The following is a 72,089-nucleotide window of genomic DNA, read 5'->3' as shown; positions in this document are numbered from 1 at the left end:
CAAATCCTTCGCATGTGCTGAATTTCGAGCCGTTGCAGCTTACTCCGAACTTATCTTATGAGGAGAGACCCGTGCAGATCCTAGACAGACAGGAGAAGAAACTTCGGAACAAGCTCGTTAAGCGAGTCAAAGTCAAATGGCTCAACCATTCAGAGGAGGAAGCTACGTGGGAGTCTGAGCCGGAGATGAGAAGTCGATACCCTGAGTTATTCGGTGAGTTCTAATTTCGAGGACGAAATTTATTTAAGGGGGGAAGGATTGTAGAACCCGTAAGTCAGTAGACGTAGAAGCCATGCATAATTCTAGATTTTTAAATTTAATTGACTTCATTGCATGATTATTTTAAATGCATTTATTTGAAGTTAATTATTTTATTATTTCAGTTCAGTAGTTTGATCTTTAGCATTTCAGTTATTTCAGTGAGGCCGGACCGGAGTTGGAGTTTTGAGATAGAATTTAAGATTCGAGAAATATTTCCAGAAGTTAATTTAGCTAGCAACCAAGTTCATTTAAGTTAGAAAGGGAGATTTGAGGATTTAATTTAATTATTTGAGGTGATTAAGAAATGAACTCATTTAAATTATTTAATTAAGGGGTTAGCTCACTAAAATTATTTAAAGGATTAGTAAGGCTTTCAAGGATTATTAGTTGACTAGATAATCAACATTTCCCTTTATTTTATTATGCATTTTTCGGCCACCCTTAGTTGCTAGAAGATTCATTTTCCAACTCATCAACTTTGACCAATTCTTTGCATGTAATTAGTAGGATAATTCTAGGATTTTTGGGAGCACAATTTAATTAAATAAATGGACATATCCTAGACTAGAAATTAAGCAAAAATCGGCCACTACCTCCTAGAAGCATCCACCAACTCATTTGATATCAAACCATAATTCAAAATTCAAAAATGAGAAGACTTGGTCTTGATTCTTTCCTTATATCTTGCACCCACTTCCCTCACCCTCCTAACCATTTTTCCCCCCTCTCCTTTTCGAAAATTCAGAGTGAAATCAGACCCCTTTTCAGTAGAAAAAAACGTGAATAATAGCTAGGGAGAAAGGGAAGAAAAATCGAGAGCAAGAAAGGTAAACAAGAGAAGCGCTCCACCTCCTCCGTGCCGCGTCGTCGTCGTTTCGTTCGTTTTCTTTCGAAACGAAACCAGGCATGTCTAGATCTCTTTCAAACCTCAATCAAGTCATATTATTAATTATTTTTCAGTACATGATCAGATTTTATCATCTCGAAAACCGAAATTTTCAGCAAAACAAGAAAGAAAATTCTGCACAGATTGTTATCGACTTCCATGCTTCACGATTGGTATGTTTTGTTTCGATTTCAGGGATGGATCGTTCCAGGGGCTCGAGGCTTCATATAGACATGTACTAGGACATGTTAGGGCCATGATAGATCGTGAGTTTCAGTTCCATACATGTTGGAACGAGCACATGACAGCAACCTCCCCATTAGTGCAGAATGTTGTTCGAAAAAAAATTCAGTTTCTTGTCATGGAGGAAGGATCTGATCTTGGCTTCCCCAAAGGCCTATAGCCATGGTTGAATCACTTCCCTAGCATGTCTAAGACGTGACTAAGTTGCCCTTTTGGTGGCTTGGTCCATGGTTCATCGGTTTTTAATAAAAACATCACAACAGCCCCTATACCCCTTCGGCTACTTCGGTTGGACAGCTTTTGGTTTCGGTTTGTGTTTGCTTGGTGTGGATCTTGGTTGGCCTATGGACCTTAGCCACGGTTCATATCATGCTCCTAGATGTCTAGATCGTGCCATGGTCAATCAAATGGCCATTGGAACGACACGAGACATCGATCATAGCATAAACACTACACACGCATGCACGTTGCTCTCGGTTGGACCCTTCGGTTGAGTTATGGTGTGATGCGGATTGTGGCTGGCCTAGGTCCCTTAGCCATGGTTCAAATCATTCCTTGGGATGTTGGTAAGAGTCTCTGGTCGGTGGTTCACTCCCCTAATGGCCGATAGTCTCGAAACCAACGCAAGTCTTGTAGTTGCGCAGCTGCTGGAAATTTCAGCAAGTTGCTGTGTTGGTTCAGAGGCTCGTTCGAGTTCTTGGTTGGCTTTTAGCCCATGGCCTTGGACTGGACAGTGCCTCATTGAGTTAGGAAGGTCATGTTTTCGACCGTTTGTCATTCGGATCATTTTTGAGGTCGTACGAGAATTTACGGTGCGATGTGCCAAATTGACTCTCGAAAGAGCGTTTCGTGTTTTGGCCTCAATTCCACCTAGATTTCGACCCTATCATTTTAGGAACATTATTCTATGATTTTTCAGCGTATTTTAATCATGACTATACGTCGGTTCAGTGTCGGTTCAGGTTGGCTCGGAGTCATGATTAAATGCGAAGTCATTAGGCGTCATAGTCGCATCTTTTGAACGTAAATTGCATCGTTGGTCAAGTTTAAGCTATTGCATATTTTTCATGGCACAGTTAGGTTGCAGCGAGCCTGGGAACGATCCAATCCAATCCAGTTGGTAAAATTACAGGAATTTTCATTATGCCAGTTAATTATTTTACGTGCATTAAATAGAAAATGATTATTTTTGAGATTTATGCGATATGGCTTGTGGTTCATTCACTATGTGGGAGTGTTATTTTATACGGTCGCCAGTGACCGATCAGTTCAGTATGGTACCACCCGGTCGCCAGTGACCGGCCAGCTCAGTTCAGTTTCAGCCTCCCCGGTAGCCAGTTACCGATCAGTTCAGCTTAGTGCAGTGGCCACAGGCGTAAAACATAATCTCAACAGAAAATTTTACCAGATATTTCAGTACAGGCTCCAAGGAGCAAATATTTTTACAGTGATTTCCAGTTCAATTATGCACGTATTATAATTGCTCAGTACAGATTATTTTCAGTATGCCTCAGGGCAGGATATGTTAACTCATGCATATTTTAATTCAGATTTTTACTCGTTACCTGTGATATATGCATGCTGAGTCTTTAGGCTCACTAGACTTGATTGTTGTAGGTACTGATGAGGCCAGGGCCGAGGGCGGGGACCAGTGAGCCAGCTTGGGTCGGCAGTAGTGGCACCCGAGGACCTCAGTGCAGCAGTTGTTATTTTTTTCGCAAACTATTTTATCAGTCGTTGGATATTTTTAAATCGTTGTTGTTGGCAAAACTTTAATTTTCTTCCGCTGCAATATTTTGAAATATTGAACTTGATTCACCAGTGATTTTATGAATGAGGCCATTTAAGTTCTTTTAAAAAGAAAATTTTTAATTTTACGCAAATTTTCAAGAAAGGAGTTTTAGGCCCTTTACATTACATATCGTTGGGATTCTATACGGTGTGAGTTAAATCAGAGCGGATTTTGCGAATTAAAGCAGTTCAGAAATTTGATCAGAGTGTTCAGAACTTGATTTCGATGATTAAAGCAGAGCAGTGTATCTAATAAAATATCAGGTACGTGATACTGTATTGTATATGAATAATTGATTTGTTTGTGCCAGATTTGTCAGATGTGGAACGACATGTATTATCAGAAATGCACAATCTTTGATTCAACATTTATTCTGATGATAGAAAAATGTATGATGACTTGAAAAGACAGATTTTAGGAAAACAGATGAGACCAGTTGTGGCAGAATTTGTAATGAAATGTCTGAATTGCTGACAGATGAAGACAGAACATATGAAACCAGGAGATTGGTTATATAGATTATCGAGTCTTGAATGGAAATGGATCACATTTCCAGGGATATCGTGATGAAACTACGGCATTTCTCTCGAAATTTAGTATTTAATTGAGTTAAGAGTGACAGACGGATCAAGTCTGTGGATTCTAGTTCGTACAAGAAGACGTACATATACGATTAGATGACTGAGATTTCTGTTAAAGAGGTGATCAGAATATACAGGACGCCAAAGTTGACTATATCAGACCGTGATTTTCAGTTGATTTCGCACTTTTAGCAGAATATACAACAAACTATTTCACATATCATTCACAGGCCGATTGATAGTCGGAGCGGACTATCCAAACACTGGAGGATACTCGTGGAATTGTAGTGCTGGATGTTAGCACTAGTTGACAAGATTCATTGTCACTTGAGAATTATTGTACAAGAATAGCTATCAAATGAGTATTGAGATAGTTTCATTTGAGGCGGGGTGCAATAAGAATTGTAGATTTCCTTCGTATGGGGATAATATATCTGAGGTACCCGAGATTGGACCTGATAAGATCAGAGATATGACTGAAGAAGTGAAGCTGATTCAAAAAAAGAAAGGAATACAACTCAGAATAGACAGATTAAATATGCCAACGACAGAAGATGACCGTTGATATTTGAGGCAGAAAATTGAATATGGAATTAACTGGAAGTAAACAGATTTGATAACAGCTGTTGATGTTGATTTGTTATGAGTTGTTGATTGGTATATACGGATGTTGTATAGCCAGTATTTGAGATTGATTTTATCAAAGTTACATTGAGTTATATTATGATATTATATTTCTTGAATTATTATTCCAGATTGAAATCAGAAATCCGTGAAAGAGAGATACTTCAGAATGAAGACTACTCTGCTGTTGGAAGTACAATAAAGTCATTAGGCCCTCGAAGAGGCTACCTGGGAAACTGAGTCTGATATGAAGTAACGATGTTCAGAGTATTTCACTGATGTGAGTTTCTGATTGATTTTGTTATACATTTCTTTCTTTGTCTGATCTGATTGCCTGTGATTTCGGGGACGAAATCATATCTAAGGGGGGGAGAAATGTAATGCCCGAGATTTAATTACTGTAATCAGACGCTGATTAATTAACATAATTGAGATTTCAAGAGCAAAGAAAGTTGCGAGAGGAGAAGCCGAGCGCCAGGGGATGAGAATATGAGGGCTTGGACAGAAAGTCTGGCGCCCGAGCGGTAGTTTTTGACCGCCCGAGCGCCAGTGTTTAACAAGCCGAGTAACCGAACAGAGTGTTCGGCGCCCGAGCAGTACTTTATGACCGCCCGAGCGCCACCTGAAAGTTGTGAAAAGTAGACACGTTTCATAAACATGAAACTTAGGATATATATATATATATATATATATATATATATATATACATATATACTTCATTTCCAACATATGAAACGAAAAAAAGGAAGCACGAGAAAGAATTGAAGAATTCTTACGCCTTTAGATTTCGATCCGCCCGTCTGATTTTGAATCTGGACACAGTACCGTGTTCCTATCGACGCAGGCTACAACTTGATGTAAGTTTTGTTACGTTTAGACATGATTTTAATTTATGATATTGTCAGAATTGAATATGAATCATATGTGGTGTTTCTGATATAGTAGACATCATATAATTGAAGTCAGATTGAAGAACAGACTGTGTATGTAATTGTTATGATTTTCGGAGTTGATTTAATTGAGATTCGATATCAGGGTTGTATTGTTATTTATTATAAGTTGTACCGATATTGATTATGAATTCTGGTATTATATCTGTGATGTTGAGATTGACGGGTTTATCGAGACTGTATCGTTATACCGTCGAAACATCAATGGGTTGATATTGATCAGATTCAGTAGTGACTTCGATTATATCGTGATATCGTCGATATGGATTAGTTTGTGTCTTGATTCGATATTGATTAGATTATGTGTGATTTGAGTATTGATCAGAATAGATTTGGAATTGAGTTGTATATTGAGATTGTGCCTATGCGATATTGTATTTCAGATTGATATGGACAGATTTGACTTCGAGACTTCGACTTCGTAAGACCGCGAAGACAAATGTATAAATTAATGTTGAGTTGGGATTGCAAAACTCGAGTGAGGTTTGACTCGAGTTTCCCTAAATCACATACTTTACTTTATTGCATTGTTATTTGCAATTAAATACGATTGATATTTCTGGTCTATGGATGTATAGACAATGTATGTCTTGAGTCATAGGCGAATGTGCCTAGTTGTAGACATTTGATCTTGTGACAAAAGGGCCGGATAGTGAGGACTCGTCACTGGCCCATCGCACTTTGTTACAGAATGGGATATTGGTGAAAATTCCAAAGCCTGTGACGGTTAGTTCAAGACACCGGACGTTTGGCTATATCGGAGTGGATAGAACTGGAGTCTTTTCTATTACTGATGTTCGATATGGAAAGAGCCAAAGTCCGTGAATAAGAGCATACCACCACCCCGATCGGGAGTGTAGGTGGGTGTATGTTCTTATTCCGAACGGGATCCCTAGATTAGGACTGAGTCGAGTCTGAGTCATGAGAATCACGGAGAGTGATTCATTGCTTGATGTTGAATTATGTTCCTGATGATGGTACATGTTTAGAATATGATTTATTCTTGATAGTGATTCATGTTTAGGAGTATAATACATGTGATGAATATTTGATTCATGTTTCTAATTTTGATACATGTTAGACATATCTGTTATATGCTTTTATATTATTCTTATGATTGCATGTATACATGATTTATATTGAGAATGTAATTCTCACCGGAGTTATCCGGCTGTTGTCTTGTTTGTATGTGTGTATGACAACAGGTGGGACATGATAAGGGTCAAGAAGAGAACGAGGCAGGACTAGATAACGTGGAGATCCGGGCTCAGAAATGGACTAGGATTCAATACTTGACCTATAGTAATTGAAATCTAGTTTAATAGGAATGTATTAAGTACTAGACTTGTACTTTAACTTTAATATGTAAATTAGATTGATTTACATTACGTTTCCGCTCTGTATTTAAAAAAAAAAAATTATGTCCCACATTACCTAATTGTTTCATTTGATATTAGAAATGGTTAAGGAAATGGTTAGTGTCCCGTGTCCGGGTCCCCACAATTAACCTTCCATCTCTTAAAAAAGTATGGGGTCCGCGAGCCACATAATCATTATATTAACACTTTCTCATTATTAATACACACTCACATTCATTTAATATCAACATTCATTATTTGTGGGTCTCAATGTCCACTTATTCATCTTTTTTTATTTTATATAAATAAATATCTTTCTAATTTTGTTTAAAAATTTACAATAAATATTATTGAAAATAAATAGTATTATTATTTTAAAAATAATTTAATTTCAATATTGATTAAAATATTATTAAAAAATGAAAAAACAGTTGAACTCTTTGATATCATTCTCTAAACTTATAAATTATAATTATTTAATATAATTGTAGAAATTGATAAGTATTTATAGTGAATAAATTATAGTTTTTTCATGTAATTTTTTTTAAATTAAATGAAAATGAAAGAGCCGTTTGGCTTTTTAAATAAAATATTTTTTTTGGAAGAATTTATTTTTTAGAACAAAACAAAAAGAATATATATATATATATATATATATATTCAAAAGAGCCGTTTGGCTTTTTTGTCTTTTTTTAAAAAAATGTGAATTAATGAGATTAATACTGATGAATTTTCATGTTGACATGGCAGCCAAGATTAATAATTTATATATCCATATTGGTGCATGAATATTAATTGATGTTAATAATTACTCATTAATGCACCAATGTGGGTCCTCTTATATATTATATTATGGTGATTTATATTCATTTCACAAGTTTGCCTCCAATCAAGATTGATTGCCTTGCTCCACAGTAATATTCTACTGATTTGTTTAAATTTTTTTGGATTCATCTTGATTTCTTTGGGTTTATTTCAATTCAATACGTAGGATCGAGCGTTTTACGCTTTATCAAAGGCTATAGCTAGTAGTAATGATGTAACTCAAATCTTTTAAACTGCACATCAGCTCAAGCACCATGGTTCGATCGCTCTACCAAGCAGGGACAATTATTGCACCTAACAATCCCCCTCCTAATAATTGCACTCTTTGCAATAAATGAGAATCGAACCCGTGACCTTGACTCTGATACCAATTGTAGGACCGAGCGCTTGCCGCTTTACCAAAAGCTATAGCTAGTGGTTAAAAGTATTTACATGACAACTAATTAAAAAATCAAAATCCAAAATTGACCAAATTGGTTAAAAGTTTATCAATGAAATGAATTTAGTGAAATATTAGTGTAATTCTTGGGGTGTCATAGTTATCACTACTTGATATATCAATCAAAACGTTGTGCTTGATTTGTCGTATGATTTAAAATAATAGAGTGTATTGTTACCACAAACTATAGTATTTGGTAAAACGACATGTGTTCGATCTTACAATTGATATCAGAGTCAATGTCACGAGTTTGATTATCATTTATTGCAAATATTTAGAAAAAATTTGTTGAGGTGTAATAACTTTTTTCATAATGCTAAAGTCGTCGTATATTTTAAAATATTAAAATTGTATCGTTACAACTAGCTATAATTTTTAATAAAACGACGAGCGCTCGATGTTACAATAATTTAAGATAAATATTATTGTACATGTCCGATAAGTATGTAATCATAAAAAATTTATGGAATTGGGAAAGAAATCAGAAAAAGTGGTTCAATTCTCTTAGATTTATTCAAGACTCATAAATTAGTAATTTTCTGAAATTATAAAAAAAAATTAAATATCATTTTCTTAGAATATAAATATATTATTATTTACGTTCGCCGAAAATAAATTTAGTTGTATACTTGTATCTCATTTTTTTAACCTATATGTTAACTTATTGATTTAAAATAATAATAATAATAAATGAAGTGATGCTGTCGATCATTTGTACATAAGCGTAGAATATTCAAATCGCAAATTTTAAGATTTTAAATTGAATATTTATTTATGTTTTACATGTTTCTATAAATATATAAATAAATAAACACCGAATAGGATTTGAGCAATGTAATTTGTAAAAATCTTCTATGTGAAGATTCTTTATATTTATGTACAAAAACACCGAACATAAAAAAATCCAAAGATTCTTTATATAATAATATAAATATATATTTATAAATATATTTTTTTGATATTGATCAGAGTGGAAAATTTTCAAAAACATCAAACAAGTTGTCCCGAATAGGATTTGAGCGTAATTTGTAAAAATTTGGTTTTACTATATTTTTATTTTCTATCTTTTTTGATAGAGTGTTGACATTGGGTCATATCTGTAATTTCTATCATATCAGAATCACAACAAAATAAGGGATTTTGTCTTCGTAACAATACAACATGATCATGTTCTCGAAACGGGTCAGATGTTCCTCTGGATTAGTGTTCCCATCATATTTTTTGATCTTGACCGACTTGTAATGACCAGATAAGGGCTCGTTTATTATTTGGATGGCGAAAGAACATACACTCGTTGGGCCCACTGGGAAGACCCGATTTGTCCTTCCAGTCTTTTCACCTTCCTTTCCAGATCTTCCAAATCCTCGACCGTGATGAGATCCTCGGAACCCTCTTGGTAACTCTCTCCCTACTTAGTATTGCCTGAGGATCCTCGGACTTTTCTTCTTAGTTGTTGCATATTTTCACTACCGCAAGTGTATGGTGTCAAGTTTTAGTACTGGTTTGAGTACAGATATCGATCCCACGAGGAGTAATTATTTAAAACTGTATATTAAGTACCATAATTGACAAAGCTCAACTTTATTTAGAAAAATCAAAGAGTTGGTGTATAATCAATTCAGATAAAATAACGAATTATGTAAATCTTATGCACACCGTCGAGATTTAGTGAGTAAAGTAATCTAGAGATATGATTTCGTCGAGTCTCCCCTATGCTAAATTAAAATTGACTAAAATTTAATTAAATCGCACCATATTTATTAACCAAGAACTCACAATATTTTCTATTCCCTTTTTCAAGTGATAAATAGAACTGTATTACCTATTACCGATTTTAATATGTCTATTCAAAATCATGTAACACGTAATAAATGCACACAAGGTTCTCTTATGGATTCGCCAAAGTTATACGTCTTTTGCACATTATAAACATCTGACGATGCGATTTCCCCTGTCCTAATTTCGATCACCTCTCTCGAGTGTCAGATCTCAATTATTAGATCAGTCGAATTATGGCCAATAATCCAAAAGCATTAAAGACAAGAAATCACAAATAAACACGATGAATTAATTCAATACAAATTCAAAACGTTAATAACATAGGTTCGACCACGACTACGTCAATCTCTAGTAAATAAAATTAGTTCATACTCGAATCTAAATTAATACAAAACCTGTTTGTATTAATTAAAAACGTAAAAGTAAAGAACCGAATTAGAAACGTGTTGGCGAGAGATGAAAGTGCGTCTCCGTGTCCGGATTCAGCGTCTTCATACTCCGTTCTTCGCGCTCCGTCGTCCGTGTGCTCTGACCTTTTCGTTTTTTCTTTCTCTCCTGTGTCGGCTGCTCTAAATTTTTATAACCCTTTCAAAACCCACGTCGTAACCTACTTAATTCTGAGATTTCGCGCGCATATGCGCGCCCTTAACTCGCGCATATGCGCGGGTTCTTCTGTACGTGAGTTTTCTTCTTGCGTGCACATGCGCGCCATTGCTCCGCGCAGATGTGCGATGCCTTCTGTCGGTGTCGCGCATGTGCGCGCCCTGAGTGGCGCATGTGCGAGTAACTCACTGCCATAGTCGCGCATGTGCGCGAAAATAAATCGCGCATATGCGCGATGCACTACCCTCAGCTTTTGCTTTGCTCACACTTATTCTCCTAAGCGCCATTTTAATTCGTTTTCATGCCCATGTCGTAGCCGTGCCTAAATTCCTGCAATCACACCAAAGATAACAAAAACGCATAATTCTGCCCAAGAAAACTAACAATCTATCTGAATTATAAGGATAATTTAAGTGCACAAAATGCACTGATCAAATCCCCCCAAACTTAAACTATTGCTAGTCCCGAGAAAAATAAAATAAATAAAATTAACTCGACCAGACTCAACACATCCTAAAAAAAGTAACTAAACGAACAAGAATTGTGGCATAAAAAGATAACCACTAGCCTCAGTGATTATAGTCTCCATGATATTGAATCAAACACATGCCACTAAACTGTGTGTGTTTTGCTATTCTCGTTTACCCAATCCAAATGCCAAGATAAGTTCATAACTTTTTATCTCATAAAATTCTGGACTCCTCGACACACATGTAATTAGCAAAACCATTGAGACACACATTTACCTTCACAAATCAACATGACTTATAGGGTAACATTTGGCTAAACAAAATGACAATTTGAAGATAATAATTAACCAAACAAAGTCCAATATTATGAGATGCGCACATATACACAATCGAAATCTATGTCTATCGACGGCATTTTTCAAGTGTTCATAGGCTTAACTTTGGCAACTCTTCTCCACTAGTATATTGGGTACGTGTGACTCGGTCAATATGTCTTTTAAGCTTATAACGTTAGGCTATGGCTAATTGCTACAAATGAAGATAAGAAATCAAAAGTGAGAGAAACAAACCAATTTATTTTTCAACACGCTTCTCCTTCTTCCTCTTGTTTCACATCCACTTGCTTTGCCACAACATATTCACCATTTTGTCCTCTTTGTCACATCAATACGTCATACTTTATTTTTATTCTTTATTCAACCTTTTCTTTCTCCCTTTTCTCAACATCTCTTTTTTTTTTCTTTTCATAGAAATTTATTTCTTTCTTTTCATCTTTTTCCTCTTTTTTTCGATGATATTCTTATACGCGCACAAGGGAGAAGAACTTTTGTAGTGATACACAGGTTCGTTTTCTCTCAGTTTTCGGTAGGTACTAGTGTATATGCTCAAAAGTTGGTAGTCGACGTAGGAATTTAGAATTGATACGAATGGGGGCTTTTGTGAGCCTTGGCACACTCCATTCGATTTTCATTAAGCTCAAACATGGGACACTAGGGAATAATATGATGTTATGGGTAGGCTTGAATGGACTCAAACGTTCCAAAAATCGCCTAAATCATCCCTAAGTCACACAATACCCGTATCTCGCCTCGAAGAGTGCCAAACCAAGTTCTAGACTACTTTCAATTCACCAATCAACAAACACAGATAAATAATGTTTTCAGGTATTCAAACAGAACAAATCACACATCTCATTCTCATTTAGGCTCAAATGGCTAACAATTGACAAGGAATACAGGCCCAATATAAATCAAAGACTGCCTGAATCATTTTTGTATTAGTGAACATGTAACTCAACAACAAGTAATCAACATGCAGGTTTTGGAGTCCATTCATACATTTTAAATCACAAACCACATGAACACTCTCTTGACATCGGATGTATCAACAATCATAGCAATCGTGAATTCGTGTGTGAACGGTTAAGTAAAGATAGCATGCATTTAGATTTGTAATCATGGAACATGTGTTTCGGGTCAACTCTCATCATTTTTTGGTTATTACCTTAATTCCACAACTCTAAAAAAAAAATTTAACGACTAAAAGTGGACATAAAGACTAAATTAAAAATATTTTTTTTAAAATAAACATCAAAATTTAATCATCAAAAAAACACTAAAGCATCAAAATTTAATCATCAAAACAAATCAAATCAAATCAAATCACCCCCCCAAAACTTAAAATATGCATTGTCCTTAATGTATAAATAAGAAAGAACGGGACAATCATACCTCCCACGACGAGCGTCAGTGCTCGCCGTCATCATCATCGACATCTTCATCCATGTGCTGGGGTGTGGCCTGTGGAGGAGGTTCTGGATACTGTGGTGGCCATGCAGGTGGCTGGGGAAACATCGGATCCTCTGGACCTATAGGTGGGAACCGCTGAGCAAGCATGGTGGTGAAGTCCATCATGTATCCCATGAAATGGTTGGTGCGGTACTGAAGCGAATCCAGCACCTGGCGCTGCTCAACCAGTAACCGCCTCTGGTCCTCCATCTCTATCTCAAGTCCACTGAAATCGGTCTTCCCTGCGCAGTCTGGCTGCTGCAGGTGGTGGTGGTAGCTGTGGTTGTGGGAGCTCCTCTTCGTCCGGGAACTCATGGGGAACATAGGATGTGGTTCCAAAGAAAGCAACAATGGGGGCCTTCGGCTTGAGCACTGGTTCATCAGGGGTCCATGATACGCCGGCCTGGCGGCATAGCTCGGTAACAATGTGGGGACAAGGAAGAGCAACCGTGGCTAACCCTGCGCCGGCTCTCATAATCGAGCCATAAATGATTTTCCCCACGTCAACTGATTTGCCCATCAGGATGGCATAAACCAATGCGGCTTTGTCTTTGGTGACATCGTAGTAGTGAGAGGATGAGAGAATTCGGGCCAGTACAAAAGATGTCCAAGCGCTTGCGTTGGGGCCCATGTCGTTTTTTTTAAAGAAGTAGGCCCGTTCGAGCTCATTTTCCAGACAGCGCCAGCTTGACATATGGTCCGGATGACCTCTGTGTAATCAACACCCGCTTCGAGGAATTCACTGTATTCGTCCTGGTCGAAGCTGGGCATCTGATATAGCATGTTGATCGTTCGAGAGTCGAATGACACCAAATTACCTCAGACCAATACTTTAGACTCGTCATGCCAAATCCGGAGGTTGGCGTAGAATTCTCGCACAACCGAGATAACGGCGTCCGACGGGTGTTGAGCGAATTCAACCTATCCTCTACGTTCCAGTTCCTCTATGATCACACCACGTGGAATGGACAAATTGAACCCCCGTTCCGGTATGATGGGCCGTGTCATAGAACTATCATATATTTTTTGGGCCTCCTCATTCCAAAATCTGTGAGAATCGAAGCTTGAAGAGGAAGAGGCACCCTTCTTTGATTTTTTTTTTTTGGTGCCATCAACTCAATAATCAAATATCACAACCACACACTAAACTCAACCAACGGAAAAGCCAAAATCGAAGCTAATCGGACCCCAAACTTGAATACTATAATTTCACCACACCAATTAATCCAATAGGCAATGCAACGTACAACCCAGTCACAGACTACTTTAGAACAACGAGAAGTAACAAATCCACAATATCAGAAGTTCCTTCAACTAGATCGAGTACAAATTCCAAATATTCAGAAGTTTTGCACAAAATATGGGGAAAAACCTCACTTGCACGAGAAATTGACCAGAAGTCGGAGTGTTGGCGGAAAGTTTGCTGTTGAGAGGCGGCGACGATCGGCTTTCAGATAGGGGCGGCGGCGGCGTGGAGTTTCGGAGGAGGGCGGCGTTTTTTTTTGAGAAGGGCGGTGTTTTTTCTTAGATCTGATGAAGGATTCGCCCTTTTTTTTAAATAGGTCGCGCGCATATGCACGTCTTAATCCGGCGCATATGCGTGACTGCGTCTGTCCTGCATGTTGGAATGTCGCGCATATGCGCACCCATGAGTGGCGCATATGCGCGAAGGTCTCTGCCTTCCGAGTGTATCGCCTAGTCTTTGTGCGCATATGCGCGCCCGGAGTGGCGCATATGCGCCGATGTCTCTGTCTGTTTCGCTTATGTGCACGCCTTGAGTGGCGCATGTGCGCCGAGTCCTCTGCATGTGTCGCGCATGTGCGCGAAAATAAATCGCGCATATGCGCGATGCACACTGTCCATAAGCTTTACCATTTTTTTTAAATACCTGCAAAAATAAACAATTCAAATTAATACTTGAATAGAGACAATTAAAATTAATAAACTAAGGAATTGAAATAAAATAAAAACAAAACGAATGAAAAAATAAATAAATGTGGGTTGCCTCCCACACAGCGCTTGGTTTAACGTCATCAGCCTGACTTTCTCCTGTCTACTTTGGTTCTCCAAGTGGGATGTTGTCCATGTGTCGCACTTCATTTACAAAGTAATGCTTGACCCTTTGACCATTGACTTTAAATGTCTGACCATTGTTGCACTTTAACTCAATTGCACCATGTGGGTACACTGTTTCCACTGTGAATGGTCCAGACCATCGTGATTTTAACTTACCAGGAAACAACCTCAGTCGAGAATTGAATAATAACACATGTTTCCCAGGTTTGAAATCTCGTCGAAGAATCTGCTTGTCGTGCCATTTCTTGGTATTTTCTTTGTATATCTTAGCATTTTCGTATGCATCATTCCTGAATTCCTCCATCTCATTCAATTGCAACAGTCGTTGCTCACCAGCTACCCCCGTATCAAAATTTAGCTTTTTCACAGCCCAAAATTCTTTGTGCTCCAGTTCCAAAGGTAGATGGCAAGCTTTTCCAAAGACCTACCTATAAGACGACATCCCGATAGGTGTCTTGTATGCAGTCATGTATGCCCATAAATCATCATCTAGCTTGATCTCCCAATCCTTCCGGTTTGTCTTCACTGTTTTTCTAGTATCTGCTTGATCTCCCGGTTGGATATTTCCGCTTGCCCATTAGCTTGCGGGTGGTATGTCAGTGTCACCCTGTGCTTCACATCATACTTGTCCAATAGTGAGTTAAAAATTTTGTTACAGAAATGCGTACCTTCATCACTGATAATGGCTCTAGGCGTTCCAAATCTTGTGAAGATGTTCCTGTGGACAAACTTAACAACAACTCGAGCATCATTAGTACTGATGGCAATTGCTTCCACCCATTTGGACACATAATCAACAGCAAGTAAAATATACGATTGGCCGAAAGAGGATGGGAATGGACCCATGAAGTCAATACCTCAGACATTAAAAAGCTCCACCTCCAAAATGTTTGTTAGTGGTAACTCGTGGCGTCTAGAAATATTGCCAACTCTTTGACATTTGTCACATGACTTGACCAAAGTATAAATGTCTTTAAATAAATTAGGCCAATAAAAACCTGACTGTAATACCTTAGCTGTTGTTCTAGATGCTCCAAAGTGTCCACCGTAGGGTGAGGAATGACACTGCTCTAGAATCGTACCCGCTTCGTCCTCTGCTACACATCGTCTAATTATCTGATCAGCGCATCTCTTGAACAAGAAAGGATCGTCCCACAAATAAAACTTGGCAACATGAAGAAATTTCTTCTTTTGGTGATAAGTTAAATCTAGTGGTAATTCTCCTGCAGCAAGAAAATTAGCTATATCTGCAAACCAAGGATGTGTAACATTTACCTTGAAGAGTTGTTCGTCTGAGAACGACTCATTGATCACTCCACCTTCAGTTCTTTCGTCCAGCTCTAGGCGTGACAAGTGATCTGCCACCTGGTTCTCACAACCTTTTTGTCTTTGACTTCAAAGTCAAATTCTTGAAGTAGGAGTATCCAACGTATCAACCTGGGCTTTGCATCCTTTTTGAAAACAAGTAACGAAGAGCTGCATGATCAGTGAAAACCGTTACCTTTGTGCCAATGAGATATGTTCTGAACTTGTCGAATGCAAACACCACTGCTAGCATCTCTTTCTCAGTAGTCGTGTAATTCTATTGGGCTGCATTAAGTGTACGACTTGCATAGTAGATAGCTTTGAACATCTTGTCTCGTCTTTGTCCCAATTCTGCTCCTACAGCATAGTCACTAGCGTTGCACATGAGCTCAAAGGGCTCCTTCCAACCAGGCACTATCATAATGGGTGCAGAAATCAGTGCTGTCTTGATCCTATTAAACGCCTGCAAACAATCATCGTCAAAAATAAATGTAGAATCTTTCTCTAACAAATTACATAAAGGTCTAGTAATTTTAGAGAAATCTTTAATATAATGACGATAGAACCCGGCATGTCCCAAGAAACTTCGGATCCCTTTCACATTCTTCGGCGGTGGGAGATTTTCAATTGCCACAACTTTGGCTCTGTTCACTTCTATCCCTCTAGCCGAAATCTTATGCCCGAGCACAATACCTTCTTGCACCATGAAGTGACATTTCTCCCAATTCAACACTAAATTCTTCTCCCGACATCTCTGCAAAACAAGCGTCAAATTCTTCAAACAATGATCAAATGATGAACCAAAGACAGATATATCATCCATAAAAACTTCCATTATTTCCTCGACCATGTCAGAAAATATGGCCATCATACACATCTGAAAAGTAGCAGGTGCATTGCAAAGACCAAATGGCATTCTCCTGAAAGCAAATGTACCGTAGGGGCAAGTGAAGGTAGTCTTCTCTTGATCCTCCGGTGCTATGACAATCTGATTGTAACCTGAATAGCCATCTAGAAAGCAATAATAATGATAACCACCTACTCTATCAAGCAGTCTGGTCAATAAAGGGAAGAGGGAAGTGATCTTTCCTAGTCGCATCATTCAATTTCCTGTTGTCTATACACGCTCGCCAACCAGTCACTGGACGAGTTGAAATTAATTCGTTATTCTCATTTCTCACCACAGTTATACCCCCCTTCTTAGGCACTACTTGTACTGGTGAAACCCAAGAACTGTCAGATATAGCATAAATAACACCAGCATTTAACAATTTTAATACCTCAGATCTCACAACCTCCTTCATGCCCGGATTAAGCCTCCTTTGATGATCAACATAGGGAGAATAGGACTCCTGCATCAAGATTTTATGCATACTAACAGTATGGATAATCCCCTTTATATCAAAAGTTTTCCATCCCAAAGCAGATTTAAACTCTCGCAATACTCTCAACAAACCTGGATGATAAGTATTAGGGGGAGGATTACCTCGCTAACCTCCAAAGCCACGATTGTTATTGATGTACTGAGCTTCCTCCACAACTGGCTCTTCTTCGGCAGTCACCAGTGCTACTTCAGACGTAGGTTGGCCTGCTTTGTTCATTGCTGCAATCTGTGTGGTTAATGCCGAAACCTGTGCAGTAAGTGATGTGATCGGGTCTACGGCGTACACTCCAGCAGGTTTTTCTTGATCCAGATCTTTCACTTGGCCACTGATAACTGTTAATGGTCATCTGTTCAAGCAATTCATAGGCCTCATCAGGTGTTTTAGAAAAAATAATACCTCCGGCGGTCCACATTTCCTCTAGTTGGCTCATCTAAACCATTGTAAAATAACTCAATCTGCACCCAATCTGCATATCCATGATTCAGACACTTCCTGAGTAATTCTTTGTATCGCTCCCACGCCTCATATAATACCTCAAGTTCTCTCTGCCTGAAGTTGGTGATGTCTATTTTCAGCTGAGCAGACTTGGCTGGAGGAAAATATTTTGATAGAAACTTCGTGACCAAATCTGCCCATGTATTCATACTTCCCAGAGGTAGAGATTGGAGCCAACTCCTAGCTTGATCCCTAAGAGAAAACGGAAACAGATGCAATCGAATAATTTCATCAGAAACACCGTTAATTTTTATCGTGTCCGTGATCTCCAGAAAAGTTCTGAGGTGAAGATGGGGAACTGCAGTGGCTGCTCCTCCAAATTGGTTCTGTTGAACCATGTTAATGAGTGCGGGCTTTAGCTCGAAGTTGTTAGCAGCAATGGTTCCGCGAGCTATTCCATAGTAGTGAGCGTTGATGATTGGGCGGAAATGTTCCCGGATTGGCACCTCTCTTGGGAGCTCATTCTGATTATCTCTGTTTTCAGCCATTGCTTTAATTTCGTCTCTCCTTGATTTCCTTAATCTCCTGGCAGTTCTTTCAATTTTCGGATCAGAAATCAGTAAGTCGGAATTTTGATATTTTCGAATGCACTGCAAAACAGAGAAGATTATCAATTAAAAAAATAAATAAATAAAATAAAATCTAAATTAAAGTCAAGATTACTTAGTAACGATATTAATATGCAATTAAATAGTTTACTCTCCGGCAACGGCGCGAAAAACTTGTTGCATATTTTCACTACCGCAAGTGTACGGTGTCAAGTTTTAGTACTGGTTTGAGTACAGATATCGATCTCACGAGGAGTAATTATTTAAAACTGTATATTAAGTACCATAATTGACATAGCTCAACTTTATTTAGAAAAATCAAAGAGTTGGTGTATAATCAATTCAGATAAAATAACGAATTATGTAAATATTAAGCACACCACCGAGATTTAGTGAGTAAAGTAATCTAGCGATATGATTTCGTCGAGTCTCCCCTATGCTAAATTAAAATTGACTAACATTTAATTAAATCGCACCATATTTATTAACCAAGAACTCACAATATTTTCTATTCCCTTTTTTAAGTGATAAATAGAACTGTATTACCTATTACCGATTTTAATATGTCTATTTAAAATCATGTAACACGTAATAAATGCACACAAGGTTCTCTTATGGATTCGTCAAAGTTATACGTCTTTTGCACGTTATAAACATCTAACGATGCGATTTCCCCTATCCTAATTTCGATCACCTCTCTCGAGTGTTAGATCTCACTTATTAGATCAGTCGAATTATGGCCAGTAATCCAAAAGAATTAAAGAAAAGAAATCACAAATAAACACGATGAACTAATTCAATGAAAATTCAAAACGTCAATAACATAGGTTCGACCACGACTACGTCAATTTCTAGTAAATAAAATTAGTTCATACTCGAATCTAAATTAATACAAAACCTATTTGTATTCATTAAGAACGTAAAAGTAAACAACCGAATTAGAAACGTGTTGGCAAGAGATGAAAGTGCGTCTCCGTGTCCGGATTCAGCGTCTTTATACTTCGTTCTTCGCGTTCTGTCGTCCGTGTGCTCTGAATTTTTTGCTTTTTCTTTCTCTCCTGTGTCGGCTGCTCTAAATTTTTAGAACCCTTTCGAAACCCATGTCGTAACCTATTTAATTCTGAGATTCGCGTCGCGCGCATATGCGCGCCCTTAACTCGCGCATATGCGCGGGTTCTTCTGTACGTGAGTTTTCTTCTTGCGCGCACATGCGTGCCATTGCTCCGCGCATATGCGCGATGCCTTCTGTCTGTGTCGCGCATGTGCACGCCCTGAGTGGCGCATGTGTGCGTAACTCACTGCCATAGTCGCACATATGCGCGATGCACTGCCCTCAGCTTTTGCTTTGCTCACACTTCTTCTCCTAAGCGCCATTTTAGTTCGTTTCACGCCCATGTCGTAGCCGTGCCTAAATTCCTGCAATCACACCAAAGATAAAAAAATGCATAATTATGCCCAAGAAAACTAACAATCTATCTGAATTATAAGGATAATTTAAGTGCACAAAATGCACTTATCATTAGTGCACATGGTTGTTATTGGGAGGCAATTTCCCCGCTATGCTTTTTTGCACAACCGCTGCTATTCAGTGGGTGAACTGTTCTAAAGTTATAGGAAAAGTTTGCTGAGGGGGCTGGATTTTCTTGGGAAACCTCTGAATTCATGGTTTCCCTTCAGGAATCTTCTCTCCGAGCTTATTTTCGAGTGGAAACCATATATATATCTATAGATTTGTTTTCTCACAGACATCGCCAATGATGAGGCCCGGGTAAATTGAAAGAGCTGAGTGGACAATTTATCGGGTTGTGTTATGTTCCTTCCCCGTGATTGCTAATGACTGAGCAGAGTAATCCCGAGCTAGATGAACTGCGCACTTTGAAAAACGAAGAGCATTAGTGGGGCACTGGAAGGGTTTCCTACACAATAATTCCGACACTCAAGTTAGTTGATTATTTATACAAAGGCAAGGAAAGTACTTTATAGTGAGTGCTTGTGAAAAATATCGAGTGGATGTCCCAATTACAAAACAAACATGAGTATTTATAGTGAAAAATTTAATGATGACTTTGTTTTCAGTGCTCAGTCACTTTTCATAATCAGACAACTGCCCATACCCTGCCTCCTGACACTGCTACAACTGACAACTCATACCGTCTTTAGACTAGTCATATCACCACTACGTGTGCTGATTGACATGCTAATGATTTCAAGACATACCCATATCTGTGGGCCCATAATCAGTACATGTCCCGAGGTGCTCGGTCACTGGTTAGATTTGTCACATATGGGGATTCCGGTCCCTGGACTACCCATGGATAGGCCTGGTTCGGTACGGTATACCGATTTTTTTTAGTAATACCGTATATCGTACCGAAATTTTTCGGTACGGTATGGACGGTATTATATCGATACCGTACCGAAATTGAGGTATACCGAAAAATGAATATCGATACCGTACCGAAATTTCGGTATACCTCAATTTCGGTACGGTATCGATATAATACCGTCCATACCGTTTTTTTTAAAAAATTGTTAATCTCATCACAATCACAACAAAATAATTTTATTATAATAATTTTTTGGTATTTCGGTATATACCGAATTACCAAACATTTCAAAAACATATAACGATACCGATACCGAATACCGTACTGAAATTTTCGGTATCCCGTTAATATCGATATATACGTTATATTTCGATATGGTATGCATGGTATACCGAAATTTCGGTATTTTTTCCTAGCCATACCCATGGACATGGTCCTTGATCCATCATCTTGGCCTTGTTATGCTGCTCGGGCTATGCTGAGAGCCCATATTTGTATGAGTATGTAGTAGTCTGATTGGCTTCCCGGGTTGTTGCATACTCAGGGATGGTTTTAATGAGCTACTTTTTTCTTATTCGGGCTGGCTGTCAACCCATCTTCTCTTAGCCTCCCGTGTAAAGCTTTGTGTTTCTAGTTTTCTTACTTTTTCCGAGTCCAAAGATGACCCCAGAACCCTTTCTGAGGTTATCAATCAATTAAATTACATTCTCATCGGCATTCTGGACGTGCCTAAACTCAGCCTACTCTTTTACATGGTTCCCGATTGGGTGAAGTACATCGATCTAGCATATGACCTCCAGATGGGTCTAGCTCGGATCGAGACCAGGCAAATTAGAGGTTCAGATCGTCGGAATCCTTTTTGTGGCATGTCTAAATATTGTTGTCACGATCTTCATTTGTTTGTTCATCAAGTTGTTCGTTCCACTTAGGCTCAGTGAGAATGTATTGCAAATAAACGATAATGTTGTCCATGGTGAGGAAGCATATGCATTGTGGAGATAGATTTGAGAATCCAAAGCTTAATTCCTTGTATTCGATATTGAGGACTAAACATCAATCGCGCCAACAAGTATTGTTAGTCGTGAATTGTGAATTGCGAATTGCATGATCGCAAACGTGATGATTGGATTCGAATTGAGTGTTTTGAAATCTATGAATTTTTACTAATTATTAAATAATATAAACAAAAAAACAAATCAAATTCTGTATTATTTTTGTACTTGAAAATAAGGCTAAACTATCTTTTCAACTGCCAACCCTCGTTTTTATTTCAAAAAACAAGTATTTATCATGTGCCAAATTTGGTTACGACTAGTTATCGCATTCATTGGCTTACATGGTGTGTGATTTTGCGTGTTTATTGTCCAAAAAACAATTAACAGATAATTTACTGAATTCTTCGATAATTAACCAAATGCATTTAATATTAATTGAAAATATATAATAATAGAGAGATTACAATTCTCAACCCTATTAATGAATTCGTAGCGGCTATATAATAATATTCATTTATATAAATTATTAAAAAAAAATACAATATTAGTTATTATTTAATATTAAATCTTATGATACGTCATTTTTACGTGGTAAACGAGAATATGTCCAGCTTGAAAACATGTGGACTTGGTAAACTTGACTAAGAATTTCATACTCCACTAAGTTTTTGCTTTGGATAACTCAGCTGACCGAGTCTACTTTAAAAAATAATTTAATTTAGTTTATATCTCCTAATTAACAGATACTTTTAAACGAGACCGCCTTGTATTAAACACGCCTCGTTTGTGCCTCTATATATATATATATATATATATATATATATATATATATCGCACAAACGAGGCGCGTTTAATACAAGACGGTCTTGTATTAAACACGTCTCGTTTGTGCGCGTTTAATACAAGGTCGTCTCGTTGCCATCCTTAAACAAGTGATATGCTGATAATAACTTAAATTTATTTGCAATATTCATGAATATTTATACGGTGCATCTGCAAAGGAGGAGCTAAATGTTTTTATTTAGGGGGGTCCAAAAATATTTTTTTCATAATAATTGAACATTAAAAATAATATAGTAGTAATTACTTGCTCAATTTATTTATATGCACAACATCAAATTAATAAGTATGATACCAAAACAATCCGTAATTTATCAAATAATATAGTAGTAATTACTTGCTCTATTTATTTATATGCACAACATCAAATTAATAAGTATGATACCAAAACAATCCGTAATTTATCAAAAACAATATTCGAGGAGATCATAAATTTTTCACTAAATTCCAAAAATTTAAAAATAATTAATTAAAATTCCTAAATACAAATAAAAAATAAAATATATCACTTATAAATTTTTGAAATCAAAATCCTACAATTTTTAAAAATGAAAAATATCACCCCCAGGGGTCTCAAAGGCTGAACGATTAATCAGCTTGATGTTAGAATATGTGTCCAATGAAACAACTTGTCGCTTGAGCTTTATTGATTCTTATGTAAAAAAAAATTTACTTTAATGATATTTTACGGTTTTATCCTATTATGACAATTATTTTATTTATATACTCATGTAAGTTGCATATATAAAGCCTTTAAATATACAATAGATATCATGATGTCTTTCTCTCAACATAAGATCATGAAACTCATTAGGAAGTGTACCATATATTCTAAACATGTTCTTAGTCGAATCTACAATCTAAAATAAGGATAAATGTCTCTTGAGCTTGATGCTAGTATCTGTGATGTAAATTTCACCTTTCATTGGTAAAGACATGTAGATGTTCATTCATATAGATGAGTGATCAATTGATAATTCACTGAAAAACCCTCCATTGGACTGTTAGAATAGTCTGCGATTATGGTTGTACATCATTAGTAATTTGACCGGGACAATGTAGAAGCTCTACGTATTATCATGTACTTTGATCTGCTTACCGATTTCATCGAGGGTCATCAGGTGGCGAGGTCGTGCGTAGTTCCGAAATACGTAGGAATCGATGTATTTTAGTCGGGGATTCACCGTTTGCCTATGAGTGAAGTAATCATATATGATCTGATGCGTTGATAGTGCAAGGAATCTTTAGCCAGAGTAAGATATGTACTTTAGGGAAGGTGGTTCTCTAGTTGCATATCCAAGGTCACTATTATAACTCAAAGATATATAACATCGTTGCCGAATTTATTTGCAACTTTCGATATACCAATAGCGGCAGACTCGATCGGATATTTAAGTTGAATAGACTGTATTGTACGCTAGCCATAACTTAAGGTTCTTGCATACACTATCAGTGATACGTAGGAGATCTTGGGTGCGGTGAGATATTCAAATTCAAAGAATTAAATTTGGAGACTGTAGTTTGATATAGATCAAATAAATTGTTTATAGATGAGTTTATAAGTGAATTTTATGTAATTGAAGTTGTGAAAGTTAGCTTAATTTCAAACTAAATGAGGAGAGTTGATCTGTCTATTTTAGTGAAGTAGTTCACAAAATTGTTAGCTGCAAAAAATGGATCAGTTGAAATTTTGTCATTCAAAATTTTCAATTTTCATTATATGAACGAGATTTGTACCATCGATACATCGGAGCAGTCTGATCGTCGATCGAAGTTATAATAAAATCATAATTATTTATTCAGTAAAATTAAACAATAATGTTAGTAGTGATAACTACTATATGTACATGGTTCTCATGTAATATTCTAGAGGGGTTTAGAGTTGACTTTGCATTTTATATGCTACATGAAAATTTTGATTTAATGAAAATAAAGGAATGGACTAGGATAATGAATCCTAATAGCATTGAGTTAGTGTATTAGCATTAATATGTTTTCAAATGTTGATAACATGTCACATAACAATGCACAATTACACATAAAATCATCCCCTCCCTCACAAAATTTTTCGACCACCTCTTTAATTTCACAAAGAAATTTCGGTCACCCTTCCCCCACCTCCGTGACGCCCCAATGTCACCGCAACGCCGTCAAATTTGTAAAATTTCAACTGATCGAGTCTCGACGTAAATTGTTTAGATCTCTAGTGCGATCTAAATGGGGAACTCAATCTATGATTGTTGACCTTATTTGACGATCGAAGAAAGAGGAAGATCCATTCGTAGAGGTTTACAAGAAAGACGAACTCCGCTACTCCCGAATTGATTTGGTATCCAACGTTAAATACACAAAGATAAACAAATTTAAACACCATATGAATTTTAGATCATACGACGTCCAATCAATGATTTAAATGTGAAAACAAAATTTTAAAACTTCCGCTACGCATTGAGTTCGAGTGTTTTTCGAATACATAACTCCATGCTTGTAGCAGGGGATTCAATTACCCCTAACAAAAGTGTTATGTCGGGATCATCTCCAGATGAGTTAGCCAAAACAAAAATTGCAGCTCCAGATCCTTATCTCGAGTCATACATTCACCTCGAGGATTGAAAAGGGAAAGATCAACCTTATACCTCATACAAAAAATGGTAAATCTAAGGCTGTTTGTTACTAAAGAATCTGCTATTTCTCCATTTCAAGTATATCAACAGAACCGAGAAAAATTAAAAACAATAATAGACACTAACCCAGCCACAATTTTGGTTGATGTAACATGAAAATATCCTAGGGTATGGATGAAACCAAATTCATATCCAAATCCAAATGAAGTAAAGACTTGGTATGAATTTGAGATTCTTGCCTCAGTTTATACTACATCACTTAGCTTCCCTGAAATTTCAAGATTGCCTAAGTAGTTCAAGAAACAGTACACGAGAAAAGGACAAACAATGATTATTTGTCCAAATGAGATATTTTGGAGCTATACTTCATCAATACAACACCAGAACTAACAAGGAAGGTCTCACACGAAGCCTTTCATTGTATCAAGCTAAGAAGGCCAAATACAAATATTCATAAATTTGTCAAAGATCCTCCGGTAGAATAAACATCATTGGTTGCTTCATTCACTGAAGATGACATTTCTACCAGAAGAGCATTGAGTCTATGGGTTTGTCTTACAGAGATGGACAAAAGTTTTCATTCAAATTTTATTAAAATCATGTAAATGAAACATTCTTGATAAACATTATGATAAGAAAAACAACAAATTTTGCAAAAGAACTATTTGAAAAGAAATCTTTTGTGGAATAGAAAGCTACCAGATGACAAAGAAACTCTCCGGAAATTCTGTAACATGGCTAATGTGGGAAGATAGTTAGAAAGCATCTGCTCAGAATGCCAAAATCAGAAAGAGCCATAATTCGGGAAAGGTTTTCGACCAAAATCTTAACGAAAACATAATGCAGAAACAAATCCAAGTGGTGAAAGACCACACAAGTCATGATTTCTTCGAGGACTATAAAAAAGCAGATGATTCCCCGACAGAGATAAAACATACATGTGATCCAACCCTTCCATTAGTAGATAATGGACCGCCACTAAAACACGATTCCACTGACTAGTGGAAGATGGACCACTCAACCACCCATAAAGACAAGCCACTAACTAGTGGTTGAAAGAACTATCACTCACAAGATGTTGTCGGCCACAACTGACAGAATAATTTACAAGATTTGAAGTACATATTAGTGGCTGAAAGGACCACCACTCACAAAATATTGTTGGCTACAACTGATAGAATAATTTACAAGAGTTGAAGTCCGGATTTAAAATTCACCAAGACTTCTATATATACCAAGACAGAAGAAAGATAAATACATCATTCAACATATTCATTTTTTTTCAAATAAATTATAATATTACTCTTTCTAGTTAATGTGTGTTGTATTCTGGGCTACTATAAGTAGTTAAACAACTTTATCTTCCTCTACAAGAGGTTACTATGTAATAATATGTTGTATATTTGAATAAAAGAACCAAGGCTTATTGCCCCTCTCATGTATAATTTTCAAAATTAAAATTTTACTATAAAATCTGAGGTAGGAAACGATACAGGGTTATGTTAATTGTCGTTGAAAGAATTTACATCAGGAACCATATATTGCGACTATTTGGTTAGGATTTGAGGAACAATATATAAAATCAGGTGGATATAACCCGACTACACTGTGGTCAAAGAGGTAAAATATTCAATTTATTATACAGAAGTATGATGAGTCATATAAAAAAATTATTTTAATTATGATATATAAAGTTGAAAACCTTGTGCAGCAATATGTCTTTAGACTGTATGTCTATAAGAACATGTCCGATAGATATAACAATGACACATACCAAATTCAAGGAGTTTAAGGGTATTTTCGGAAAGATTTAAGCAATTACAGAGCTCAAACAAAATTTTTAGGGATTAAAAAATTATGATAAAGTTAAAATATATATATATATATATATATATATATTAATTTAAAGGATCAAAAGAAGCTAATGTCTCATGTTTCAACTTCCCTTCTTAAATAATCGCCTAAAAAAATGGAGACTCACCATAATAATTGGAATAAATTAATTGGAAAAAGTATGTGTGTAAGGACGAGACCCGTTGAAATTGTAGCGATTGAGGTGTGTCAGCCTTTAATATCCAACCGAATCTCCATCCATCTGTCTCATATATTTATTATTTTTATATTATATTATGACAAAAACTTGTGTAATAGGGTTTTACGAATCGTATTTTGTGAGACAGATATCTTATTTGGGTCATTCATGAAAAAATATTATTTTTATGCTAAAAATATTGCTTATTATTGTGAATATCGGTGGGAATTGACCCGTCTCACAGATAAAGATTTGTGAGATCGTCTCACAAGAGACTTATTATTATGTTATATATATAAATAATAGTTGAATGAAAATTTTGATGAATTTGAATATATTATATTATATAAAGGTTAAACGGTGAACTACTTTTATTTTGAAATTTGATATCTATCGATCGTGAATTTTCCTTGTACGTACGATTTCATGCAATTTTAATCTCTCGAGTTTCGCCTTTTATACGCAGAACATGTGAATGTATCACTACGAAAATATATTACGTGCGTTCAAATTTTATAACGTGGGTCCAATTTTATTTCTCCTATGTGATAAATATTTACGTAAAGTAAATATATTTTTTAATAGTATTTTCCGTCTTTACTTGATTGAATTTAATGGTATTTCAATTTAAATATATTTTAAAAGAAATTGCAAATTTGGTTCTTTTGTATGCATCTCTTTGTGATTTTAATCATCTATATTATAAAATTTCAGTTTTAGTCCATTATCTTTGTTTTTTTTGTTCATTTTTTACGTACGTTGCATTGATATATCTCTGGTGTGTCCAATTCTGCGTAATTACTTCAATGTAAAAAGTACTAAAATCGCAAAACAAATTACCAAAAATGATAAAAAAAATTAAAGATACTCGATTTTGATAATATAGTTGATCAAAATCGCATAACATCAACGAGAAAAACAATTTCCCTATATTTATTTATGTTTTGTACGCTTACCAAAAATTTTGACCCATTATCCGCCCACCACGGTTAAATATTCTTCGGACCCACCCCACATCGAATACAAAACTGGGGCCGGATAGACCCGTGAGACCCGTGGGACCTGAATTTTTTTAAAATAAAAAGTAATCTTTCTTCTCACATTACTGAATTATGAAACAGACAAACCTCTAAATACAACATTGTGGAAAATTAATTTATGTCTTCGACCACACTTTATAATAACAAACAAAGTATTTTAACGACATAAAGATTACATAAAAAAAGAGTTACTAGCTCTCCAAAAAAATCTTGACATCCCCAAAAATAAATCATGACATAATTTAAACAGATCAATATAAAATCAGCGAGTAGACAATATTTCAGACACATTCTTCGGGATCATTTTCCTCTTCATCAAGAATGGTGGGACAAGTTGGTAAACTACTTGAATAATTAACTACAAAATTAAATAGAGAAAGTACATTGAAAAAATAAAACTGTAATTTCAAATTGTAAAAAAATGTAATTTAAAGAGAGAAAGTACAGTAAAAAAATTAAAATGAAAGTACAATAACAAAATAAAACTGTGATTTATTTACCTTTCACCTCACCTCACAACCATCTACGCGAGCACATCAATGACTCCAAATTCGTTGGATTAAGTCTACTAAGATGAGGACCAACTATTCTTCCACTATTGCTAAAAGCAGATTCAAATGCAACAGTTGACATAGGAATAGCTAAGATCATTATGGTTGAGGTGGTCTACTAAAAAAATGAAAATTATAAAACTAAAATCCTAGAATATTTATATCCATGTATATGGGGCGGGTATGAGACGGGTATTATAGGAACCATGACCCGTCCCATATCCGGACGAGTCTGAAAAATTGAATCTGAGACCCGTCCCATGACTCATTTAGTATACCCAAACCCACCACGTACACGCGGGTCCATTACCGAAACCATTGACATCCCTTGCAAGCACTTGACACGCGACATAAATTAAATTTTATTATAAAATATAAATTTAATATTTGCTAGAGTGATTTTTTCAATTTTGTTATATTTAATTTATATCTGTCATTATACATATATAGATATTAAAACTTGTTTGAGAATGAAAGTAATTAATAATGCTAACACTATTTCGATCCGTCGTTTTATATGCCATTATATGTATATAAAAATACCCTTTTCCCTCCGTCACTCTTTATCTCTGTGTGTGTCTATATATATATATATATTGGATCAAAGCAAAGGCAAAAGCTGGATCAAAGCATTATATATATATATATATATTGGATCAAAGCAAAGGCAAAAGCTGGCAACAAATAAGCCAAGAAAAATAAAAACATGGCTGCAAACGATAATAAGCAGCATTTACAAGTTGCAGATGATGAAGAAAGCAAAATCAACGCCACCAAGATTCAGGCTGTCTTCTCTACTCCTGAGTAACTACAAATTCTTCCTAGATATTCACACACAAACACACACATGTGCATATATGCATATATATTGCATTCATTTCGTACGATATTTGTACTATTCTTTTTTTTTTTTGTAAATAACTGTTTGTTTGATGTTTTTAAGCAGCCCGGAGCCTTGGATGATTGATCCTCAAAAGCAAACAACGAGTGAGATGTGGGGCTTGAATGAGCTTTTGACTACGGATGTAAGAATAAACACATCCATAGCATAATATTCAAAGCATTTATGTAGTTTTCTTGAACAAATTGAATGTTCATTCTGTGATATTTGACTTTTTAGTTTCTTGATGATGATAACATATGATAGATGTGGCGAGCATCGGTCGGGGAGCTGATCGGAACGGCGGTTCTGGTGTTCATGCTTGACACTATTGTAATATCGACTATACAATCAGACATCAAAATGCCGAACCTAGTGCTGTCGGTACTCGCTGCGATAATAATCGCGATTCTCCTTCTTGCCGTACACCCGGTCTCCGGTGGCCACATAAACCCGTTAATCTCATTCTCCGCCGCATTAGTCGGCCTCATATCGATGTCCCGTGCCATAGTCTACATAGCTGCACAGTGCCTTGGTGCAACACTAGGTGCCCTGGCCTTGAAGGCTGTGGTTAGTAGCACAATTGAGCAAAACTTTTCACTCGGGGGCTGCACTATCACAGTCATTTCACCAGGCCCAAATGGACCTGTCACTATCGGTCTCGGGCTGGGCCAAGCGTTGTGGCTAGAGATATTTTGTAGTTTCATTTTCTTATTCGCCTCGATATGGATGGCCTATGATCACAGGCAAGCAAGTGCATTGGGTCATGTTTTGGTTTTCACGATCGTCGGTGTCGTTTTGGGCCTTCTCGTGTTCGTCTCGACCACGGTTACCGCCCAAAAGGGCTATGCAGGAGCGGGGATGAATCCGGCGAGGTGCCTGGGGCCGGCCATAGTTCGAGGCGGACATCTTTGGGACGGGCATTGGGTGTTTTGGGCCGGGCCAACTATAGCTTGTGCTATGTTTTATTTGTACACAAAGATTATTCCCAGCCAGCATCACAAGTCCAAGGCTTATGACCATGATTTCTTCAATGTGATGAAGGTCATGTTTGGAGGTCATAGAACTAAATAAAAAATGGGAAAGATAATAATATATTCACACATATATGTCGTGCACGTGTTCACTTTGTGCATATTTTAACTATCTTGTAAGTTGAATATGTTGTACAATTTAGATCCCTTTCTTTTGCCAAGAAATAATGGAAATAGTGTCTTTCTGTAACCATCTTTTGTATTTCATTCCTTTGAAAACTAATGGGCAAGTGAACAGTTGTGGAACCACATTCATTTGAACCCGGTTTAAACTCGGATGGTCCAATTTTTTTAATATTTTTCGTATAATTTTGGATTGATTTAATATTAGTTTAGGTAAATCAATTTAAGACATTAAAGATTATACGGTTTGAAATCGTAGTCATGATAAAATGATATTTCTGGTTCCATCCTTGCAAGTGGATCAATCTTACATTTTATTTTATAGATCATAGATGGAATTTTTTTGAAAGTGTTTGAGATATTAGTTTTAGTTGAAACTACGAATGAGGGAAAATTTCGGACGAAATTAATATATTTGTGTATTTTAAAATCACAAGCACATACCTAAATATGACAATTTTTCCCACCGTTTTGGAGATTCGCGGGAAAAACCCAAAACAAGGACGGTGATTTCCAATTTGTTCGGGTTCGGAGCGGGTATGAAGATATTATCCTTATCCCTGAACCAATCCGGAAATAATATTAATAATAAAAGTAATAATATTATTAGTATTAATAATATAATAATAACATTATTCTTTCGGTAATTTGTAGAAAAATGCATTTGTCTTTGATTTTGTTATGATTCAGTACCCACTAGTTATTTCTTGTGTTTTAGCACCTGACCAAAAGCCAGCTTTCTTTTTACTACATGGGTCACCTAATTTTACATTTTTACCCTTTCTAATGAATAAAAAATTGTAAGAATCCCTATTAATGATGTTCATCTTCCCTTTCTTCTCTCCTTCCCGCTTCCCACCCTCTTGTCTTATGTGCGAGCAACCAATTTATTTTCCTTTAATTTCCTACTAGTCATTATGTATGAAACCCTCTCCCATTCTCCATTGGCAGATTTTACCGTTTTTCCGCTGGTCTAATTAACCGACTTTTCCTAAAACCCGTTGACTAAAATCGTGAATCTGCGCAACCGAGCGTAGAAATTTCCCAGCAAAGCCGATTCCCAACCAGAGCAAACAAGCTTCCATTGCCCTCCTGTTGCTGCAAACTTTTCCAAAACCAGAATTTCTGGGTCGAAGCAATTTCTGGGTTGAAGCAGCATCTGTGAGGAGGAGAAAATAGGCGTTCATTTTCGGATTTGCGTGGAACTACCACCCTATAAAACTAATAAAAGATTATTAAAGGGTACACATTTCAATTGTAGTTTATTTGTGATCATTTATGTGGGTGTAATTGTTTTTGTGCGTAAAAACTTTTTCTTTTCTTCAATCGCATTTCGGATACACAAATGTGTTTATGACGTTGTATGTTCGTAATAGGATTGTCATTTGCGGAATGAACCATCGGCCCCCTAAAAGACAGCAGAATTGAAATAGTTGAAGAGGGCATGGAGCAAAGTTTAGGACTGCGATTTGCGGACAGAAAATTGAATTTAGGGCAGAGAATTTCCTCAGACAAACACCATTTGCACGAATAAGGTTGAACAAAATAATATGCTTGAATAAATCCAATTTAGGTTTTTTCTGTTAATTAATATTGGTGTCTTATCGTGAAATTGAATTTTATCCCAGTGTTGTGAAATTGAATTTTTTTTTTGCTGAATACGGACATTAATTTTATCCCTGTATTTCTGAAATGAGTACCAAAAATTTTGGATGATTTTGCTGAAATATGATGTGAGTAGATAAATTTATGCTTCAATATTGTTTGAGCACAAAGACAATTTTGGTTCGGTTGTGATTTTATTTTATATAATTCATTTATCCCCATTATTTGAGTTCTTATTTAAAGTAAGAAATTGTAGGACTAATTTTTTTTTATTTCCATTTTATTTGACGCCTAAATAGGCATAATCAAATTTTAATATTTTAGATATTCCACAATCGATTTATTGATGGAAGTCGGTTCTGGGAGAGCAATATTTTCGTTTCTTGGAAGTTGCCGCTACGTCAATGGTCTTTATTTGATTTCAATTCCTAATAGCGCAACTCTGATAGAGATATTCGAGAGTTTAGGACGAAAATGTGCGGCTATTAATTCAGAATTAACGATATTGCAATACATGGCACCCCATGAGCAGATTGCAGTAACCCTGAATGAAGATGATGATGTCCGAAATATGATAAACCTTCACAGTTGTTTGAAATTAAATATAATCAAATTGATAGCAGTTGATAAAGATTATCAGAGCCCGGTCAACATAAATGTTGCGAGGTAACTTCCTTATTTTTTTGTTTGCAAATTTCAGAAATTGCAAAGTTGATAAATGAGTTATTGCTTTTCTTTTCTTTTTTTTTTACTACTGTGCAATACTAGAGAATTATTTGCTATATTTTATAGTTCAATTTAAATTAGGTAAAAGAATATTGATGTGTTTCCTCATGTATTTTATTGATTTGTATTAAAATGGTTAGGTTTGATTTTGGTGATGAAGTTTGTTCTGACGGAGTTGACGATCTTGACGTTGGCACTTTAACCAATTCTATCGATGCTTGGATTCATTGCATACGTGGTGTTGGGCAAAAATTTAAAGATGCAGCCGAATTCAGGATTTGTCTTAAAAATTATGTTATTGCCAGTAGAAGATCTTTTAGATACAAGAGAAATGAAAGTGGTAAGATCTTAGTTGTTTGCAGCAAAGAGAATTGTCGGTGGAAAATTTATGCCTCCAAACATAAAGCGGACAATTCATTCGGCATAAGAAAGTGCAACCTAAGCCATAGTTGTGGGGATGACAATTTGAGGAGTAGAGGTCACCATAAAGCTGATTCATCCTGGGTAGCTAATGTTGTTAAGGAGAAGTTAAGGGGAGAGCCATCATATCGCCCATGTACAATGCTGAAAGACATTGAAAGAGATTATGGAGTAGAACTTGAGTATCATAAAGTTTGGGCGGGTAAAGAGATGGCAATGCATGATATTCACGGAACTGATAAGGGGTCGTATGATAAATTACGATGGTATTGTCACGCTGTTAAAAAAACAAATCCCGGGAGTTTTGTTGAATGTGAAATTGATTCGATAACAAACAAATTTAGACGTGTATTCATTTGTTTTCACGCATGTCTTGTTGGTTTTGTTAGTGGTTGTCGGCCATTAATATTTTTGAATGGAACTCACATTAAGAACAAGTACAAAGGATGTTTACTAGGCGCTGTGGCAAAGAATGCGAATGATGATATTTTTACACTTGCGTATGCAGTTGTTGATGCAGAAAACGATTCTAATTGGGAATGGTTTTGCTAACAGTTAAAACATGTCTTGACATCCCAATACGTAATGATATTCCGTAGCTATATTTTTTTCTTTGACCGACATCCTGGACTTATCAAAGCTATTCAGTATGTGTTCCCTGGTAGTCACCATTCTTATTGTTTAAGACATATGGTCGATAACTTTGTCAAGCAGGTTTGGCTTATTTTGATTTTTCAATATTTTAGCCATCTTTTTTATTATTATTTTTCAATTGGTTATTATCTTTAATGTTTTTAAATTTAAATTTTGTAGGTATTGCGGAGGTATCCTCTCCATAACAAGAAACATTGGTCTTCTGTTTTGAAGAAAGCTGCGTACACCCCATCAAGACATGAGTTCTCGCAACATATCAAAAGCATAATCGATTCGATGCCGGTCGCCCAGGATTTTCTTGTGAGTGTGTCCCCAGAAAATTGGGCCAATTCTATGTTTGTGGGTGAGCGATGGGGTGTCATTAATAATAATATTGTTGAAAGCTGGAACAACTGGGTAAAAACAGCGCGATATCTACCTATTGTGGGTATGATAGATAATATACGAATTCAAATAATGACCACGATGCACAAAAGACGAGAAAAAACATTGGAGATGACTGGAGAACTAAGTCCAAGAAAGGAGAAGGATGTGTCAATTGCATACAGACAATCTCGAACCTTAAAGGTGCACAAGTCATGTGGAGCTCTGTTTGAGGTGATAGATGGAGACAAAAGTTTTTCAGTGGATTTGACTGCATGCCGTTGTTCATGTCGATATTGGCAGATCTATAAGCTACCATGCAAGCATGCTTGCTCGTGCATAGAATCGAAGTCTCTGTCGATTTATCAATTCTGTGATGGATATTTTAAGATCAACATGTACCACCAAGCTTATAAAGGAATCATAAATCCAATTCCAACATATGACATGAGTGAGGGATATCTGAATGATGGACCTACAATTTATGCTCCTACAACCCGTAGCCAGCCAGGACGTAGAAGGACTAAACGGATACCTTCTCAAGTTGAACAACGTGTGACAACGTGTGGGAGATGTCATGGGCGAGGGCATAATAGACGAACTTGCAAAGAACCAGTGCCATAATTGGTTTGATTGACATAGACATTAATACTATATCGTTTACTTCAATTATCTTTATTTTATTTTAATGTTATTTATTTTTAAAATTCCAAATCGCTATCTTAATTATTTTAATTTATTGCAGGCATGTAGTAGAGTAAGAAAGCTACTGGGAAGGTTGTTCAAAAAAACTACAAGATGTGGTGGCATTTTGTGAATATATTTGTTTTTGTTCCTTGAATTAATCGACCTTTTGGAGCATTACGTTTATGGTATCCATTTTTTGTTTGCTGTTTTGACGTGATGGTAAGACGTTATTTTAATTTATTGCAGGCATGTAGTAGAGTAAGAAAGCTGCTGGGAAGGTTGTTCAAAAAAACTACAAGATGTGGTGGCATTTTGTGAATATATTTGTTTTTGATCCTTGAATTAATCGACCTTTTGGAGCATTACGTTTATGGTATCCATTTTTTGTTTGTTGTTTTGACGTGATGGTAAGACGTTATCGTGCATTAATGGCATGACAATTTTTTTGTAAACCAACAATGAATCTGTTCAATTGCTTCAGTGAGATTGAGTATGTAAATACTGGATTGCTTCTGTGAGATTGGAAAAGTGTGTGAAGTTGAACAAAATACATGAGGATTGCTTTTGTGAATTAATTGCTTTGTTCACTGTTAGTTTCATATTTGTTGTGAGTTGTTGTGGTTTCTTATCATTACAAATATTTTCTTGCAAATTTTTTACGGGACTTTTAAGCTTCAGTACAAATATTTTCTTTCAAATTTTTTCCAGAACTTTTAAGGTTCAGTACTCTTTTACCCAAATTTGTTGTTAGTTAATATATTATAAATAGGTAATATCATTTTTATGCATTCTCAAAATTTTCAGTTACTGTAGTTGTTTCAATGGAACGTTTGGAAGAAAAACAAATTAACAACTGCACATACAACATTTTGAAAAAAACAGTACTTAGTTAAGTAAAAAAAATTTTACAGCGTTCTAAAAAACATATTTACAACATACTGGAAACAATACTTGTTGAAACAAATTTACAGCATTCTAAAAAAAATATTCAAAACTAAACTATTTGAATTACATAGTTTTACTTTTGAAATACCTAATTTTACTTTTTAAATACTTGCTTTGTTAAAGGAAATACTGATAATGGATATTACAATACTTGATATTCGAATATGCCTTTCACTTATAAATATCCTCTCACATATTACATCCAAGATGCATTTGGACGACATGTAAATGGATATTTAAAAAAAATGAATAAATAAATTTGGCAACTAAGCATTGCACTTTTTGACGCATACTTAGTCTTACTTTCAAAATACCAAAATGTAACTTTTAAATACTTGATTTTGTAAATAAAATACTATGAATGGATATGTAAATACTGGATATTGTAGTAGACAATGTAAGTTCACCAAGTCCTCCCATTTGTATCCAAGATGTATTTGGATAACATGTTCATTTCACTTAAATATTTTTCTTACTTTAAAAAAACAAATTCGCAGTTGAACGTTTTGAAGTACTTAATTTTACTCTCGAGCTACCTAATTTTACTTTTTAAATACTCGTTTTGGTAAGGTAACTACTCAGAATGGATATTAAAATACTGGATATTCGTATATGGCTTTCACTTTTAAATATCCTCACATTTGCATCCAAGATGCATTTGGATGACATGTAAATTTCATTTAGTTTAGTTTTTGTTTTCCAAATTGTTTTAAATAAATTTGGCAACTAAGCATTGCACTTTTTGACGCACACTTAGTTTTACTTTCAAAATACCAAAATGTAAATTTTAAATACTTGATTTTGTAAATAAAATACTATGAATGGGTATGTAAATACTGAATATTCTAGTAGACAATGTAAGTTCACCAAATCGTCGCATTTGTATCCAAGATGTATTTGGATGATATATTCGTCTCACGTGTTATAATTTTTTGTGAAAAAAAATTTCAAAGGAAAGTTAAGTCAGAGTGTTTGTGGACGAAGTGCTTATTATGATCTACGAACAACTTAAAAAGTTTGATACTAATACCTTTTGAAATTTTTTTTTACAAAAAAAGATAACACGTGATACGAATATGACACCCAAATGAAACTTCGAAGGAAAGACGAACATTTGGTGAACTTACGTTGCCTACTAGAATATCTAGTATTTTATTAAACATTTTAAGTATTTAGTTTGGGCAATCACGTATTTGAAATATGATATCAAGTATTTGGCAAGTAAAACTAAGTACTTAAAATAGTTTGACAACTTAGAAGGGAATTTGAAATTCTTTCCTTCGAAGAAATTAAAACACGTGAGACGAATATATCATAAAAAAACATCTTCGAAGGAAAGACCAACATTTGGTGAACTTACGTTGCCTACTAGAATATCCAGTATTTTATTAACCATTTTACGTATTTCGTGTGGGCAACCACGTATTTTAAATATGATATTAAGTATTTCGTGTGGGCAATCCGAATGCATCTTGGATGAAAATGCGATGACTTGGTGAACTTACATTGCATATTAGAATATCCAGTATTTTAATATCAATTACGAGTATTTGATTTACAAAATCAAGTATTTAAAATTTAAAATTAGGTATTTAGGAAATAAAACTAAGTACTTGAAAATGTTCAATGCTTAGTTGTGAATTTTTTTAAAACAAATTTAGAAAGAAATTTAAATGAAATATAAATGTCATCCAAATGCATCTTGGATGCAAATGTGAGGATATTTAGAAGTGAAAGCCATATTCGAATATCCAGTATTTAAATATTCATTCTCAGTATTTCGTCTACCAAATCAAGTACTTTAAAAGTAAACGTTGGTATTTAGCTAAGAAAACTAAGTACTTCAAAAATTTCAGTTGCGAAATTGTTTTTTTATATAACAAAAAAAAATGAATGAAATGTAGATGTCATCCAAATGCATCTTGGATGCAAATGTGAGGATATTTAGAAGTGAAAGCCATATTCGAATATCCAGTATTTAAAAATCCATTCTCCGTATTTATTCTAGCAAATCAAGTACTTTAAAAGTAAACGTTGGTATTTAGCTAAGAAAACTAAGTACTTCAAAAATTTCAGTTGCGAAATTGTTTTTTTAAATAACAAAAAAAATGAATGAAATGTAGATGTCATCCAAATGCATCTTGGATGCAAATGTGAGGATATTTAGAAGTGAAAGTCATATTCGAATATCCAGTATTTGAATATCCATTCTCCGTATTTCGTCTAGAAAATCAAGTACTTTAAAAGTAAACATTGGTATTTACCTAGTAAAACTAAGTACTTCAAAAATTTCAGTTGCGAAATTGTTTTTTTAAATAACAACAAAAAATTTAAATGAAATGTACATGTCATCCGAATGCATCTTGGATGGAAACGCGATGACTTGGTGAACTTATATTGCCTATTAGAATATCCAGTATTTTAATACCCATTACGAGTATTTCATTTACAAAATCAAGTATTTAAAATTAAAAATTAGGTATTTCAGAAATAAAACTAAGTAATTGAAAAAGTTCAATGCTAAGTTGTCAAATATTTTTAAACAAATTTATTAAAAAATTTAAATGAAATGTTCATGTCATCCGAATGCATCTTGGATGCAAATGTGAGGATATTTAGAAGTGAAAGTCATATTCGAATATCCAGTATTTAAATATCCATTCTCCGTATTTAGTCTAGCAAATCAAGTACTTTAAAAGTAAATGTTGGTATTTAGCAAGTAAAACTAAGTGTTTCAAAAATTTCAGTTGCGAAATTGTTTTTTTAAATAACAAAAAAAATTTTAATGAAATGTACATGTCATCCGAATGCATCTTGGATGGAAATGCGATGACTTGATGAACTTACATTGCCTACTAGAATACCCACTATTTTAATACCCATTCCGAGTATTTTATTTACAAAATAAACTGTTTAAAATTTAAAATTAGGTATTTAGAAAATAAAACTAAGTACTTCAAAAAGTTTAATGCTTAGTTGTCAAATATTTTTAAACAAATTTATAAAAAAATTAAATGAAACGAACATGTCATCCAAATGCATCTTCGATGCAAATGCGAGCACTTGGTGAACTTACATTGCCTACTAGAATATCCAGTGTTTTTTTTTAAATTTTTTGAGTATCTCATTTAATAAATCAAGTATTCTAAAATGGAAATTAAGTATTTCGCAAGTAAAAGTAAGTCTTCAAAATGATGTGTGCGTAGTTGCAAATTTGTTTTTCTTCAAAACGTTCCATTGAAACACCTACAGTAACTGAATATTTTGAGAATGCATTTAAATGATATTTCCATTTATAATATATTAAGTAACATCAAATTTGGGTATCATATAAGGAAAAAAGTACTGAAGCTTAAAAATCTTGGAAAAAATTTGCAATGAAATATTTGTAATGACAAGAAACCACAACAACTCACAACAAATATGAAACTATCGGTGACATAAATTGTAGTCTTCTTCATTTCAAACCTTAAATACTACCTAATACTTCTGAACACATTCAGTGTTGGTTTACAAAACATTGACATGCCATCAAACCCCTATAAGTCTTACCATCATGTCAAAACAGCAAACAAAAAATGGCTACCATAAATGTAATGCTCCAAAAGGTGCAGGAACAACACCAACTTACAAAAACCAACATTGTTATCCTCATCACTCATCATTCACCTCATGGACAAATCATTTTAAACCTTTGAACAAGCCTCGTTCATCAGACAAAATCGCCAAAGCAATCCGAGCTCTATACCCTTCCATTGAAGTACTCCATTCTTCATTCCAAAATGTCGGGTTATCTCTAGCAAAACATTCACCCTCATAGACAAACAAAAACACCACAATTCAAATCATTTCCTTGTTGCCTACATTTTAACGCAATCACTTCACCTTTGCCAACATCACAATTTTTCACATTCCAAAGATATCCAGACATAAATTTGGCCTGAAAAAGCATTTCAATCAATATTAGTTTTCCAACAAATCATAAAAGATGTGTGTTGTGCACTTTTGTTTAAAACAAATTTTTTTTTTGTAGCCAACTTACAATTTTCTTGGCTGCACCTTTGTAAACAGGACCACTAAGAGAATCCCTTAGTGTGAAATACTTATCGCCTCGAGTATACCCGAGCAAGATCCAATGTGCTCTGTAACTAATCGGGAAAATTATGTGCTTACAGCGTTCTAGAACCTCGTTGTTTAGTTCAGACAACTTGCTCAATGTACTCTCCGTCCAACTGTGATGTAAATTCAGAAAAATCTTTATCTTTGACCCTCTTCTGCTTCATTTTCTCGAGCATCCGAATCACGTTAATCTATGCAAATTTTAAAAAAATATTGTTAACTATCATTTTCATAAAAATATTCTTTAATTAACATCAAAAAATTTTACCTGCACATTGGGAGATATGCAGTATATGTCATGCCCATATTTATGTTTTCTATTGTTCAAAGTATTGAAATAGGCATGAATAAGGTCAGATCGTAGTTCGCTGCCAAACAAACAAAGCAGCAACTCGTGCCCATGCAATATCACGTCATCATCTTGCCAAACTATACCACTACAAAGACAAAATAACAAACATAACAACTCAAACAAACAAAAACTGATAAATTATGATTTCGCCATAATTTAAAAAAAAAAAAACAAGCATCTTTTTACCCCTAAAATATCCCCGCATAAGTACTTTTCAATTATGTCTCTCTCTTCCTTTGATATCTGATCATGACCATCATAGTCATGTCTTCCTCGGAACTCCTGCAAAGATTCCTCTACGGCACTTTCAGCTATATCTTTAACATCAATATCATCCTATATAAAAACAGTAAATATGCAAACACAAAATTCATTAACAAAATTTAATGCTTAACAAATCATACAAAATATAAATTATTTTTAGCTATTGCCAAAACAATTAATTTTAATACCAGATCCAAGACGAGTGATGATTCTTGTTTTCTCTTACGCTTTGGGGTCGTACTAGGCGGTGTCAAATAGTCAGGATGTTTTTTCTTTTTCAACCGATCTGTTCTTTTTTGAACCGTCTTCACAATAGATGATTTTGTATTAAAAATAATCATTTCTTTCCCTTCTCCAATGTCATTACCTACGTGCACGTTGTCTCCAGAATTTGTGTTCTTTTCCAATTCGTCCACAAACACTCTCACATAACTCTCCACTTTAACGTTGTCTTCTGTGTCCGTTTTCACTTTGTTCTCAACCACTTCATTCAAACTTTCAACTGCAGCATCCACATGTGCATCCACATCTTGCTCGGTATGACCTTCATCATACATATGTGTCGCATCCTTGAAGACAAATTGGGTTGTATCATCTTCAACCACTTCATTTTTTTCCTTCAACATTTTAATCTCATTTTCAAGTCTTTTTATATGCTCCAACAATTCTGAATCATTGTATCGAGACTGAACCTGAAAATATAAGTGCTCTTTAAATATGAAAATTCATTAAATAGCATACTATTAAAAAATTGACTATCATCAAATACAAATGTTTACCTCAAAAATCCTCTATGTATCATCAACGAGTTTTTTTTCCTCCTCGAATGGTTTGATTGGCACTATCTAACAACAATTAAGAAAAACTTTTAGTTATATTAATACATGTACGCAAAACTATAGGATGATGTAGATTAAATTGCGCAAACCTTGTTCGATCTCACAGCCATTAAAGCAGCCTCTGCCTTTATAGGATTCACGGGAATCTTGCTCTCTACCCACTTGAATAAACGAGGAAAGCAATGTAAAACACGCGGTTCACCAAGCATAGGAACTCTTTCATACACCCAAGCCTATACAAATAAAATGAATAGCATTTACTACAACCAACAATACATATATAAGCTTCAAAAATAAAAAAAGATAATACCATCAATCCAACTATGCAACCTCCCATATACTTTTTATCCTTTCTTTTCACTTTAGAGAATCCAAGATGGTCTTCAATTTCATCACGCAAAAACCTAAAGGCTGCATCTCCCCAACCATATCCAAAAAAAGTTTCCAAATTGTCCAAGTATGGGAAAATAAACTTTGGTGTTCCAAAATTAATAATAGGAAATATAACACAATTAAAAAGCAGCAAAATAAAAAATCTGAAAAAAATCATCAATCTCAAGATCATTCCCGACCAACTCAAACAACTTCTCTGTTATGACATTTCTCTGCACACAGTGCACCCCTTTGAAATGACGCTCAAGGTAGTTTGAACCCAACTTTAAATCCAGGTTAACGGGTTGACCAACGCTCGCCAACCCTATAACGATAGAGAATTCCCTCAAAGTGAATGACACCTTGATATTGCTTCCAAAACAAAAGCTGCATGTCTCTACTTCAAAGCCGTTTAAGCATTGAGTAGACTCTTGATGTGCTTATAGAAAGCTTTTCGATCTTCAACCAAGGTACCACAGGTGAAGCTTCTATCCTCTTCAATTGTAACTCACTCAATCTAGGAACCAATTGCTCCATCACGGCTAAAAACTTTGTTGGCGAACACCTTGAGTTACCCTCTTTAACTGAAGGACCAATATTTGCATCATTATCAGCCGTGTTTGATTTACTCCTCTTTTTAGTCGTCGTCATTCTAATCGACATTAAAAAAAAATTTTACACACGAATAATAACTCAATAAATGTCACAGTAAATTGCCACGAATAATTCAAGAAATTAGACAAACAAGTTGCTACAAACATGAACAACCAATCTCAAATAAATATCTCACGACAGTACATAATGATCTTAAATGTCGAAACATTGATAATGATCTTACATGCGGAAACTAATATCAAATAATAATCAATTCACGTCAAACCAAATCAAGCACATTCTATCAAAATAAACTATAACAAACTCATTTTCACAAGCCGAAATAATCTGACATAACTAGCATTCCAACCATATTCTCTACACTAACACATTCAACCAAATTCGTGCAAATGGAGTTTCACTGACCAACTCTCTGCCTTAAATTCAAGCTTCTTTCCACTGTATTTTACGGAATCCTATTACGAACATACGTCATAAATCCATTTGTGTATCCAAAATGAGATTGAAGAAAAGATTTTGATTTTACGCAAAAAAAAAAAAAACAATACAACTAGAAATTTTATCACAAATAAACAACAATTGAAATGTGTACCCTTCAATTGTCCTTTATTAGTTTTATAGGGTTGTAGTTCCACGAAAATCTGAAATTGAAGCGCTTCTTTTCTCCTCTTCACCTAAGCTGCTTTGACCCAGAAATTGCTTCCACCCACAAAATCTGGTTTTTGCAACGTTTACGGAAATAGGACAACAATGGATGCTACGACATCTGGTCTTCGCTTGTACGGACTCGGATTTGCTGGGAATTTTCTAGGCTTCGTTACGCAGAGGTAGGGATTTGAGCGACGGATTTGTGGCCAGATTCAGTTACATTCAACAGTGGAAACGATGGTAAATTGTGCAAACAAAGGAGAATGAAGGAAAATAGCCAGTACGAAAATGGCGACTAAGAAAATGATGGAAAAACCAATAAATTCTCGCACAGATGAGAAGAGTGGAAGCGGGAAGGAGAGTAGCCGATTAGAAAGATAACAGGACCAACAACATTTGGGATTCTAATTATTTTTTATAAATTAATAAAGGGTAAAAAGGTAAAAATGCAAAAAACAGGTAGTAAAAAATAATTTGTAATTTAGTCGGGTATTAAAACACAAAAAGAAACTGAAGGGTACTAAATCTTAAATAAAACATGGTCAGATGCATTTTTTTCCAAATTCCCCTTATTCTTTAAAATATTATTAATAATATTAATATTATCATTAATAATAATAAATAATAATAAGTTTTGTCTCGGGAAATTCTCGTACCCGTCCACATCTTGTCTCATTTACATATTTGAAACAGTGACAAGGAAAATGGATGGGGATTTGATCCATGCGGTTTCGGATTCCGGGATTTTCCGAACCCCAATAAACGGATATCAGAACAAGTACAGAGATAGGGATGAAATTCGAAGATGAGGCCCCGTCCCACCCCATCGCCATCCCCTATATTGTCATTTATCCTTGAAATGTTAATATTGGCACTTTTCCGTCTAAAAAATGGACGAGGGCAATTAATTATTAGTGGACCATTTAATTTCACCCCCATTTTTGTTAAATAGTATGAGAACCTGAAATTCCAGCAGTAGCAGTAGCAGCAGGTAGCAAATTTCAGCAGAAGCTAATATTTCAGAAGCTGGTATTTTTCCAGCAGATTGAAATCCAGCAGCAGACAACAGATAAAATCCAGCAGCAGCATCACGAAATCCCAGCAGACAGTTACTAATTCAGACCATAGCTTGTAACTGAAGCATTTAACACGAAATAAAGATTGTTAATGTCAGATTATGACCTTAATTGGGAGGCTAACAGTCAGAATTTCACCTATAAATATCACCCTCAAACCTCTGAATTGGTTTACCAAAAATCTGGAGTTATCACTTGAAATTAGAGCTAAGAGAGTACATTTTCGAAGCTGTAAAATCCAGTAGCAAGGCAAGCAGATTTCCAGACTTCAACCGAAATTCTTTAAGCAAATTACAGTAAGTGGGCTTATGTATAAATATCTTGAAACCCGTTTGATACTTCTGTTTCTAAGTTCAGTTTCTGTATGTTTGATTTCTGATATATGATTTTGAAGCACTGAAACTCCCTATTGAACTAATGGTAGGAGTATATATTCTGAACATTTCTGAATTCTGATTCTGATTCTGATTCTGGCCTCACCCCTTAGAGGAGAGAACATATAGGGGACTGATATCAGTTTAGCCATGAAATTCACTAACGTGCTCAGTGCTTACTAATTCTGATTTCTGTACTGAAACCTGTGATATCTGAATTCTGATTTCTGTTCTGAAAAGATGAGTTTCTGTATATTATTGTATTACTGTTTTTGTTGAAAATGGTTTCGAAAACTGGGAGTTATTCCCGCCCCTGCTTACTGAGTGACAACCATATCACTCACCCACTAAACCCATCTCAGATAAGAACGAGGAAGAAATATTAGAGGAGAAAGAGCAGATCCAGTTCTGGGGCTGGTGAAGAAGATTATTGTTTTCAGTTTATGTTATGTTATGTTAATTCCGTTGTATCTGTTAAGGCAATGATGTGTCTGGTTTTACATTTCCGCTGTAAAACATCAGTATCCGAGTTGTAACAAACAATTGATTTATTTCGTATTATGAATAAAAGACTGATTTCTGAATTCTATACTCTGAGGCTTGTTGTTGTCGAATGTAAATTTGAGAACAATGCCGGTGTCAACCAACCTCCGTCCCGGGACGTGACAAATAGTCATTTTCAAATTTAAATCCATTGTTGGTTACTGGGATCGTCGCATCAATACGTTATTGTTGTAAGTTGGTCCTTTTCACTTTGTAAATAAAAATATGGCTAACTTCATGTTAATTTTACTACTTATATTATAGATTTCTTTGTCCTATATCTGACTTTTAATAAATTAGTATAATTATATTTTATAATTTTGCTCTTTCCTTTCACCAATCATTTTCACATTCAACCAATCGACATTTACTAAAACCCAAAATCGGCAAACCTTGTCTGTACTCATTTTCTGCAATGAAGATCATAAAAAACAATGACTGTGCAAGCGAATGGAAGATGATTGACTTAATGCTTACATTGAGAAAGATGTTTTTTTTTTTATGGAATTGACAATGAAGATATCATGCAACGATTTCAGATCATGACTTCTCGACGAGAATTATCGCAATTTCAGTGTGAATTTTATTGAGATATATATAAGTTTACACTTGAAAGCTACTGAAAAACGGTTGTTATATTTGGAACGATTCTTAGATTCAAAAATCCGATCATTGAATGGAAGTTAATAAATAGATAATATGGTGAAGATTCAAACTCTACAATCCACCATCTACGATCAAATATTATCTATCTTGTGTCTTCTGTGATCAAATCTTTCAGAGCCCAACTGATCAAGAGTTTATTTCCGCATGCGCTTATTATTCATATTCAATAATCGAGGATCATTTGTTCCAAGTGTATCTTGTTCTAAAATACTTGTAACTAACCGTAATAGTCTTACTAATCAGATTGATTGAGTTGTGAGATAGCTAAAGGTATCAGTAGGTCAATGATAAGCCATAATGAAGTGGGTTATTTTAAGTTGTAATCGTCAAAGTCTTCTAATGTCGACTATACAATTGGACATCAAAATGCCAGACCTTGTGATGTTGGTACTCACTGCGATTCTCGATTCTCCTTCTTGTCGTACACCCGGTCTCCAGTGGCTACATAAACCCAATAATCTCATTCTCTGCCGCATTAGTCGGCCTCATATCAATGTCCAGTGCCATAGTCTACATAACTGCACAGTGCCTTGGTGCAACACTAGGTGTCCTGGCCTTGAAGGCCGTGGTTAGTAGCACAATTGAGCAAAATTTTTCACTTGGGGGGGCCCAAATGGCCCGGTCACCATCGGTCTCGGGCTGGGGCCAAGCGTCGAGGTTATAGATATTTTGTAGTTTCATTTTCTTATTCGCCTCGATATGGATGGCCATGATCATAGGTAAGCCAGTGCATTGGGCCATGTCTTGGTTTTCAAGATTGTCGGTGTTGTTTTGGGCCTTCGGTTACCGCCCAAAAGGGCTATACAAGAGCGGGGATGAATCCGGCGAGGTGCCTCGGGCCGGCTATCGTTCGAGGCGGACATCTTTGGGACGGGCATTGATGGCCGTATCATTGGTGGCTGTGATGGATTAAAATAACCAAAAAATTGTTTAAAAAAAACAAATTTTAGGGAAATATAATCAGCGGATGAATTTTTTTTGAATGATAATCGTGGTTACTCACTTGTTCATGAACTAATTCTAAGAGAATTTTTTTAGATTGATGAGAAATTTCAAGTTACATTTAAAGGCGTTGTTCCAATAATATATTTAAGGGTTGATATCTATGAAACAAAGGATCTCACGCAAATCAATTTTTTTTAAAAAAATCTGAAATTTTTTAGTTTAAATATGAGATTTATATAAATTGAATTGAGATATATTTTTTGTTTGTTTGAAATCGAATTGAATCGAGAATTTAAAGCAGCAAGAAAGCTTTAAAGTCAAAGGTAGACTCCCTCTCCAATGAACCCTCCCTGCAAAAATTTACGTAGACAAAAAATTGTATGAGACGGTCTCACAGGTCGTAGTTTGTGAGACAAATATCTTATTTGGATCATTCATGAAAAATTATTACTTTTTATGTTAAGAGTATTACTTTTCATTGTGAATATTATTAGGATTGACCCATCTCACAGATAAAACTTCATGAGACCGTCTCACAAGACACCTACTCATTTATGTATCACTAGCATTTTCTTTATTGCTGCCACCCTCCCTCTTTTAGGCATCGATTTCCCCCCGATTTTGTGTATACTTTAATACCCATAAAAACTCTTATTACATCGTTTCACGAATAAATTTAGATAACCCGATCTTCGATCCGACCCGATTCATTATTATGAAATTATTAAAATCTTATAAAATGTGTGTGCGAATGATTTTTTACTTGTACCTTGTGGGGATCCGGACGCTAATTCATGTCTTAATCATTATTAATGTCAAATATAACAATTAGGAAAAGTGGGACTAATTTTTTTTCTTTTTAAATATAACTGCGGAAACTTAATAGTAATCTATCTGATATACATGTCAATATCAAAGTACAAATCATGTACTAAATGTCTTTATCTCATTTAGGTTCAACGACTATACATCCAGTGCTGAATCATATTCTGATTCTGGGCCCGGATCTCCACGCTAACTATAATCTCTCATCCTCTTCCTGATCCTGATCCTATCCCACCTATTGTCATGCACACATACAAACAAGACAACAGCCGGATAACTCCGGTGAAAATTACATTCCCAGTATAAATCATGTATACATGCAATCATATAACAGATATAAAAGCATGAAATAGATATTCATAACATGTATCGCAATCAGAACATGAATATATATCAAACTGAAAATCATACTCTGAACATGTACCACAATCAGGAACATGAATCGGTATCAAACATTGAATCACACTCTGTGACTCTTAGACTCAGACTCGACTCATTCCTAATCTAGGGATCCCGATCTGAATAAGAACATACACCCACCTACACTCTCGATCGGGGTGGTGACACGTTCTTATTCACGGACTTTGGCTCTTTCCATATCGAACATCAGTAATAGAAGAAACTTCAATTCTATCCACTTCGATATAACCAAACGTCCGGTGTCTTGGCGAATCAGCCACAGACTAGGCACATCAGCCCTGACATATCGGCCAAACCTCTATGACAATGTGCAATGGCCCAGTGACGATTCCATCACTATCGGGTACCTCTGTCACGAGATCAATTATCTACGACTAGGTGTATCAGCCCATGACTCAATGCATAAATCAATATACCAAAAATAACAATCACATCAATTGCAAATAATCAATGCAATAAGATGAAGTATGTGATTTTGGGAAAACTCAAGTCGAATCGAACTCGAGTTGTGCAATCCCGCATCAACATCAATTTATACATTTCTCTTCTAGGATCTGACGAAGTCGAAGTTTCGAAGTCAAATCTGTCCATATCAAATCTGAAATGAACAATATCGAATACACTGTATCAATGTATAACTCAATTCAAAACATGTTCTGATCAATACTCAAATCAAACATAATCTGATCCATATCAACGATATTATGATACAATCTTAATCAATACTGAATCTGATCACAATCAATCTACTGATGTTTCGACGGCATAACAATACAGTCTTGATAGCCCCGTCAATCTCAACATCACAGATATAATACCACAAATCATAATCGATATCAATACGAATCATAATCTTAAATAATAACAAGTCATAACATCAAATCTGCACAATCTCAATCATATCACTTCCGAAAATCATAACAATTACATAAACAGTTCGTTCTTCGATCCAACTTCAATTATATACCGATCAGTATACCCAGAACACAATATATCGGTCAAATCACAATTTCCCCAATATTAAAATTTCAAATGATACCAGAATTCAATAAAACTTACGTCCTGTTGTAGCTGTCGTCGCTAGGAACTCGGTACTGTACTCGGATTCAAATTCAGACGGTCGGATTTCTCACAAGTCGAATTAAACTCTTCGAAGGAATTTGGAAATTCCCTGGCCCTCCGTTTCTTTTCCTCTGGTTTCTTAGCTTAAGGAAGGAAAGTATATATATATATATATATATATATATATATATATATATATATATATATATACACACACACACACACGTTGCATGTAGGGGCAAGTGGCTTGTTTTCGTTTTGCATGCCGCGCGCATATGCGCGCCCAAGGCCTGCGCATATGCGCCGGAAGTTTTGTCCAGCACTTCTTCTCTCGACAGCTCGCGCATATGCGCGCACCATCACCTCACATATGCGCGAGACCTACTGTCTCGATGCACAACACCTCGCGCAGATGCGCGCCTCCACGCCGCGCATGTGCGCCGAACTCTCCGGACTCGATAATCACCAATGCCTCTCCTCGCGCATATGCACCGCCTTCTTTCTTCGCGCACATGCGCCAACTTCTCTGGAATTCTCACTTGTGCTACTTGTCACCTCGCGCATATGCGCGCTCATCTTCGCGCATATGCGCCAAGTATTATGTCTCGCATTTTGGCCCTTCGCACAGCTCGCGCATATGCGCGCTTACTCTTCGTGCATATGCGCGAGACCTTCTGGTCACGCACCACCATTACTCAAACTCCAATTTCGGACTGCCCCATCTATAATCACATCAACTATCACCAAATCGTTTCAGATTACGGTAATCAAAATCTCGGGCCTTACATACCTAATCACTATTAACTAAAGTTACAATATTTTTTCTTCTTCTAGCATTTGCAAGAAATAAACTTTTTTCTGAAAATAATTATCAATATATGATGCTTTTTTAGTTATATGTATTTAATGTTTTTAAAAAATGTTAATTTATTAAAATATGTGTATTATGCGTGAATCTCTTATACACTTGTAGAATCTTCTTTTCATAATTTAATCATTTGAGTTCGTCCAAACGAATTGATTGGGGCTTGGTCCTTAATAATTTGGAGCACTTTGCAAAGGTCATTAAACTAAATCGTTTGATTTTACTGGAGCTTTAGCCGTGCACCCGGACGTACGTATCCCCGAGGTATCAAGACGTAATATTATTTCTTAAACTTTTGTAAATAATTAAAGAGTAGGTCTCTTGTGAGACGGTCTCATGAATCTTTAACTGTGAGACGCGTCAATCTTACCGATATTCACAATAAAAAGTAATACTCTTAGCATAAAAAGTAATATTTTTTCATGGATGACCCAAATAAGAAATCCGTCTCACAAAATACGACCTATAAGAACGTCTCACAAAAGTTTTTGTCATAATTAAAACTAACCCAGAGACAACATTCGGTAACTAATTTGACCAGGGTCATGTTAGATAGTAATAAGGGTGCACATTCAATTAAAATTGAACCGAGCTTTTTAAAAATCGAATTAATCGAACTGTAGTTTGACAATTTGAACAGACCGAATTTTACAACGAAAAACAGACAAACCAAACAAAAAATTGGTTATTTCGACCGATAACCGAATTAAACTTTTAGATTTTTTTAAAAAAATAAGTTTTAATTAAAAATTTGAGTTGAACAAATTTAAATTTTTTTAATTAAAACTATATATTAATAAGTCTAGTTCGATCGCCTAATAAAATTTTATTAGAAATATTTATATTATATTATATTAAACTTTATCAAAAAATATAATAATATTATTTTTTTAAAATTAAAAATCCATTTTGTTAGGTTATTTGAAGTTTTATGTTAAAAAACGAAAGTTAACCGAACTAAATGATGTTTTTAAAAACTAAAACCGAACTTCCAGATAAACCGAATCGATTTTTCAAACTAATTCAGTTCGGTCGTTTATTTTGGTTGAAACCGTATTTTGCTCACCCCTAGATTGAATTGATGTCTGCTTTTTAATTGCCGATTAATGATCTTTTGGTTTAAAAATAATTTAATAGCTAGTGTTTCTTTTCTTCGTTTCCGGAGTTCCCTAACTATAAAATTCAACGATCCCAAAAATTTTCAGAAAAGATTTATTTTTCAAAGCTCATAATTATTCAATTGTCATGTTATTCTAATTAGAAAAATCACAATCCAAACTCGATAACAATTGCAAGATCAACAATTATCAAATATTTCAACTAATTAATTATTTTTACAAAAAATTGTAACATTATATGTTTAGGTTAAAAGTCTGAACTCTAAAATTCATACACATAACCCACAAGTCAATATTATCGCAATTCAAATAATCGCAAATAAATATTTGAAATAATTTTACGGTTGTCCATTTTAATTTAAAGTCGCATAATTTCATAATCTACAACAATAAACCAATCAATATAAAAAATGAAGTGTGATTCATTAGAGTTATTTTATTTTTTATTTTTTAACATGAGACTGAACAAAAAAATAATAATAATAACTATTAATTTTTTTTTTTTAAAAATGAGACCGGAGCCACCCTATCTCAAGGTTGGCTCCGCCCTGATTTTGACATCCAGATGTCTCTTTCTAGCTTTGGCAAATCAGATTTCGCTCGACGAGATTCTTTCTGGTCAAAACAACATTTTGACTTAATTGATTGTTTGATGTGACTTTATTATTAGACAAAAACTTGCGTGAATCTCACGAATCGTATTTTGTGAGACAGATCTTTATTTGGGTCATCCATGAAAAAATATTACTTTTTATGCTAAAAATATTACTTTTTATTGTGAATATCGGTGGAGTTGACCCGTCTCACAGATAAAGATTCGTGAGACCGTCTCACAAGACCTACTCTCATTAGTAATGCTTTGAATGACCATATTTAACATAAATAATTTTTTTAGTTATTATAAAATCAAGATTTTCGTACTCGAGTATTATCATTGAAGTTTTTATTTATGTTTTTTGTCACAAACACTTTGATCAGTTGGGCTAACACAAAATTTGAAAAATAAATTTTAATACATAAAGTATACGTATTTACAACAATGCAAGACCCAGCGGACTAATCTAGAATTCTTACGTTACTTTTCCTTCAAAGTACGTTGCCTGCTGTACTTTCAAAGGAGTGAATGCATGCAACCTACGTACCTTGTCGAAATTTGAACAAAATCATGATCGAATATTCTATTCCTTAAAAAGAAAGCGTACATAAATCAACGACTTGCGGGTGAAATGGGAAAAATCTATTTGGAGATGATAATAAATTAGGCTACAAATCCTAAGCACCATAGCATAGGATGCAATATCTCTCGACAGATTGATCGAGAAAGAAGAAAATGGTGCTTGGATTTCGGATTTTTGATTGTTAAAGTGCACGTAAATTGTGCAACCTGAATAAATCGATCAAAGATGATGAAGAACAATAACGATATGAGCAGCTCTTTAGCTCTGAAAATGAGAGAGTTTTTTTATTGAAGAATAATTGGATTCTCTTATTCACAGTGTGTCTATTTATATATGTACAAGAAGTGAGTGTAGTCAACTAACTAACTAAAGGACCAACAATATGAAAACACATGACAGTGTGTAACATCCCCCCTCAAGCTTGGAGTATATTGAGCAAACCAAGCTTGGATATCGAAAGTGATGTTGATCAGAGCCTAACGCCTTAGTAAAAACATCTGCTGGTTGACAGTGGGTAGAAACGTGAGAAGTAGTAATGACATGATCTCGAATTTTTTCCCAAATAAAGTGGCAATCAATCTCGATGTGTTTGGTTCGTTTATGATACAAGGGATTAGCTGCTATGTGAAGAGCAGCCTGATTGTCACAGTGAAGCATTGTAGGACTGTTAAAAGAGAGACCCATGTCGGTGAGGAGGCCACGCAACCATACAATTTCACATGCACTGAAGGCCATTGATCGATATTCTGCTTCCGCCGAAGAACGAGAAATTGTACTTTGTTTCTTGGACTTCCATGAGATCGAGGATGTACCAAGCGTAATAAGATAACCAGAAACAGACTTACGACTCATGGGACAAGATGCCCAGTCCGAATCACAATAAGCATATAGGCTAAAATAACAAGAAGCTGATAAGAGAATATCAGTTCAAGGAGACTCTTTCAGATAGCCAATGATTCTTTCAGCGGCACGCATGTGAGATGACTTCGGGGCCTGCATGAATTGGCTTAAATGCTGTACAGCGAAACAGATATCAGGGCGGGTAATAGTGAGATAAATGAGGCGCCCAATAAGCCGTTGAAAGACAGTAGGATCATGGAGAAGAGGATCAGTGGCAGAGGAAGGCTGCACTGTGACGAAACTTGCATCAAACTCAGAAGATGTTAACTTGAGGTGTTGTTCCATAGGAGTAGGAAAAGGCTTGCAACCAGCCATGCTAATATCGGAGATCAATTCCAAGGCATATTTACGTTGATTCAAACAGATACCTTGAGTAGAACGAGCAACTTCGAGTCCCAAAAAATACTTGAGTGGGCCAAGATCTTTGATAGCAAACTTAGAATGGAGATGAGACTTTAATTTGACAATAGACTCATGATCATTGCCAGAAATAACAATGTCATCCACATAAACCAAAAGAATGGTAATAGAGGAAGCTCGTTGCTTGATAAACAGGGAATGATCATGTACCGATTGAGTAAAGCCATGTCCAATCATCACAGAACATAACTTCGAATTCCACCGCCGAGAAGCTTGCTTTAGTCCATATAAGGAATTCAATAATTTGCAAGCAAAGTTCTTTTGATGTCGTTCAACACCCGGAGGAATGGACATATATATATCCTCGGTGAGATCACCTTACAAAAAGGCATTAGTGATATCCATTTGATACAAAGGCCATCTCTTGGCAGCAGCAATCGACAAAAGACATCTTACTGTGACAATTTTGGCAACAAGGAAAAAAGTGTTGTGATAGTCTATTCCATATTGTTGAGTATAGCCCTTCGTCACAAGCCGTGCTTTGAATTTGTTAACACTAACATCCGCATTGTACTTGATTTTATAAAGCCAACGACAACCAATAGGTTTTTTGTCCGGAGGAAGTGGCACAATGGCCCAAATTTTGTTGGCCTCAAGGGCTTCAATCTCAGCAGCCATAGCCTTTTGCCATCTTGGATCAGAAGAAGCCTCTTGAAAAGAGGTTGGTTCGGACAATTGAGAGATAGAGGCAAGATATGATTTATGAGTTAGAGAAATACTAGTGTATCCAAGGTAGTTGGATAAGTCATAAGGTGTGCTGGAGGAAGATGAGTGAGATACATTGGAACAAACAAAATCTTTGGTCCAAATGGGTGGTTTAGAGTGCCTGGACGAACGCCGAGGTTCTGTAAGAGGAGATGGATGGGGTAGTGAGCTAGGGAATAGGATGGGCACTGAAGGAGATTGGACATCATCATCAGAGTGCATGTAGGTAGAGGACATAAATGGAGTAGCAGGGGCAGTGATGTTTGCAAAGGGAAATATATTTTCATGAAACACTACATCTCGTGATACAAAAAAACGATGAGTGGTAGGATCAAAAAGCTTGAAGCTTTTTTGATGGGGAGGGCAACCCATGAAAATATATTGTTTGGCACGAACGTCAAATTTGTGAGTGGTGCGAAGATTTTTGGCAAAACAAAGACAACCAAACACCTTAATATGATCAAAGGAAGGGATTTTGTTGAATAGAGCTTCAAAAGGAGTTTTATTTTCAAGGAGTGGAGTTGGGGTGCGGTTGATTAAGTATGCTGCATGTAAGACACATTTACCCCAATAAACATCAGGTATGGATCCTTGAAATTTGAGAGCACGGGGGCATCAGATGGATGCAACAACAGAGGATCATTAAAGCTAAAATTTGAGATCTGAGCTGCCATACTCACACGAACACGGATCCAATCGTTCTACGCAGATAAATTTCCAACTACATGAAAACCGATCGATTGAAGAATTAATTGCTCTGATACCATGTGAAAGTGCACGTAAATTGTGCAACCTGAATAAATCGATCAAAGATGATGAAGAACAATAACGAGATGAGCAGCTCTTTAGCTCTGAAAATGAGAGTTTTTTTTATTGAAGAATAATTGGATTCTCTTATTCACATTGTGTCTATTTATATATGTACAAGAAGTGAGTGTAGTCAACTAACTAACTAAAGGACTAACAATATGAAAACACATGACATTGTGTAACATTGATGTCAAGGACTCTATCTTTCGCGGCATCTCCGCCAACCGGCACATGAACCGGCGCCGCTCTTCAAAAAATCGCTGCCAACTACCCTATACGTATATGGTTCTTTTCGTTTGAGCTAGAGAGATGTTGGATTTATTTTCAACTCACTTGCTTAAAAAGTAGGCAAGAAAGACAATGACTTGGGTGCTGTGCTTCGTATCTTTAAGATTTATTTCAGCTAATTTTCTTTCTTCAGGATTTTGAAGACTTCCTGATGCAATTCTTATTTAGAATAGGCTACATTTTACACTGATGATTTTAACGTTCAGTTGGATTCTGGCTATTTTTATCACTGAAAGAATTCACCATCAACGCGATGTTTAAATATATCCATTTCGGTTAAGTTTTATTGCATGCTTTACGATGTTTTGAAAGCTTGGTTACCTAGTTTTAAAGGACCTGAAGCTGGTAGGGGAGTCAAAGTTATCTTCTTTTGTAACATATTATACCCATCCCACTTTCCCCTTCTCTCCAAACCCATCTGGTGGTTACATGTAGATTTATTCCTCCAAATCGCCATGAAGAAATGCGGTTACTAACAATGGCGGAGGTAGGCTTGAGGTCCCCTGGGCTGTAGCCCGGGTGGGCCCAAAAAAAATAATTTAGTTTTATGTATTAATTTTGCCCTGATTCTTAATTAGCCCAATGGCCAAATTATCACTATAATTAATTTGCTTTCAACCCGTGGGCTTCAAAAAAAGAGATTTTATCATAACCATCATTTCCCCCTCCGCTCTTCCTCTTGCTAAGTACGCCTCCTTGCGGATGATTTTTTTAGTTGTTCAGCTTTTAGTACTCTTAAATTTTAACACCAGATTTTTTATGTTTCTCAACTATTTTTCGATTGATTTCCGTTAATATGTTTCAATTTTTATTAACGCAGGTTTGGATTTTCCGCCTTTGAATAATTTGTTTAGGAGAGGAAAAGGTGCTTTTCCGAGAGAAGTTTCGGGAAAGCATTTTTTGGTGATTAAGGCTGCATCGGGAATTCGAAACCTGAGAATTAAAAGGTAATGTTGTTGTGCATTGACGAAGTAATTCTGAAAATAGTTTTTTTCATATGTTTTAATGTTCGTTGTTCCACTCGCGGGAAAATATTTTGTTGAACCAATTATGTCGCTTCATTTTCACCTCAAAGGAATTTAAGAACTTCATGGGTTCCTAAACTGCCTTTGTTCATATGCAGGGGCGGAGGTATATTAGGGGCTGGGTTGGGCTCCAGCCCCACCTAATTTAAAAAAAAATAAAATTTAAATATGGTTTATTTTAAATTTTTATTGATTAGCTCCAAAATCCAATCTATTTTTTTTCTTTTTTCACTTGTCTCGTACCTCATCTCTATTATTTTCTCTCAAACAATCACAATTTTCATTATTTCAAATGGTCGTAACTTCATCATCGATCGCAATTTTTCAAAATCAATTGTAGATTCGGAAAATCCACGGCATAAGCTTTCTTTTAATACCAAAATTTCGAAGTTTCTTTGTCGTCTTGAAATAAGCCGTCGCCAATCGATCGCCGTTTTCACCGAAAATCATGAGAAAATCTTACTGTTAGACTTTATACGGTTCGTTCTTGTTGTTCTTAGTTATATTTCGAATTTTAAAGGTAATTTCAGATTTTAGTGTTTCGAAATTTGGGTATTTTGGTTTTTTGAATTCCGATAATTGATATATTAAATTGTTGATTGTAAGTACTATATTTGAGCCGATTGATGGTATTTATAATTTTTTGGAATTTATTTGAGCATTATTTTGAATTTTCAGATTTTATATTGGAGATTGTCGATTTTTAATGTTGATTATTTATTATTTGGATGTTTAGATGCTATAGAAAAAATCAATGCGAATTTATGGAATTTTGTAGGAATTTTTGAAAAATTCAGAATTATGTAAATAGGATTTTCGAACTTATAAGCTGTAAAAATTTTATATTTAAATATATTATGCCTTAAGATTGTCAAATGTTAACTTCGCAATTGTTTTGGAATAATTATAATTGTTCAAGGTTTATTGGATTAACAACGGAACGAGCATTTTCAGCAATGAAACTTGTTAAAATAGCTCTTCGTAACAAAATGGAAGCAGAGTTTTTCGGAAATTCTATGGTAATCTACATCAAACGAGATTTGGTCGAAAAAATTGATAACGATTTAATAATTAATGAGATTTATTCTAAAAAGAATCGAAGAGCACAACTTCAATAGTATTTTAGCTCTATGTTTTTGAAGGTATTAAATATTAAATACTCTTGTTCTATGTTTTTATGAAGTCGATGTTTACATTTTTTTATTTTAATTTTTTTTATTTAATTATTTATTTTATTAAATACCATATGGGACGGAGCCAGCTCCAGGTAATTTTGAATCCTGGCTCCGCCCCTTGTTCATATGCTTTCTCGCAGATTTGTTTTTCCTTTGCTGCCTTTGTTTAATTGTTTTAATGTGTTCTTTTAGATTTTCCTCTGTAAGACGATGTGTGCGTTAAACATGCTTCTGTTGTGTTCTATATGTATTTGCTTTATTGATATGTTTGCTTTGTTGATCTTAAATTTTCATATATTTCAAAGTTGAACATTTCAGAAGCATAAAGTTGAACATTAGCACTGTTTGTGCATAAAGTTGAACATTTCAGAAGCATAATTTATAATATATAGTATTTTGTAATTAGTCCACTCCAAGATTATCCTTAATTTGGCTGAGCTTTTTTTTCTTTTATTTTCTATTTATAATATAATTTGATGAATGAATCACATGCTTCTATTTGTTATTAACTTAAAAGAGTTGAAATCTTCATGTGATTATTTTTTATTTTCTTTTTATAATATAATCTACTGGTGAAATCATTGATTGTGCTCTCCCTTATGTGTATTGATTGCAGCTTCAATACCAAATTAATTTATTAAATTCAATACCAAATTTTATAATACGTTTAGTTTTCAGCCAATAAAATATAAAGTTTCATTATATATCAGTTTGTTTTGGTCTCTATTTTGCACACACAATTTTGGCTCTAATCTCAATTTAATATTTTTGTTTATATTAGGTTATTTTAATGTCAATTCAAGAAAGAATGAAGGGAAACAATATTATGTCATTCTTCAAGCCAATAGTTGATAATCTTTCATCACCCGAGAGGACCGAGACTCATGCATCCACTCTGAGCTCGAACCCCTTCTAAATCTCAAAGAGTTGAATTTGATAAAACTTCCCTTGAACGAGATCCTAGATTGCGTATATCGATGTGGCGACATCCTGTTAATCATCGTGATGAAATTAGACGAACTTATATCAAAATGAGACCATATCAACCTAAATTGTCGGAATACTCACGGTCTGAATCAGCGAAGCAGCATCGTAAATTTCAATATACATGGTTTAAAAAGTTTTCATGGCTAGAGTACCCTCCTTTGAAGGATTCAGTATTTTGTTTTACGTGCTATCTTTTTGAATTAAGTGAAGCACAACAATCTACATTTACAATTGAAGGGTTTAGAAGTTGGAAACGCGTTAATGATGGAGCCAAGTGTGCATTTTTGTCTCACATGGGAAGTTCTAACTCGACACACAATAAATCTTCAAAATCTGTTATTGATTTGATGAATGTAACTAGTCATATAGATAAAGTTATGAATCGAGAATGTAACGTCTCGCTCATTTTAAAAAGTGCGAAAATATTTTTTTTTAAAAGCTCGCATTTTCAAAATATCATTTAAACGTTTCGCATGCATGCGCTGCACAGAAAAATATAACATTTAAAAATGATCTTAAATATTTGTCAGTAAAAAGAGCGCATTTTAAAATAACTAAACACGTCTAAAATCATGCGTGAACATAAACGTATAAAAATCTTAAAAATCATTAACGTATGAAAATATTCATCTCTTCTCAATCTCATAAATCGTAATGCGGAACACATGTGGTCCTCGGGTCGTGTCACCTTACCAGGTCTGCCCACTTAGAGTTCGGCACCTCCAGTCTCCTCATCATTAAGCTCACCTGCATCACACACGCCTAGTGAGTCTAAAGACTCAACACACCTGTACCAGGAATAACAAGTACATATACATAGCACACATCAGTGAAAAATATCATACTCAACATATCTTTCATGAATTTAATAGCATAACGTAAACGTGTCGTGTAAAATCGTATCGTTTCAAAGCATGTCATCTCATGTCATCATATACGTATACGTGTCGTGTAAAATCGTATCGTGTCAAAGCATGTCATCTCATGTCATCATATACATATACGTGTCGTGTAAAATCATATCGTATTAAAGCATGTCATCTCATGTCATCATATACATATACATTTTTTTTTAATTAAATTCAGTTCATTAGTTGTGACTTTCGTATCAGCTCTATCGATGGATCCATCTACGTATAACCACAGTACTGGGCGGCGGGGACACCAGCGACACTCTCACCCGTCAACTGGGTCTTGGCCTATCATATCATCATATTATGTCAATGGAAATACGATCGTTGGGCTCCCTCTGGGGCCTTCTCCCGTAAACGGGCTCCCTCTGGGGCCTTTTCCCTCACGATATCTCCAATCATATCATCGTATACATATACATCGTCAGTCACAACCAACTTTCATCATTCAAAAACATCATCATATTCACCACTTAATAAAAATATACATATACGTAATTTTTCTTTTAAATCAAGCATGCAACGTATATTTTCATAAAATCTTAAAAATCGTGAATCATGATGCGTGAACATTTAAAATATCATGAATTTGTGCTTAGGGCGCTGTCTTGACCAAAATCTCACCCCGGGTGCAAAATGACCATTTTGCCCTCGAACCCAAAAATTATTGTTTAACCCCTGGACCTCTAATTTCACGTTTTTGAAATTTTCTTAATTCCATTGACTCTAACATATCCCAAATAATTATTTAAGCCTACATGAATTTTTTCATATTTTTATTTGGCTTAAATCGATGACTTTTAAATTAATCTTTAATTATAACATATTACTGCGTTTTAATCTCGAATTAAACCAAATCTTAGCATAAAAATCTCAAATTAAAAAAAACTTAGACTTCCAATAATTATTTGAGCTTAAATATAATTCTCCATAATTTTATTAAGCTTAAATCTAGGAGTTTCAATTATTTTTTTAATTAATACTTCGTATGGCGATTAAATCCCGGATAAATCCAAAACTCATCATTTTGATCCGAAACTTACCAAACTCCTAAAAATATCCCAAAACATATTTAAAAGCATCCCTAGACGTAAAATCGAGTTTATTTCATAACTTAACCGAATTGTTTTAAAACTTAGACCGGGGTTCCGGTTTTAACCCGAATCGAACCGAAACTTAACCAAAATTTTCCCAACTTTTTACCATATCTTACAAACACTTAAAAGTCCTAAAACCCAACAATTCCAGCCCCTAAACTCACAAGACCAACCTCTTACAGCTGCTGGAAAGTTGCTGGAAAATTGCAACTTCCTTACCCCAAACCCGAAATGACACCAAGCAATGTTTATACCGATTCTAGCCAAAAGCGGACATGTCCAGCACCTAACCAGCTATTTTGGAACCAAGACCAAACTCAAGAGGCACCACTTGAACCATCTTAGAAGACCCTACTGCCCCCAAGCAACTAACCACACCATTACACCCGAAACCCCTCAAAAAACCAACCGATCCACCCCCAACCTATCCCTTCGATCGACTACTGAACCAAGGACAGCAGCTCATGGCTCCCTCCTAGACCTGTCACGGACCCAAGTGGTTCAGTTTCTTAGCCAGGATCGAACCATGCATAGCTGCGCTACAAATCTCTCGATCCATTCGACATATACACGCAAATGCCAAACCAACGGCCCCTCTGCCTAACCAAGCCTCGATGCAACCTTCAGCCTCCTTACCTCATACCACTCGACACCTACAGACCCTTATCAACCAAAATAGCAGGCCCCTTACACAGATCACCAAAAGCGTGAGAGTTGAAATAAAAAGGATGCATGTTGTACTCCAAAACCGAAAAAACTTCAAGCTATGCTTTGGATCGAGAGATCCTTAGACAAATGCACACATAACATCATAAATATGACGTGTAAGATGCAGAAATAATATTACGAGACGTGCCTTGATGATAATATACTCGAAAACTAAAAGAACCGCGTGAAGGGAAGGCACCGGAGGAATTTTCTTTGAAAGATCTAGCTTGGCCGAAGCTTCCATGGAGTTTTCTGCTGGAAGACCTAGAGAATTCTGAATGGGAGGGGTGAGTGTCGGTTGTGGGAGTGATGATGGTAGATATAATGGGTCCTTATGTATTAATTAACTATTTAATTAATATATAATGGGTCCTAAATTGCTAATTAAGAGTTTAAAAAGAATTTTAAGTTCAATAAGCTTAAAAAGTAGGTCCATTGAATCCAAACATACTACCGAAAAATATTTCGTGTTGGAAATATTTTGAAAATATTAGCCGAATCATCAAAAAGTCTCCCGATTTGATAAAATTTATGTACCGGTTAAAATAAAATCATGCGAGTCAAAATACCCAATAAAATCTCATTTCTTGAAAAAAATACCTTTAAAACACCTTATATTAATTAATAAAAATTAATCATGTAATAAAATAATTTTTTCTGAAAATTCTCCGATCTCCGTTCCTTGTTCGAGTGCGAAATGAAACTTAAAAATCTTTAATGAACGAACCTTTAAAATTTCATGAATTAAATTATATCACGCATGAATTATGCATAAAATGCATAAAAATATATAAACACAAATTAACGAAATAAAAATGCATTTAAAACTTTAAAACAATTTAATAAAATACCAAATAAATTTAATAACTTGGATGCATGTGGTTCACATGAACCTTCAAATTTTTCGGGACATTACAGAGAAACTTCTGAACAGATTCAAAAAAATCGATTAAGGCTGGTGGTTCATTAATAGTGATGAAGTCTTTTGATTTCATTTTTATTTTGCATTTGATGCATAAAATTTTTGGGGTCACAAATTTGATTTGTCGTGCCTTGCAACAAAATCTATTGATATCATAAGTGCAATGGAATTGTTCTCTACGACTAAAGAACTTTTCCTGACACTAAGAAATGATGGTTTTGATATTCTTCTTTCGTATGTAAAATCATTTTGCACAAGATTGGATGTCGATATACCGGAGATGATTTCTCATTATAATCATTTTTGTCGTTCATGCCGGAAAAAAGATACCATCACAGTTGAACATCAATTTCATTATGATATATTTAATGTTGCAATAGATTTTCAGTTGGAAGAGTTAAACTCTAGATTCAGTGTTAAGACAGTAGAACTTCTAATTCTCAGCTCTGATTTGGATTCAAAAGATAATTTTAAATGGTTCAACATTGACAAGATTTGTACTCTCGCTGAGAAGTATTATCCCGATGACTTCACTGAACAAGAAATACATCATTTGAGGTGTCAACTACAACATTATGAGCTAGGTAGTTTGTCATGAAAAATTTCAGAAAATGTCCACTATCTCAGAATTGTGCCGAGGGTTATTTGAAACAAAAAAGTTGCAACATTATAATTTGTTTGACAAGTTGATCCATCTAGTTTTAACTTTGCATGTTTCCACAGCAACTACTGAGCGTGAATTTTCGGCTATGAAGAATATTAAAATAGTTCTTCGCAATAAAATGAGAGATTGTTTTATGACATATTCTATGATTATCTACATTGAGAGAGAGTTTGCTTCAAATAGAGACTCATATTCTGTAAATATGAATATTATACTTCGAAGAATCGTCGATCACAGCTTCAATAGTAAGATTATGTCTATACATATTATCTTTGTGTGTTTTAGTTTAAAAATATTTAATTTAATCATCTAACATTAAATGAATGATTTTAGAGATATTCATTTAATTTGATCTTCATTAATTTTTCTTGCAGGATTATGGAGATATAATATTACATTGTCAATGTTTTGTCGGTTTCTGAATCTTGCGAGTTCAATAACGAAAATATTGAATATCTTCTTAATGAGAAACTTTTTGAGACTACGATGAACATGTATCATAACTATAGTTTTAATTGTTATGTTGTTTTTTTGTTAAAAAAATTTAGCCCGGGTAGATTTCAAATCCTTGCTCCGCTGCTGGTTACTAACCCAGCACAATCCGGATGGTTGTCATCTTCACCACAAGTGAATATTTCGTCAAAGTCTACCCCATATTTTTGTCCTAAACCTTTCACAATGATCCTAGCTTTTAATCTTGGTTAACTAATGTATTCTTCGTTCTTCAACCTAAACACCCACTTATTCTACAAAGCTTTCTTGTCTTTCGTCAACTTCACTAGCTCAAATGTCTCATTCTCATGGAAGGATTGAATTTTATCTTGCTTGAACTCCATCCACTTATCCTTGTGTTCACTGGTTATAGATTACTCGAAGCTCTTTGGTTCTCCCCGGTCAATTAGCACGATATATCATTTGAGGAATATCTAGTTGATGGTCGCACTTCTCTTCCAGAACGTATGGTTATTGTACAACGAGAACTTTCTGTTGGTGGTTCATTGTGAGCAAGGATCTCATCATCATCCTCATGATCGTTACATAATTCTTCATAGTAACCAGTTGTGGATTTACCATTGAAGACCGTCATTCCAGATCTTTTTCAGATCCTGAATTATCATTTCCTGCAGCCTCTGAAAATTCATTCTCATGAAATACAACATCACGACTTCGACTTCTTATAAGATTTTTGAGATGTGTTGTAAAGCTTGTAACCAAGTTGATCATGGCTATAACCTATAAATATACACTTTTTTGTTTTGACATACGACTTATGCCTTTCATCCTTTAGTAAATGAACATAAAAAACACATCCAAATACCCACAAATGATTATAAGAAACTTCTTTGCCTTGCCACATCTACTCTGGGACATCATAATTGAGAGGAACACAATTTGATTGATTCAATATACATGCGGCAACAACCACAGCCTCACCCCAAAATTCCTTAGTCAGATTTGCATGTGAGAGCATGCTTCGTACTCTTTCTGTCAAAGTTATATTCATCATCTCAGCTAATCTGTTGAGTTGTGGTGTCATTTGATGTCTGATTTCATTCCTTTTGCATATCTCATCAAAAAATCCAATGTATTATCCTCCATTATATGTTCGAATACATTTGAGTTTTATGCATGTTTGCCATTCAACCAAGTTTAAAAAATTGTTGAATGTTTCCGCCATTCAACCAAGTTTAAAAAATTGTTGAATGTTTCCGCCACTTGGTCCTTGGTTTTGAGTGTTCACACTCAAATTTTCCGAGAATGATCATCGATAAAAGTTTCCTATTTCTTCGCTCCTCCGAGCGACGATGACATCAGCCCACATACATCTGAGTGCACCAGACTTAGAATTTTGTCGGCTCTGCTAGGAGTTGAACTCTAAAATGATATCCTCTTTTGTTTTACAGCTAAACAGTTCGTGCATTGTTTAATACGAACCTGCATTATACCGGGCAAAAACTTCTTGCTTACAAGGGGTGTAAGGTTTTTTTTTACTTATGTGGCCAAGACGTCGGTGCCACAACTCTATTGAGTTTTCTTCTCTTGTGTAGCTCACACATTCATAATGATTTTCCTGAACTACATACAACTTCAACATCTTTAATCCATTTGCGACAACAAGTGGTTTGCTCGAAATCTTGTATACCTTTTTTAGGAAGGTAGTTCAGAAACCGTCTCCATTGAGACTTTCGACTGATATCATACTCAGGCGCATATCTAGAACATGCCTGACGTCTTTCAAGACCAGTGTAGAACCACCCATGATAGTCAAGCTCACATCTCCTTTTCCCAGGACTCTAGATAAGTCATTATTCCCCTTCCTGACTATACCAAAGTCCCATTGTATGTAGGATGTAAAACATTCTCTTCGAGATGTGACATGGACTGTTGCTCCACTATCGATCACCCAATTGCTTTCTTGAGTTGCCAAATTTATGGACGGTTGCTCTTGCTCGTGAATGACATTAAATTCGTCAATGGAGTTTGTTTTCTCATCACCAGTTTCATGTTTTTTTTTAATTTCTGGCAATATTTTTAATATGTGAGTTTATTCCACAGCTATAACACTTTATGTTGTCATATGTACCCGAGGACTTGATTCTCCTTAGCTTCTGATTTGTGTTTTTCTTGATCTTGCTTATTCATCTTGACTCAGCAGCCAAAACATCTGAATGTGAGATAGAGGCTCCTTGAGATCTTCGTCTCATCTCTTCATTCAAGATTCCATATTCAGGACTCCTCCTGATGTTGTGTTCGTGAGTGATACCTTCTTAGCCTTTCAAGACTCTGGTAATGAAACTAGCACAATCATAGCTATCACTTCATCATCAAGTTTTATGGTCATACTTGATAACTGTTCCACGAATCCTTGAATCTCGTTCAGATGATCTGCGACCAGAGTTCTTCCTTCGTATCTGAAACGTCCAACCTAAATTATTTGAAAAATAAATTTAACTCTAACATCCTCTCAAAAACCTCTCAAAAACATCATAAGTCATAAAAAAATCTTTAAGTAATCATAAATCATAAACTTACTTTATTTGCGAAAAACTAGCGACAGTCCTCGGTTGCGTGCACCTTCAGTCCATCAAGATCAACCATCAAGTCCTCAATTAATATCATACTCATGCTCACCTGCATCAATCACATCTAATAAATCTATCGACTCAGCAAACCTTAATCATGATAACAAGTAATACATATACATTCTAAAGCAATAGTAAAAATACTTTTACGTAAAATAGCTTTTCATGAACATAAACTTTAACATTTTTCTTTCAACATATCATATCATACCAATTCGTATTTAAAACTTAGACGTACATTCCGGTTTTAACCCGAATTAACTCGAAACTTAACTAAACTTTACCAAATTCAAACCAAGGCTTAATAACACCTAACTAAACCATATTCAACCCCATTCAAGCCCATTAAGTCCTTTTAATCAGCCTAGACCATCTACTGAACCTTTCTTGCCCAAACTCGAAAACCCTAGCCTCCCTAACCATGCACCGTTCGGGCCTAGCCAACAACCAGCCCAATCAGACCCTAGGTGACCCTCTTAGGACCATAACCAAAACCTAGGCAACCTACTGGACAGAATCGAACACCCCCAAATGTGTCCAGCCCTTCCAGCCGTGCTCTAGGAGCCATGGGCGACGTCAAGCTTGCGTACCAGCCCCTAGCCTTCACACCAGCCACTGTGTAGCCACTCTAGGACCCTACTGGACCCCCTAAGAACCCTATGGGACCGAGCCTACCCAGCCTAGAAGCCTCAGCCCCTAAACCCGTTCGTTTAGGCCATGCGTGGTCCCCTACCCTTACACGATCAAACCAGCCCTCGAGCCGAGCCACATGTGACCACCCTTGAACCATCCTACAACCTCTTCAGGTCTCCTGGACACACCCTAATAGCAGATAGAGACCGTGGCCATTAAGGACTCCTAGCCAAAGAACGCTTGCCCTTAATGACTCTCTTTTCGTGCAAGCCTTTGCCCCTTCTGGTGCAGCCCTCGTCTAGGCATCTATGGACCCTTAACATGTTGGAAAAACGTCCCTCCAAGTTACCCTACCATGGCAGCCCCTTGGTGCGTCATTACCACAAGTTTTGAATCACAAAAACATGGGTTGTATGTATGTGTGTACATAAAACGACAATATACCATGTTTATCATATTTATGCATGCAAGCATGTATCAAGCATATAATATGGTGTGAAAGTTGAGAAAAAGAAGATTAAGACGTCTCTTTGCGTTTATTACGCACGAAAACAACTTGGCGATGTGAGGACGTCGATGAATAGAAGATCCTATGCTGATTTTTCTTCAAAACCATGACCTTCCCTTTCAATTTTTCTCGTGTGTGCGTGTGTCTTGCTGCTAGGAAGAGTCCTAGTGCGTTTGAGGGTGAGGAGGCGTGAGTTGTGAGGGTTTGGGAAGGGATTTAAGGTCTCTTATTTTAATTAAAACACATAGTATAAGCTTGGGCCCATTAACCTCGTATAATAGGCTCATTAGGCTCTTTAGTTAATATTTAAAATATTTTTTTTAGGAAATGTTGTGTAAATATTAGCCGAGTTCTCGAAAAGTTCATATTTTTGTCGAAAATCGAATATCATTTAAAAATACGACTCGGAGTGTAAAAACACATCATTTTCGAAAATTTCATTTAAAATACACCACACATTAAATAATTAAAAATAATTAGTTAATAAAAATATTTTTCCTTATATGGTCCCCGGTCTCTGTTCCTCGATCGCGATTCGAATAACCTTTAAAACACAGTTTTATGCACACTAATAGAAAACCCTATTTTTAAACATGTAATCATGCACATCATAATTAATTCATGTCATTAAAGAAATTTAATTAGTCATTTTTTATTTTTCCTAAATTTGCATGCAGTTGGATTACGTTATCGTATTTTTGGACCTTAAAGTATCGAACTTGGACAAGCTTGCTCAAATAGAACGATTTGTTTTTGCTACTTTTGGATGCATATAGTGTCTTCAACTTCGTAAAAAACGTACGAGCATATGTGTCGTTACAAATGTGCTTATATATGTTGTCATTGACAAATTATCGGATGTACCCATATACTTGCTCGTGCTCAAAGTTCGATTCGACATCTGATTTATCATTTGGTTTAGATTCGCTGAACATCGCTAAGTGCATTTTGGTGATGAATAAAAGATCTTTCATCTTACTTCTCCAAAGTTGATAATTAGAGCAGTTAAGGCTAATGATACTGCTTGTGTGTACCTTCATATTTTGTGACTGCTACCAACGAATTAATCGTCAAAGCCTGAATACAAAAAGAACTACTTCCCTAATACTGTCTAGAAATTCTTTTCTAGGTGTGAAAGTTCAGACTAAGCTGCAACCACATAGCATATGAGGATTCTTATAGTATTTGAGAACCTCGCTATGATATCAGTTGTTATGATATCAGGGAAATAAACGAGGTTACACAAAAATGAATAAGATGAACACAATATTTATAGTGGTTCACCCCTAAATTGGGTTACATTCACTCCAAACCTCTCAAGGATATCATTTTTTTAATTAATAACAAAGAAGACAAGATAATTGAGAATGCAAAATATTTCACTCAGAACATTCTGATTTCATACTCACTTTCTCTCCACTAATCTTATTTATTCCAAGGATAAACGCTCCTTAAAAAATCTCACAGTAAATCATTTATCTCACTTATGCACTTATGATTGTGGATTAAAAGATTTTGTGTTTTGGTGTGATTTTGAAATGAAAAATGAATGTGTATTTATAGGTCATGTTTAGTGAGTAACAAAAAATAAAACATCATTGTGTACATAATCAAACCACCATTTTTTATGAACTCAAAAAATGTATTAAATATTTGTCAAAGTGTGCTATTGAATTCCATAATGATGTTTTGAATATTAGTATTATGTGGGCAAGGTCACATGCCACTTAAATTCTAAAGGCCTCCTTTTAAAAATAAATAATAGAAGAAATAAAACTCCAAAGATTTTATTTACAACAAAAATATGTATACGGAGATAAAGTCTAGGACATGAATTAGGGATGATAACTTTCTTCACGGGTTTGAGACCCCACGAGGCAAAACTCGAAATGGGGACGGATCCCCGATTTTTTTGGGTTTGGGTTCGGGTTCGATGCGGACATGAGATTGCTATTCTTATCCCTGAACCCATCTCGAATATAATATTAATATATTAATAATAATATATTTTTAAAATATTAATAATAATATTGTTATTAAAATTATCACGAATAATAATAGATAATAGATTATAATATTAATGGGGGCGTTTACCTTGAACCCGAAAAAGTGGGGATCATGATGAACTATAAAGTGGAGATGAAATTCAAGGACGGGAATAACAAACCCACTCTCTCCCCACCTCGCGCCGCCCCATTCACGTCCCTATCATGAATTGAGTTATCAAAGTATATATGACCTTGGGAAGTTGAGTAGACAAGGAAGTTGGGCGACGCATTAAGTGAGGAAAATGGCATGTAATCACATGGTTTCGACAAAACTGTTGCAAGACATTGTGCCCTACCACTTTTATGAGGGAAGCAACAATTAGGGGTGAAAAAAAAAATTAAGTAACCATTTCAATTTTTTTATTTTTATTTTAAAAGAAGTGATATGCATGAAGTTTGTATATGTTATAAATTATTTACATTAGGTTTTGCGAAAATTAAACTAATTATTTAAGTACGAGTCTAAAGACTTAGGGAGAATATAAATATTTCTGGTATCGTAATTTGGATATTTTTTTTATTTTTAATCATGTTATCAGTTAATTCACTATTTTAGTCTGACATCGGACACATTAAAAATATTCTGCGTAACATCAACATTATATAGAATTGTTAGAATCTTTTTTTATATATAGAATTGTTAGAATTTTTTTTTTATAAAAAAAGACTAATCTCCTGATACCATTAACGTGAGTGAAACCTTTCGCGGTGATAAATAGAAGCATTGATATTTTTCACACATATATATGAATTCGAAGGAGTCAATTGTTTATAGTACTGATCCTTAAGCTTTAATAATATTTTAGTTGCCCAAAAGCACTTGACCATAAGTTATTGTCGTTGATAATCTAAACATCTATTAATAATTTTTTTTCGGGTTTATCTTTATATAAAAATTATGAATTTTTATGGAAAAAATATTAGCCCGCAATGGATTCTTTGGTCATTTTGTTTCTTGAATTATGGATAAATTAGAGTGTTGAAGACATTTTGTTCAAGGGATACGGCTAAACTAATTGAAATCTTCCACTTGTTGAAACTTGTGAGAAACATTTGACATTTAAAAATGGAATAGCCCATTATCTTTGAGTCAATAAGGTCCTCTTTGTCAATGTTTTGTACAGGCAAACCTAGCTAGTCCATCCATGGTGGAGGCTTGAGAAAACACTTTGATCCATGTCGCAATATTATCATTTGGTTGTTCAAAGTCAACCCTTTTTTGGAGCACCAAATTCTAATTCAAAAACAAGACTATTCATAATCATGTTATTTTAGCTGAGGAGAGTTTCGTCTGTCCTAAGTCCGTTCTCATACTTCAAATTTGCTAACATATCTTCATGAGTTTAGTTATGTTTATGTTGCAGATCAAAGAGAGGTGATATGGAAAACAAGGACAGAGCCACAAAATTGAGTCAATAAGGTCATTGTCGTGTACACGCAAACAAGGACGGAGCCACAAAATAGATGTTGTGAACAAATTTTTTAAAAAAAATTTAGGGGGTCAAAGTAAATATCAAGGGGAAAAGTGAAAAATCATATTTACTTTTAGACTCCTAATCAATAAAATTAAAAATTGAGGGAAAGCGGTTGCACCCACGGCCTTCCTTTGCTCCGTCTCTGCATGCAAACCTAAATAGTCCATCCATGGTGGTGGCTTGAGAAAAAACTTTGATTCATGTCGCGATATTATTATTTGTTTTTTCAAAGTCCACCCTTTTTGGAGCACTGAATTCTAATTCAAAAACATGACTCTTCATAATTCTTTTTTTTTTTTACCCGAGAAAGGTTTGTTAACAATTGAGTTTTGAATCCGAGACCTCGTAACAAAAGTCTGTTATGTGAAAATTTGGTTTGAGCTCAACAACTTTCCATTTTCTGGGCATTTAACACGATGTTCACCGAATGTTCAATGCCCACGGAAGTTGTAGAGTTGGAACCGGAGCTCAAAAATATTGCAAAAATAAAAATAAAAATTGGGGATTTTGGAATTGGGTGAAAAATTGCAGTGGATGCCTGACACAATAATAAAACTATAAAATAAATAAATTAACAATAATACTACTAACAATAATTGAAACTTAGAGGTATGACGTATCTAATTTGGACCACTTTCAAAGTTTTATTAATTAAAATTATATTTGATAATAACAATACAAATTGGAACCTTTAAATCATTTTATAAATTTCGGAAATCACATCTCGATTGTTTTGTAGTATATATTTTTTTATTGAAACCATTGATTTTGAACTTCTTTTTCTTTTATCTCAAAAGGGAGTTTGAATATTCATTTTATGATTATAAAACTTTGATTTGTAGTGCCTCACAAGTTGGAAGTCATTATATTTTGAAAGACGATTGTTATAACTCATGAACACCATGCGCAAGGTTAAAGAGATCTCTCTTGCCTCGACTTCAAATTTGCTAGCATATCTTCATGAGTTTAATTATCTTCATGTTGCAGATCAAATGGAGTTTATTAGAATAATCCCCACCAACAAGCTACTCACAAAAACTCGACAATCTTTGCAAGGAACTTATCGAGAATCTTGCGTCCTTTCTTAAAATGCTAATTTTAGGACCGAAATACAATTATAATAAAAAAAAAACTATAATTGAAAGTTTCAGTGTAACTTAAATATTTTCAATGGTGTATCTTATAACTTAGACATG

General features: G+C 35.2%; 3 protein-coding genes, 3 long non-coding RNA genes and 1 pseudogene across 6 annotated transcripts; 4 read left to right on the top strand and 3 right to left on the bottom strand.

Annotated features, from left to right (window-relative positions):
• The first annotated feature begins 29,447 nt into the window (after positions 1-29,447).
• LOC142554101 (aquaporin PIP1-2-like) lies at positions 29,448-30,920 on the top strand. The gene is made up of 3 exons (XM_075664733.1): positions 29,448-29,620; positions 29,763-29,841; positions 29,964-30,920. The coding sequence occupies exons 1-3, from the start codon at positions 29,523-29,525 to the stop codon at positions 30,768-30,770; spliced, it is 984 nt and encodes a 327-aa protein (XP_075520848.1). The 5' UTR covers positions 29,448-29,522; the 3' UTR covers positions 30,771-30,920.
• A 1,884-nt stretch (positions 30,921-32,804) lies between these two features.
• On the top strand, positions 32,805-34,035 carry LOC142554773 (uncharacterized). Its single transcript, XM_075665451.1, has 3 exons — positions 32,805-33,124; positions 33,325-33,883; positions 33,994-34,035. Exons 1-3 carry the CDS (start codon positions 32,805-32,807, stop codon positions 34,033-34,035), a joined length of 921 nt encoding a protein of 306 aa, XP_075521566.1.
• A 61-nt stretch (positions 34,036-34,096) lies between these two features.
• On the top strand, positions 34,097-34,640 carry LOC142552542 (uncharacterized). The gene is made up of 2 exons (XR_012821835.1): positions 34,097-34,318; positions 34,418-34,640. It is a non-coding gene; the product is annotated as an uncharacterized LOC142552542 (long non-coding RNA).
• A 5,098-nt stretch (positions 34,641-39,738) lies between these two features.
• Positions 39,739-40,804, bottom strand: LOC142552541 (uncharacterized). Its single transcript, XR_012821834.1, has 3 exons — positions 40,641-40,804; positions 40,296-40,563; positions 39,739-40,193 (listed from the first exon to the last, which is right to left on the bottom strand). It is a non-coding gene; the product is annotated as an uncharacterized LOC142552541 (long non-coding RNA).
• Positions 40,805-40,839: 35 nt separating this feature from the next.
• Positions 40,840-42,531, bottom strand: LOC142554772 (uncharacterized). The gene is made up of 6 exons (XM_075665450.1): positions 42,138-42,531; positions 41,917-42,060; positions 41,768-41,833; positions 41,177-41,680; positions 40,911-41,060; positions 40,840-40,854 (listed from the first exon to the last, which is right to left on the bottom strand). Exons 4-6 carry the CDS (start codon positions 41,612-41,614, stop codon positions 40,840-40,842), a joined length of 603 nt encoding a protein of 200 aa, XP_075521565.1. The 5' UTR covers positions 41,615-41,680; positions 41,768-41,833; positions 41,917-42,060; positions 42,138-42,531.
• Positions 42,532-46,418: 3,887 nt separating this feature from the next.
• On the top strand, positions 46,419-47,002 carry LOC142554771 (aquaporin PIP1-2-like; annotated as a pseudogene).
• An 11,537-nt stretch (positions 47,003-58,539) lies between these two features.
• On the bottom strand, positions 58,540-61,858 carry LOC142554100 (uncharacterized). The gene is made up of 3 exons (XR_012822089.1): positions 61,709-61,858; positions 59,538-59,632; positions 58,540-58,847 (listed from the first exon to the last, which is right to left on the bottom strand). It is a non-coding gene; the product is annotated as an uncharacterized LOC142554100 (long non-coding RNA).
• Positions 61,859-72,089: the final 10,231 nt, after the last annotated feature.

The sequence above is a fragment of the Primulina tabacum genome, chromosome 8 (assembly GCF_025594145.1).
Source record: "Primulina tabacum isolate GXHZ01 chromosome 8, ASM2559414v2, whole genome shotgun sequence".
Lineage (NCBI taxonomy): Eukaryota > Viridiplantae > Streptophyta > Magnoliopsida > Lamiales > Gesneriaceae > Primulina > Primulina tabacum.
This window is presented reverse-complemented; position numbering and strand designations above follow the sequence as displayed.

Coding starts and splice junctions, on each gene's coding strand:
- LOC142554101 (XM_075664733.1), top strand. CDS start 29,523: ATGGCTGCAAACGATAATAAGCAGCATTTACAAGTTGCAGATGATGAA. Junction 29,621..29,762: donor GCTGTCTTCTCTACTCCTGA/GTAACTACAAAT, acceptor GTTTTTAAGCAG/CCCGGAGCCTTGGATGATTG. Junction 29,842..29,963: donor ATGAGCTTTTGACTACGGAT/GTAAGAATAAAC, acceptor AACATATGATAG/ATGTGGCGAGCATCGGTCGG.
- LOC142554773 (XM_075665451.1), top strand. CDS start 32,805: ATGGAAGTCGGTTCTGGGAGAGCAATATTTTCGTTTCTTGGAAGTTGC. Junction 33,125..33,324: donor GTCAACATAAATGTTGCGAG/GTAACTTCCTTA, acceptor TAAAATGGTTAG/GTTTGATTTTGGTGATGAAG. Junction 33,884..33,993: donor TACGATGGTATTGTCACGCT/GTTAAAAAAACA, acceptor TGGTTTTGTTAG/TGGTTGTCGGCCATTAATAT.
- LOC142554772 (XM_075665450.1), bottom strand. CDS start 41,614: ATGTTGAAGGAAAAAAATGAAGTGGTTGAAGATGATACAACCCAATTT. Junction 41,061..41,176: donor CATCACTCGTCTTGGATCTG/GTATTAAAATTA, acceptor GTTTTTATATAG/GATGATATTGATGTTAAAGA.